At 46.1% G+C, this 72089-nt stretch overlaps 1 protein-coding gene across 1 annotated transcript; it reads left to right on the forward strand.

Moving 5' to 3' along the window:
- The first annotated feature begins 10614 nt into the window (after nucleotides 1–10614).
- On the forward strand, nucleotides 10615–54111 carry YWHAH (tyrosine 3-monooxygenase/tryptophan 5-monooxygenase activation protein eta). Its single transcript, XM_069619845.1, has 2 exons — nucleotides 10615–11282; nucleotides 52644–54111. The coding sequence occupies exons 1-2, from the start codon at nucleotides 11196–11198 to the stop codon at nucleotides 53298–53300; spliced, it is 744 nt and encodes a 247-aa protein (XP_069475946.1). The 5' UTR covers nucleotides 10615–11195; the 3' UTR covers nucleotides 53301–54111.
- The last annotated feature ends 17978 nt before the right edge of the window (nucleotides 54112–72089 follow it).

Raw genomic sequence — 72089 nt, forward strand, 5'->3', positions numbered from 1 at the left:
TGTGTCTGTCTTACTGTTGATACCATGCCTTCCTTACAGGTGCCATGCTGTTGTTTGAAGTGGTATCCACTGCACATATTTAGAAAGCCAGTAACAGCGCATAGCTTTGCAGCAATTGTGAGCAACTGGTAGCAATACAGGATATGAAGTTCATGTGAACATTATATGAACATTACATTGTGAGTGTTTTCATTTCACAACAAATATTAAATAGCTACTCTAGTTATTTACACCCATGATCAGAAAACAACATGTTGCATACCAGCCCTTTGGGATTAAGATAAACAGAGACCATCTGACCCAATTGTCATGCATGCTGGAGGATATTGCAAATGCCATGGTGTCCTCCTTGACGCTAGTATCCAGAGAACAAGTAGCCATCCGAACCATGGTGCTTCAGAACCGTATGGCTTCCGACATCATTCTAGCCTCACAAGAAGGCGCGTGTGCAAACATAAAAAGCGAGTCCTGTTTTCATACCCAGTTACCCAAGTAATATTACTGACATTGTTACCCACAATCGCCACACAGTAAGCCTCCTTCACACCAGTTCAGAGGCTTCCTGGACATTTGGGTCTTGGATGGAGGGTCATCTGGGACCTCTGGGTGCATCTATTGGTCAGATCTTACAGGGCTAGTCATCCTAAATTTGTCCTGTCTGATGATGGCATATAAGTGTCTCTATTATCGAACATGCACCCCCTGCTCTGAAGTCTCTCAGACTGCCCAGGTTCTTCATTGACATGCTACTGAAGAAATATGTTATGATATGGCTGGATGTGGTGTTTGTTCAGCTAAAGATGTATGTAATGAGACTGGAGTGAAGGTCTTGTGGGGGGAAAGTCTAGAATAGAAAATTGTATGTACTCCCCTAGCATAAAGCTGCAATATAATATTGAGTAGGTCCTGCAAACTGACATCATTAAACAAATGTTTCTTGCCTATGCAAGGTAAGGCTTTGGGCTTTACTGCACCTGTACTTGCGATGAAGGCTCTTCGCCTAGTGTGTAACACTAAGTCACCCAGACATGGACCTCTTGCTTCCTATGTTTGGAGAGGCTCAGCTTCACATCACTGAAGAGGCCCGACAAGGCCAAAAGGTTCCATGTGATAATATCCCCGCAAATATGTTGCCATGCAAGAATGGCATTGTTTTATTGCAGCAATATTACCATATGTAACCTGCGGGGGACATCCCTGCAACCACCATATTTTTTTAAGGGATTGTGGCACATCCACGCTACCATTTACTCCATATATTGTCCCCTTAAATAATGTCACCTATGCCATTTCCTGGCGACTGTATGGCAAAATTATTTATGGGGATACTATTACTTGATACTGGCCAAAACACGTGTCTGGGGTTGCTGGTGGTACTCTTGTTTAGAAGAGAATTGCCCAGCATTTCTGTGATGGACTGCCTTTGTGGATGGGACCAGACTCATGCAAATTGATATTTCTCCTCTGTGAAGGGTGCAGTGAGATAAAATGTGGTTGTATACCCTCCTTGGTGGAAGAAATTCCATAGAACAGGGTATTTGACCCATGTCATTCTCAATAGAGGAACTCCACATCTTTGCTTAATTTGGAAAACTTGGGGCTTCACCCTAAGTAACCCAGGGTAATCCAGACGTGGCCCCCTTGCTGACTGTACATTAGAGAGGCTCAGCTTCACCTCACCGAGGAAGTATAACAAGGCTGAAACACGTGTCTGGGTTTGGTGATGGTACCCTTGTTCAGTGGACAATTGCCTAGCATTTCAGTGCTGGACAGGACTGCCTTTGTGGGTTGCACCCGACTGATATACAAATAGATATTTCTCCACTGAGAAAGGTGCAGTGAGCTAAAACGTGTTTGTAGACCCTCCTGAGTGGAATAAATTCCATGGAACAGGGTATTTGACCCATGTTCATTGTCAGTAGAGTGCCTCCCACATTCCTTCTTAATTTTGTATAGCTATGCTCACCTTCACATCTCTCACTTCTGACGTGTTTCCCTTTTGGCAAATGTAAGTCTGTTTTAGGCTCCCGCTTTCTTAGGAAAAGTGACTTTAGCAGACAGAAGTCATCATACTGTAAGCGTGCTCGCCTGCCTTAGACCATGTGTGAATCTTTGCGGAGTATATTCATTTCAACTAAATGTATCACTTTATGCTGTCCTTCCTGCGAACACTGTCTCCACATGTGAGAATGCAGGTATTAAAGACTTGTATGCTTGGGCTTTGTTCCCTGCTTGTAACATTGTTTTAGTAAGATTCCCTGCCCTGACTAGGCCTCCCCTTCCATTGAAATTCATGTGTTCCTTTGGGAATAAGAGAATGGTGTTTGGAGTGAGGGGGGTTCTCTCTTGCATCGAATGCTCATAATGTCGTCGGTTTGTTGCCGTCCTATTGCTTGTTTTTTTAACTAATAAATTGTTCAGCAATCCACCCGACTAGTTGGTGGTCATTTTTCCACAACAAGTTATTGTGTGATGAAATGTAATTATGGCCTACCGTGTCCCATTTTACTTCCCCCCCCTCCCCTAATGACGGGTACGGTATGCGTTAATGCATACGTTTTATTACTTTGCATTTCATCACTACAAATGCGATCACTATTCTGGGTATTATTTGAAAATTGTGTACTTAGGACAAAGCACCCACTCTACCAAACAATAATTAATGGTAGATGAGGATCTTAGATTACAATAGGAGGAATTCACTGGAATATCAGTGGTAAATCTGTTTAAAGATTGAAATCCAGCCTCCATCATGCTACTTCAAAAGTGTCAGCCTACTAAATTTGCTTTTGTTTTCCTCATTACTGGTAACGGTTTGCCATATGCTAAGTTCTCCTCTTTTGTTCTACTTAGAAATCTAATTTTAAATTAAAATCACCACCCACAATCTGTACCGTTATGTTTGTGTCTAACTGATTGCTTTCCCCCACTCTTAATGCTTCGATCAAACTAGACAGGGGTCTCCCATACCTGAGCTATGATGAGAATTATAAAGGTTTGTTATACACCATTGTTTCCTGCCCTTTAGGATAAAATCTACCTGTAACATGGTTGGGGTACAGCAAGGTGTATCAACTTGTATACTTTCTATATTTCACCGTACAACCACCACTAAACCACTACTATTTTGACATTTCTTACTTGTTGCCGCTGTAATGAAAAACAATACATAATCGGGTAATACGGGTGGAATGATCTCTCAGGTTTCCTCGAGTAAAATTACATTGGGCCACATTGCAAGTTTGCTGGTGCAGGAAAAAAGTGCGGTAATTCCGTCATTACCACTTTTCCCGCACAGCCAAATTATAATTTTGGCAGATTTACTGCTGGCGGAATTACCGTAGGGATCGAAATTAAGATTGGATAAGCAGGAGCTAAATGCAGCTTCTTGGTATCCAGCTTTAACCAGTGACCAGGAGCTTACTACTGGGGAGCTAGTACATAACATTCCACAAATCTAACTTCCACATTACATGCAAACATATCATGTTGTCTGTTATTTATAATCCCTTATGCTTGAAATACAATATAGTTATCCCCTAATGTTTATTAATAGATTTTCCAAACACACAGTCACATTCATATAGGTTTTATTCATCATCAGTTGGCTTTGGGAGCCAAACGTAGCTCCTGGTGTCTGTTGGTGTCAAGCTAACCAGGCTCTTCAGGGATACAAACAGGAGCTAAATAGCTCCTAGTCCTCCTCAATTTCGACCCCTGTTACTGTGTGGTAAATCCACTGATTTTCAGAGGTAAAGTGGCAGATTCACCACCAGCTTGTTGCTGGTGGTAAACCCTCCACTTTACCTTAAAAAATTGGCATTTACCATGCAGTAATTCCATAGGCGGTAAATCTGCCAAACATACTCGTGGAGTCGCAAAAATGGGGAGATACCACCACTTAAATCCTGTGGTTAACCCACAGGACCAAGTGGCAGTAACGTTTATTTCATTTGGCAGTAATTCAGCTGAATTACAGCCAAATTCCTAATGAGGCCCATTGTACTGTATTATATGGTCTACAAACTCTTGCTCCATTATCCTTTCCCTCAGGACTGCAACGCTCAAAGAAAACAATCTTGGGAAACGATCAGGACCACAATTGTTTTCTAGACCCGTGTAAGAGGAATATGAGCAATGCAATTGTAAATCCTTTCTTTTGCACCTTTTGATAGAGTTGGGCCTCACTTTGATCGCAAAAGTGTCTCCAAAGAGCTGGATTCAAGTCTCAGATTTGTTCTGCAATATGCGGGATCCCCTCCTTAGTGACTTACAGAATTTTGCTCCCTTTAGAGTTCTGGCGGGTCCTGCTCCTCCACCTTTCTGTGTTATAGGGTCGGGGCATTGTTTCTCTTTACTGCTCTTTGCATTCACTTCCCTCTCAGTGCATCCTCTGCCCCCTTTCCTTCTGTGTTACATTGCCACTCCTGCGTGCCTTCCATCTACACACCACCCGAGTGGTTCAGGTGTTGAGCGCCTACTGGCCTGGTTCGTGTGCTTCTCTTTGCGCTTGGTGAGTCACATTGGCCCTTACTGAGCTGGTTTCCTTTCTCTGCATCTCCAGCCCTGTCCTCTGCTGAATGTGTGTATCTTTCTCTTATGAGCTCTGTTGGGAATGTGCTAATCACAGGAGTCGTAATGGGAACTGTTTGGCAGTTTTTCCTTGAAGCTTCATTCTATCTTCTCTCCTGAACTATGGAGGATAGGGAGGGGCAGGTAGGTGTTTGTGGGTAAACCCTGCTGATCACTCTCCGTCAGGCAAGTCCTTCAGATCCTTTCTCTGTATTAGAGACAGTGCTCATGTAGGCTCTTTTCAACTTACCAGAGATGCTGTGTAGAGCCTGCTCCTGACCTTCTGTTTTGTCTCCCTCTTCAACCTGTGTGCAGCATGGTGTGGGTAGCAAGGGGATCTTCCCCATGGCACCATTGGGTTCAACACCATTTGGCTTGTGGTGGCATGCACATGTTGGTGACCCCACCATCCACCAGTAAGATCAGGAAGGGGACTTTATCAAAGATCTCTCTGAGGAGGTCCTTGGTGTGATGTTTTCTGTAAGGCGCTGCATCAACAAATTCTATATATGGTTGCTCATGGAACAAATGTACAAGTTGGTGCCAGGATAGTTAGCCTGATCATGCCCCAATGGCACAGTTTTGATATTTCTTCAAATGTTTTGGCAAGTTGTTGGATCTGGGTGTTTTGCATTGTGCTGTGTTTAATACTGTGGGGGAGGTTGAATCTGGGTGCTTCGCATTCTGGTAACTGTGGAACTGTCACTGGGTCTCTTCAGGCTCCCTCCAACCCTAGATCCCCCTACAAGGCATGCCGTTCATTGTTGTGTGTTACTTGTTCTTCCCGTGTCTTCCTCTGTTGTGACCCCCCACTGCACATCCCAAGTTGTGTGCCACATGGCTGTGAGTCTCTCTCTCTTCCCTCATGCCTGTCACCCTCTAGGGTGCTCGCTTTTTCTCCCATCTTCTCTAACTGCTACTCTATCTTCTGTCCTATCCCTCTCACTAAGTCTGGTAGGAAGACGTTCATCAAAAGGGACATCCTGGTCTCCAACCCTGGCCTCCCTATCGCTGATCCCTACACCAGCGCTTCCTCCAGACAGACCCTTACTAACGTCCCGTTTGTTGTTCCCTCTCCAGGCCTATGGACACCCCATATGTTCTCTGTTTTCTCCCCTTTTTCCTCCTCTCCCATTAAGGGTGGCACTCGGTGGGAGTTCCTTCTGGCCCCCTTCCACTCCTCCAAGACCATCATTAACGTCTATCTGAATGACACTGTCTTGGTCCAAGGCCCTCAGCCTAATCTCCTCCTTTTTGATAGGCATTTCCTGCATTTTATCAACTTCCTTCTTTCTCCTGCTAATCTTACCTACACCCCTCTGGCTCCTCCACCACCTCCCCCTTCCACCACCTCTCTGGCACCCTCATCTTCTCTGACAACTCTGCCACCTTCTTCCTCCTCTGCCCTCTGTCGGGCCCCTCTACCACCTCTGCATGGCGTACCTTTTGCCTGTATCCATCCACGGAAGTCTTTCAAATGTGGCAATGTGCTCCATGTCGCTACTCTAAACTCTCGCTCCGCTGTCAAACACTCCTGCAACATCTGCCGACTCCTCGAGGAACTTGATCTGGATGTCCTCTGTCTCACCGAGACATAGTTCACTGCCAGCTCTGTCACGTGTTTTGACACTCTCCTCCCCGATGGTTACAAGATCCTCTCCAAACCCAGAACCAACTGTCCAGTAGGTGGAGTAGCTATGATCTTTCCAGAGTGCATCCCTGCTTCTGGCATTCCTACGCAGGCCTATTCATCCTTTGAAAGCCTGGTCTGACGGCTCTCTATCTCTCCTGGTCTCTCACTCACTGTTGCCACCATTTACAGGCTACCGGGCCAGTTCGCCATCTTCCTGAGCGGGCCGACCTCTCCTCCTCTCTCCTTACCTCTACCTCCCAACTTCTCCTCCTTGGAGACCGCAACATCCACCTGGATGCTTCTAACGCCTTCTTTCGCAATCTTTGCAACTCTCTCTTTCTCTTCTACCTTCTGGCCCAACACACTCCGCCAGGCACATCCTGGATGTTCTCATCTCTTCTGACATCCTCCTCTCACCACTCCTCTCACTTGGACTGACCACTTTCTTCTTTCTACCCACATGAAGCTCTCTAATCCCCAGGTGAAGTTAATCTCAGCATTGCCATCCACCTTCTCGGCCGTCCGGCCCACATGAAGCGTGTGTCCGTGGAGGCTTTTGCTGCGACTTTCTCTCCTCCACCTATGCCTGCGGCTGACTCACACTCTGACACAGCCCTCTCTAACCTGCATCTCTCGATCACTAACACTTTTGATGACATGACCCGTCATAAGGATCCGTTTGAAGCCCACCTCCAAGTGCAACTCTTGGTATGACCCCGACCTCGCCACCCTTAAACGCTAGGGTGGCTGAGAGGAAGTGGAGGGCATCAGGCGCATCCTCTGACAAACTGGCCCGTCGCCTGCTCCAAAGGCAATACAGACTCTCTGTCCTGTCCAAGAAGAGAGCATACATCCAAGCCTGCATCTCTGCAGTCTCTAACATGGCCAAACTTTTCAAAATCTGCGAGGAGCTGGTCAATCCTGCTGCAGTCTCCACCGCTCCTGTTCCCTCCCAGAACCTCTGCACAGCACCGGCTTCTCACTTCACCACTAAAAGTCTGGACAACCTGTCTTCGCTCACCTCTTCCTCTCTTATCCCCTCCCTGGCTGCCTCTCCCTCTCCTCCTCTGTTCTCCTATTTCCCTGTATTCACCCCTGACATTGTTTCTTGACAAGTCTGTTCTATGACAGTATCGTCAAAGCAGGTGCTCCCCTGCTCCTCTAGAACCATCAAGGACCACATCGATATCCTTGCTCCAGCCCTGGCCAATTTCTGCAATCACTCCTCTGCCACTTGAACTTTCTCCTCCCCCTAAAACACTCCCTTGTGCACCCCCTCCTGAAGAAGCCTTCTGCCGATCCTTCATCTCCAGCAAACTACCGCCCGATCTCTTTTACCCCTTTCCTGGGCAAACTCCTGGAAAACTGGCCATCTCCCAGCTTACTCTCATACCGAATCTGTTGGTTGTCTCCATGACCACCAGTCTGGCTTTGAAGCAGCCAGAAGCATGAAAATTGGTCTCCTGAACACCAGTGAGGAACTGCTCTCGAATCTCGACTCTAAGCTTACTTCTGTCCTCATCCTCCTTGAGCTTTCCTCTACTTTTGACACGGTCAACCACGCCACCCTGATCAATTGGCTCTGTGACAACCTGGCCATTACGAATCAGGCCCTAGCCTGGTTGACCTTCCTCCTCTCCGATCTACAATCCCAGGTACAACTGGGGTCCTTTTTCTCCACCACCTCACTCTTCACATGCAGTGTTCCCCAGGGCTCTAATTTCTCACACTGGCTCTTCAACCTTTACTTGGCACCTCTGGCCCATCTCATCTCTACCTTCTCTCCTAACTTTCAGTGTTATGCAGTTGACACTCGACTCTCCTCTTTTATTCCTGAGTGTATACCCATGATTCAGGAATGGCGTGCTGCTAACGATCTCTGCCTGAATGCCAGCAAGACTGAGATCCTTCTCATTGGGACTCCTGCTATCCCTCTGACCACCCTCCTTGGGCTCGCTACCTGCACCTTCCTGCAAGCCAAAAAACCTTTGTCATCTTCAATTCCACCCTCTCCTTCTCTCCTCACATCACAGATGTCTCTAAGAAGTCCCACTACCAGCTACACCTCCTCAGAGGTATTCTGCCTTTTCTATTTTTCCCCCAGAAGCTCACTGTCTTCTGAGCCCTGGTTCTCCCAACAGCCTCTTTCTAAATCTGCCTGCCTCCACTCGTCATCCTCTGCAACTAATCCAGAACAGAACTGCAAGACTTATCCTTGGCCTCAAGCCCAGGGATCTCTTCAGCCCTGAAATCTCTGCACTGGCTCCTGGTGGCTACAAGAATCAAGTTCATGACCCTCTGTATTGTCCACAAGGCTTTCTGTGGCCTGGGACCACACCACATCCAACTCTTCCTAAGCAGTTTCCTTCTCAAGCCCTCCACTCATCCACCTCTCTGAGGATGAGACGCTTCTCCAGGCAGAGAGTGGGGGGTAGATCTCTCTCCTCAGCTGGTGCCTCTCTCTAGAACAGCCTCCTTCAAACTTGAGCATAACCACCTCAGGTTCCGGAAGCAACTCAAGACCTTCCATTTCGCTTCTGCTTTCTCTGATTTCCCCTGCTGATGTTCTTGTCTGCTGCAGTATCGGGTTACCTGGCCTCTCTCTGAACCGTATGGGGACCGGGCTCCTTCACTTGTAGCCCCATGCACTGCATCCAGGCCTTCCACGCACTAAGGACTGTATCTGCAATCCTAAAGTCCCCTGCCTTCTGCACTTACTTAGAACCGGCCACATCAGCAGCACTTACTTGAGCTTTGCACTCTCCTTTCCCCTCCCCCTGGCACTTCTCCTCTCCCTTCCAACATCTGAATGACACAAGGCTTAGTAAAATCGTTTGTTTTGTCTCTCTTATTCTTCCCCTTTCTTGTCGCGCCTAGAAACACTTGTGTATAGGTGCACTATATCAAAGTCAGGTCTTCATGGTTTATTTGGCTGCACTTTCCATTGTTTAAAAGAGACTGGAGCAGAGGTCCTCATTTTAAATTCCTATGGCGCTCAAGTTTTTAAAAGGGGCTTTAACATGCATTTCCTACAAAAAATGTGTTGTTGCTCCTTAGAGTCTTCACTTGGTGGCAGCTTTGTTTGGGCCATTGCATTCTTGTCCCCTTGCAGCTGCTTTCCTTTAAAGTGGCCCTGCTGGTGGCCTTGCCGTCGGCCAGAGCCTTGCAGTTGCAAGCCTTAGCTGAATTTTACCTGCAACAAAAAGCCTTTCAGCTTTCTTTCATCATCCTCACTCATCCATCATAACTTGGATACTAGGTGGACACTGAAGTCCTAGAGTTCTAGGACTAATGAGTTCTGCATGGACAATCAGCTTTTTATTAGCTTTTCTGATGCCATTAAATGGAAAGCAATTTCCAAGCAGAACATTTCACGCTGGATAGCACTCTGCACAAAGGCATGTTATAAACTAGCTCAAAGGGAGGACCTGCACTCATTCTACCATAGGGCAAGCAGCTACTTTTGCAATTCAGAGGGGTTCCCATGCTGAACATTTGTCAGAAGCTACTTGGGTGCCCCAACTTTCCTAAGTACTCTCACTGCAACACTCCAGCTGGAGAGGATAGGAGCGTCTCACTCGGCACTTCACAGGGTCCTGTTATAGGGGAGCTTCCTTACCCGTTTTCCTGCATACAGTTCTTATTCGCCGCAGCTTTGGGAGGCTTTCATAAAAGAGGATTCCGTTGGGGGGACACATCCATTAGCAGCACCTATTACCTTTCTTTGGTTCTTTGGCAGTGTACTTTTTGAAGGATACAAGGATTACTCCCGCAGATTCCTGACCACTCTCCCATCTACACCTCGGTAAATTGTGTTTGTAAGACAAGCGGCATTTTAATATGTTCACACACTGTTCAATGAGTTGCTTTTCTGTGTGGTTGAGCCCACTGATGTCTATGAGAGACAAGTGGAGTCTTGGGAGGGGCACAATGCGTCTCCCGCCTTGGACGGTCCAAGTCTGGGGGAAATGGTGGTAAAACTCATGGAACTGTGCCCCTGCCATCTTTTCACACTCCCCCTGTTATCTACCCTTCTGGTCCACACACTCCTCTGACCTCAACCCTTTTACTCCCTAGCCCCCTTCTGCCGGTTTCTTCTAAATTCATATTACTGTCTCCCTACCCCTCAATGTTCTACCCTTATCCTGCATCTCACATGAACCCCCTCAATTGCCCCATTTTAACCTGCCCTCCGTTCCTAGCTTTCCTACCTCGCCACTCCTCCACCCACCTCTTGTCCTCTTTTCGGGATCGTACGGTGCCCGCTTGCCCCTTTCCTCCCCAATGTCCCCTCCAGGTCCTCAGCTGCCCTTTCCCCGCCCCTCCCCCTTTGCAGCAGTGCAATGCAGCAGGCTTAGCGCGCATGCTCTTTCGGTGTCTATTTATAGTAGGTGACGTCACCTTGAAATAGAACTCAAGAGCCGCCCCCCCTTCACCTCCCCCGCCCGCTTTCCTTACACACAGCGCATGCGCCAGGGAAGCAGCAGCAAGAGCAGCACCGGCGCGAGCCACGGTAGAAGAGCGGCTGAGCTAGAACCAATAGTGCACCGCAGGCAGGGCGCGAGCCGCTGCCAGAGCAAGGCAGAGGGGGAAGGAGAGCGCGAGCTGCTCAGGCAGGGCAGGCAGAACGCGCGTCCGCACCACGGGCAACCGTTCAGTGGGAGCGCGCCAATTGCAAAATAAGCGCGGGAAGCGAGCCCACAGGACAGGCTGTTCAGTGTGACAAGCACGAGCCAGATCAGAAGCAGGTTCGTCCAGAGCGCGCGCGCTTCGTGAAGGAGACAGTTCAAGGAAACTAGCCAGGCGGAAAAGGGCGGGCAGGCAAGCGTGCGGGCGGGGCGCGTGGCGGCCAGTGACGCAGTGTAACGGTCAGGGCGCGCAGTTCGGGCGGCTCACGCCGAGGGCGCGGCCGCCTCCTCTGAGCGCAGACAGAAGAGAGGGGCGCGTCTCTCCCTAGCACCGTAGTCCCAACACCCGCAATCTACACGCCATGGGGGACCGGGAGCAGCTGCTGCAGCGAGCCCGGCTGGCCGAGCAGGCGGAGAGATATGATGACATGGCGGCGGCCATGAAGGCGGTAAGTGACCAGGACCGTGCGAGCGGGTGTGTCTCAAGGCTGACCTGCAGGCAGTGTCCCTTCAAGGAGAGGGTGTGTCGGAATTCGGGGAGGAGGGCACCGGTAGACACGTGAAGGGACAGGGGGGCACGGTCGGTGGGCAAGAGGTATGTTTACTGCGGGTGTTAACGTGAGGTACAGTGTGAGGGCACAACGGGGCTGATGTAGTGTGCATCTTTTGGTAGGGATCCCATGAGAATAGAGGGCCCTACACGCCAGTTTTCTGTCCTACACAATGCCCGGTAGAGTGATTAACGACCCGTGCTGTAAGACAGCCCCTCGCAATTCCAAGTATCCAGCCCATTTCTCCATAACACCCCTTATCGCATCTCCCTGTAATGGTGTGTTTTTTTTTTAATTTCTTGCCTTACGTGTTTTGCCTGCCACTACAGTGCTTACTAGGACAGTCACCTCGCAGCGATTTACACAGCATCCATATGGGTTTTCCAGATCGCCACACCCCTAGGTGAGGGGTGGATGGTAACGCTATGGATTAATGAATGACTAACTGCATTTGTCCTGGGAAACAGCCATTTTTGTTAAAGGCTACGTCATGCATAAGTCGGAAACCTGTAAGGAAGGGATGCGTGAGACTCCACCCCACACGGGGCACTGCTGCATCATTTTTTTTCCTTCTTGCTTCACGAAATCATTAGGAATTGGCCCCAACTGCCTCCGAACCATTTTCATGGCATTTGGTTGTTGGTTTGGCTTTGCCATTTAATACACCGGTGTGAGGTTCTCAAATACGATGTAGTCTCTGACCAGTTTAATTTTTGGATGCACAGATGATTTTATTGCCGCGTTATTTAACCCTTTTTTATCAACCTTGTGCCCCAAGTGCTTGAGTAATGACGTTGGCAAGGGCATTAGTATGACATGTTCTGCGTGCACATCCACTGGGAGAGGGGCTGGCGAGGCGTGCTAGGATCTAAACGAGGGGTTGCTCTTGGTAGCAGAATACCAAGGGGCAGTGCAAGAAATGGAGGGGGTGTGGCTTGCACGATGGGCGTGGCCTACAGACGAACATGTGAAAAAATGGTCTGGCCTATATAACTAAGTGCATATCACCACCGTCTGCTTCGTACAAACTAAATAGATACATCAGCATGTGCACCCAGCACAGAATGCATACATAAATAAACCGGGTCGTGTATGCAGGTGGGGCCTTGAGACCTAAGAACTCTTCCTGCAGGTGGGGCCTTGAGACCTAAGAACTGTTCCCGCTCCGCACACTACCAGGTTTATGTATGCATTGTTTGTCGGATATACCTGCAAACACTTTGAAGTAGTTGTTCAGGTAGCCCAGCAAGAGCTGTTAGGTAGAATTGCATGCAGTACCCTCTGGAGCCACCAAATACAACTAGGACTATGGGTGTAAGCAAAACCAACCTTTGGTATAAGTCTTCTACAGTTTGTGTTAGCAAACTATCTCAACAGGGAATGTGAGGAGTACAAGGATGTTGGAGGTCTTACAACAGTGGTTCAAGTATACACTTAAACTCAAGGTTTCTTGGTAAAACACTTATTAATTTACTAGCTGTCCCCAGCCACGCGTTGCTCGGTCTGGTTATATGGAAAAGAGCGCACGTTTCTAATATGGTTAATTTGACAATGCTTGTGGGTACTTTTTAATGGCTCTGGCGGTTCTCCAAATTGAGGCAGTTTAATTTTCCTGTCGGCGCAACACATTCCTTCAATCATTGTACTGATGAGAACATGCCGGCTCAAACTATAATCATGTGGGTTGTACTGGAATGCAAGACGATCGTAATCGCGTGGTTGCTGGGCACAGGGTTGTTTGACGCTGATCTGATGTTGCTTTCTTTTAGCCACTCTCAACCTGTCGTTCATTCTGTTGAGAACATCCTAAAAGTCTGGCTGCACATCACTTTGCTGCTTCCTCGGCACATAGTTAAAACAGAATCGTGAAATTGCTGGGTTGTACCGGAATGCAAGGCGATTGTAATCGCGTGATTGCTGAGCATTCGTGTTAGCGCTGATCTGCTGTTTCTCTCTTTTGGCCACTCAGCCTGTCGCGGTCATTCTGTTGAGAACGAAGCAGTAGTTTATTACACTTCATTTAGAAAACATTCACTAGAAGGAGGCAACTTAATATATACAGCAATACAAAACCAATAAGTGTGAGTAAATTAGGATCCCCTGAAATAGGAGCAAAATGGCATTTCAGTTTAAATGGGAGTAAAAAAGCACAAGTTAATAGAATAGATCACAAATTATTTCTTAGGCAGTGCAAATAGTTTCAGTTCACTAGAGGACTTGATTCAGTTCAATAGGCCACCGATAAATGGGCTAGTGTCTTGGATAGGAAAGAGCAGTTCCTGTAGTAAATGTAAAGTCTTTTCCAAAGTTCTCAGAAGTAGTTTGTACGAAAAAGAATCATATGTTGGGTCACAAGCTGATTAGGCTTGCAAGTTGGGAAAGTTCCACAAACTTTCACAGCGAGAGGTGCGTTCTCTCAATCGAGTTGGCGCATTACCTTTTTAGAATGAAGCAAAAAGATGCAGCTGAAGACGTTGGTTCCTGCAGATCGCACTGTTCCTGAGCCTTGGTCGTAGGGGCAAGAGGGGGGATGGCGGGGGGACTCCTGCACTGCAAGGGATCATCGGAACAATCGGACAAAGGAGTTACTTCACTTCAAGTAGCTGTAGTCAAGCACACAAGCTGGTGTTCTTCCTCCTGGTTAAACCTAACCAGCTCAGCGAATAGTAGCCTGGTGGCTTATGAGTTGATTGGTCCCCACCAACTCAAAACAGGAAGTAGTTGTCCTTGAAGGGCTTCTGTCGAGGTGAGCGTGGTGATTTGGACCTGCAGCAGGGCTTCACCAGGCAACCAACAGTCCAGGAGTTGCAGCAGCCGTTCCCTTCCAGCTCGTCCTTCGTTTTTTTCGTTCCAGTGGTCGACTCTGCTTTCCAGTCCCAGAGACTCGTCTTTTAAACAGATTTCTCCCTTTCACTCCAGCCTAGCTGCCACTCACCCAGCAGGGTGGCTGTCCTTGCCGGACAGCCAGCCAACCACGCCAGAGTGCATTTGGGCTTCCTAGGAGACTTAAGCATAGGGAGTTTTGGGCACCCCTCACTTCCTGCCCACCCCAGACACTGACGCCAGAGGTGGTCTTCAGTCCTGAAGCCTGTCAAAGGCCTAGAACCAAAGGGACCAAACCTCGTCTGGCGCAGAGACAAACTCTAGAAGGACCTTTCCAAAAAGAAATGGTGGAAAAGACCGGGACCAGTTTAAACACATGGGCTTAAGGCCCCATCTTGAAAAACATGGCTCCCGCTATTTTTAGCTGCCGGTGTTCACGGTCAGGAAAAATCATGATTGTTGTAAAACCACCGCCACGTGCCATTTCGCTTGGAAACTGTAGCATTTCACTGCTGCATGAGTTTCTAGACACGGGATACCAGGTAACCCCTCCAGCACTCTATAGGAACATGGGTGTGTGCTGGGTCTGGGAATTTATTGACTAGTAAAGTCAATTTAACCTTACATTCTCTGGGAAACAGTAGTTTATCCCAGAGAATGTATTTAAACCTTTTGGAAGTCTAAAAGACATACCTGTATCACTGCACTGGGGTTGCTGTGTAACACACATGAAAAAAGATGATGCCTTTTGGAGTCGTCTAAAACTCCATAACCAAAAGAAATGAACACAAAAAACAAACAGAATTAAACAGTACAGAGCCGAAAGTTCAGCAAAAGAGCTGGGGGTCTCTGTGGTAGAGAGGAATTGGCACATTTTGAGAATTCTCCCTAACAAGAGCAACCACGTAGAACCTTGGCAGTGGGCCTCACTTACTGTATCAAAGGACCACAGTGGAGGTAAACTGGAGCCGGTGGCCATGGGGATAGCAGCATGGGCTTGATGACTGACTAGCTATGCTGTGTAACACAACTCTCAATGAGTTGCTAGCAATCCCCCTGCCTGTGTTGCTGTGTCATGAATGCTGTGTGCATCAGAATAGGAAGAGGAATTAACAGGTGGCACTTTTTGAGATAGGCTGTAGAGATGTGTGGGACCAAACACTTCAGCATATCAAAATTCTAACAAGGTTCCCGGGACACTCAAGGTTCAAGGAAAACCAAAAAGAAATCGGCATGTGGTTGAGTGCCTGTGAAATGAGTCTATGCGTGTATGAGGTCAGACTGCTGTTAGGTCATTTTACATTATTTAAGTGTCTTACGACGAGCGTTTTCAGTTAACTCTTCTCCAGGCTCCCTGTCATCCCTTTCTTGCCTTTCCTCTTTCCTTGCTCTCATTGCTTCACTCCTCTGCTCTATTCTTGTTTTTCCCCTCTTTTTAATCCTTCGCCCCTCTTCACCTGTCTCACCCCAATATTTCCTCTCCATCTCTTTCCACCTTCTCTATTCACACCCATCTTTTCTTTCCTCTCCTTCTCTGCTCTCGATCCTTCGCCCCTCTTTTCCATTCTGACCTTCAACTTTCTTCTCATTTTCTTTCATTCTTCTGCAACATCCTCCTTTTCATTATTTTCCCCAGCATGCACCCCTCGACTCTGTTGTGGCCCTATCTTTCCTCCCCTTATTTTCTCTCTCGTGTAACTTTTTCTCTAATTCATTAGAATATTTCACTACTTTTATTTCTTACTCTTGTGTCGTCCTACTTTTCCCTTCAGTCTCACTTGTTACTCTACTTCTTTTCCCGCCCGCCCCTTGACCTTAATCACCTTGTTCCTTTCTCTGTTCTCGCACCTTTGGTTTCACTCCTGCATAAATAAACCAGGCCTGTTCAATTGTGGGCTTGGTTCTCGAATCTTCAGCGCACAGCCCCCAGGTTTGCCAAAGGTCAGGCGCTCTGGGGAGCGGGCATGATTCTGCCCACAGGCAACAATGGAACTGTAACTTCGTCTCCTGACCCCTCGTGAGGGATCAGGAGAGGAAGTCAGTTTGGAGACACTGCAGTGCGTTTCCTGCAGGCAGCTGTGGTTGGCTAGCACTTAAGTCTGTCAGAGCTGCCTGTCTCCATCATGGTGGCGGGCCCATCCCCTCTCGCGACCTTGGTGGGATAATGACCTGCCATGGCAAGACCGGGGGGCCCGGGACAGCCTCACTTTTTGGTAGACTGCCGGGGCTCTGCCCCGGCTCCTTCAACACACTGCCATGGGAAAGAGTGTGAGCAAGCCCAAAAAGCACAAGATAGGAAGAGGAAACTTGCTGAGAAGGAAAGACCTAGTCTGAAATCCCTTTAACAGGTGAGTGACATAGTATCAACTGAGCAATCTCCAAACCTTCAAAGGGCAAGTGTTTAAATTGCCACGTGTATTTGCCTGCACATGAAGATCAGCTGGCGTTAATGGTGCTATTAGTCCCAGGTGTCTTTGCAGTGGCAGAGATGCACGGAAAGCTGTCAACTGTGAGCTGTCGTTCTAGGTGTCTTTGGTCCTCGTCGCCATATAGGTTTTCCTTGTCTGACTGTCGGTGTTCTAGTGAAGACTGTATTATGCCCCTCTCCCATTTTGATAGACATTTTTGTGTTGGCGCTACAGTTTTTCTGAGCATGTTGTCATATTAATGGGAGATCAGCTCATGAGCCTGTATACTCTGAAGAGGCGTTGCAAAGAGTAGAGGTTGGGGTAAGCAGTCCCCGCGGCTGGCTCCGGCAATAACATGGCCTTTTAGGGACGTGCTCCTAGGGTGGCTGATCTCCACCCAGATATAGTGGGTCCGGGATTATGCTTTTGCACTCTGTGTGAGAAGATGCACAGGGTTTGCAAGTCTGTGTCTTTAAAACTGATAATGCTTGAAGCTGGGGCAGCAAGTCTTTGCGCGTGGGTCGGGGGGGCTTAATGAGGACTTATGTTCGTTCACAAGTAAGTCTGACAGCATTGCAGTTATTGCTTCCCAATTCCCCTAAAACAGTGGTATTAATACTTTTTCATACCAACACCCCCTTGAGTAAAAATATTGCACCCACCTCGCAGGGGGCCCAAAGCATGTGCGGGGGAGCCCCAGGCCCTTTAAAATATGAGATTCAACTTCTTATATTCTTTTTAAAAGCAGTCCCCCTTACTTTTTTTTTAGATTTTTTTATTTTTTTTATTTTTTATTATAAATGGCATCTTCCCTTTTTTAAATGGGCCGTTCTTCTCCACCCCAATTTGGAGACCACTGCTCTGAAGGTAGACACGGAGGCATGATATTGATGCAGGTGACCTGGTCAAGTTGGATTGACTCAAGTTTGCGCATTGTGCTTTACTATTAATGACTTGTATGGTCACTTGCATATTCATTTATTGATAATGCTTGTGTACTTCAACAAGCACCACACCCTGTAGTGCATGCTTGTAGCTTACAGGGTTGTGCTTCCAGTAGAGGGGTCTTCGGTGTCCTCAAGTGCTTACTCCTGTGATGAATGCTGTATCACTGCTGGCAAAACTATGCAACAAGGAGCTGCACATCTCTGTAACGAGCAAACCCTTCTGGGTGTGTAAAACAAGGCATTGTCATCGCCCCAGGCCACCTACCAGCCAATCATGGGCCTATTCGATTATCACTGAATGGTACTTGGTAGCAGTGGAGCGCACAACAGATGGTATCCATCAACACTGAATAGGGTTGGCTCTGAGCTTTGTTGCACATGGGAACCAAATGTAGGTAATGTGGTGATGTTGCCGCCGGTTACTCTACTGCTCCCTTGTGTGGTCACTCATTAGCATAATGTTAACTTTGCAAAAAAAGCTGCATTCAAGTGGCTGTTTTGTCACAAGTTTGAGGGCCTTTTTATGGAAGCGGCCGAAGGCACACAAGCGCCTGGTGATGAACGACGCAGGGGCGTTGCCGTGATGCAGAGCTAGCGCAGGAGGGCTTTGTGTGGTTGGTGACTCGGTGGTCCTGAGTCGAAGGCAAGACCCTCAAATTGAGGGTAAATGTTGCCTAGCTGATGGTCCGCTAGTAAAGGCTGTATCACTATAAGAGCTTGTCGGGAATCCTTGCTTAGGGCTTCCTGTTACAGGTTGTCTGTCTCTGCTGTGTACACACTATTTAATACTTATACTTTGTCCATCACCACTGCAATGGTCTTGGAACGTCTTGATTTATCAGAAAGGTGGTGTATTGTAAACCTGTTATGTATCACCAGAAGTCTGTGGTAAGGAAGGGGACTTTGAGGCAGAGGTGATCGGTTGGAGCTTTTGGTATCCCAGGCTAGGTTGCATGTGTCCCAGCAGTGCTGCATGCAAGTGCCTGCTTGAAAGGATGTGCTGATGGCATGCCATGAGGTGGATGTTGGCACAAAACAAGGCACTCCCATGCACTTTACATGGAATATTATTTAGGCGTCAATGAAGACCATTGCATAATTTAAAAAAATGTATTTTTATTTTTCAAGAGAACCTAGTTTATCAGGTGTGCCCACGGTGTCTCAAGTCATATAGCTTGACTTGTATCATTGTTCACAAAACCATAGATTCTGTCAAACACAAACCCAATTTTTCAGACCAGATACCAGCTGACTACACACCATAAATAATGCCAAGTGAAGCATAGGAGGCAGGGTTGTGCAGGATTGGTATACACACATCCTTCTGGGGAAAAAAAGCTAAACAGTATTGGTAGTGGGATGCTGCAGTCCGTTTGGTGTTTGGAAGCTATTAATCAAACTGCCACACATCAGTGCAGTGGTTGCCTATTAAACATCAAGCCTCCTGGGAAGAACGCTGCATCATTCCAGCTGGAAATTAGTCACAGATCTTGAGTTAATTTCCTATTGGTAAATGGCCTACTCTAGTTTCGGCTGCATTAGCTCTTAGTCTACGTGCCAAGCCTTCTTCAGGGCAGAAAAGTGATGAATAGCTCCTGCTTAAACTTGGAGGCCCTCTTAACAATGATATCTATAGAGCAGGGCTTCGGCGTGCCTAGACAAGGACCGAAGACCAACGGGAAGCCGTTTACAAAGTGCATGCAGATGCACTTGTGATGGATTATTACATGCGTTGAGATTGCCGGATGTCACCCCATCAATCTGCCAGTTTGACGTAAACGAATATATTTTACTTGGCGCCTGTTCACTGATGAGGCCTTCAACTTCCTTATTCGTTAATGGTGCACAAAAACTAAAGTTCTCAGTTTTACTGTGTCGTGTCGGTGAGATGTACAATTCTAACGTTCACAATGGTCGGGTATCTGTAAATTGCCCGCATGGTGCTGCACAGGAAGAACAGGGTCACGAAGAGTGCAGGAGTTAGGCGCAATGGTGGCGGGAGAACCTGAGAGGGACTGGCTGCGACCCTAGGGTCATTAGGAAATAACCAGTTTAGTCAATGAGATATACTGCCACTTCACTCCCTGGAGTACTAATCTTGTATGCACAGGCATGCAAAATACATCGGAATTCCGAGTAGAGGATTTCCAGTGAATTGTCGTTTAGTGCATTTCAGTCACTTTGATGATTTTTCTTAAATGTATTCCTTGAGGGGTCTGCCAAATTAATACAGGTGATGTTTTTCCAACCTGGAGCCATAAACTGACAAATGTGCCTTTTTTTCAATTTAATGGCGTCTGATCGTGACCTTGCCCATTTGGTGGGTATAATTAAGAACCCATATACCTGGTAAGTATGTCTTCAAAGAGCCCTCTGTGCCTCTCGTCACACGTGACACATGATCTTCCCCATCCTATTTATTATGCCGCTGCAGTGTCGTCGCATTCCACCGTCGAGCCACATATTTGCACCTACCAAGAACTCTTCAATAGGTTGTGACTTCCGTCAAGAGGTGTTGCCGCAAGTGTGGCTAACGCTCTCGAAGCTCTGATTGGCATTCATTGTATAGCCTACCCATGCTGCATCCCGTGAACGTCTGGGACTGTTCATCGACTTACTGGTTTTTGGGTTCATCGTGTCCACTTATCTGATAATTGCAATATTCAACTATCTCTCGAGTAGTCGCATGACACATTGGCGGTTTCATCGGTGGAATGAAGGCACCTTTTCCATGCCCTGCGTGACTAGCCTCCGACCCTACTTGATGAACAAATCTCTGGCGCCTTCTTTCGCTTCTGCTTTACGCAGAACTGGGCACGTTCTTTATATATTACACTACAAACATCTAAATTGCGCCGTTATGCACATACGGCGTTCTTATTGGCTACGGTGCGGCAAATGTGTCCCGTGTGAATTTTGACCTTGTCGGTTCCCAATATGTGTTCCATGCAAAATTACGTCTTGATTAGATTGGGGACCACGCTGCAGGCGTAACAAGCGTTTCTTTTTCCATTGTGAGTCCCACACGGGCGGACCCTCTGGTCCATTATATCCCGGCTTCTTGACATTGATTCAGGTGGCAATTTCAATATTTAATTTGAAAACTGTTGCACGAGTGACAGGCATAAAGCTCACTCCTATGCAAGGTTCAGCACCATACTACGCCCTTTTAAAACGAGGCTTTGTTAACTTTGTAGTGCAGAGTCTTAAAGCTAAGTTTAGAGCTTGCAAAAATGGAAAACTTGTTGGCTAAAAGGCTGGAAAAGCGGCTTTCGCATGCCCAAATTATTTGTGGTAACAAAGTTTTGACAGGTGCTTTACAGGGTAGGCAACAAGACCGAGCTCTGACGAAATTTGTCTTGCCGCAGCGCTGCTAGTCCTAAAGCACTGGGTCTTGCCCATGAATCTGGCAGATCGGTAGGCCGCGCTTCAGAAGAAAACGTAGAAACAGCCAAAAACCCCGCATACAAGTTAGCAGCTGTCCAAATGGGTGCGTGTTTTGCAATGTGCAGACTTTTTTTTAGTTAATGGGAGAATTGTTACCTTTGGGGGGAAAAAGCAGTAACTTCAGTTACTCGCTCCAAAATGGTTCTTACTAAATTGGGCATGTTTTAAATTGTGGGCATACTGCTCTTTGCTTTTATGCTTATCGCGATGCTTCTCTTCTATGAAGAGATACTGCATTGTGATTTTGCCTGGGGCCAATCCCTGCTCACCAGGAGGAGAGGGTATCCCAAAGACATTGTTTTTCCTTTGCAAGCACTGCTTTAATAAAAAAAATGTGCATGGTACTACAGAACATATCCCCTTTTCCAGGCAGTAGACTCTAGTCTTCAGCTGTGTTTTTGTCAGTGATCCTGGGTCATTGGAAAGCATGCTTTAATGGGCGCAACAGGGCAAGCCCATAATCCTGTACCGGGTGACTATTGGTAGAGGGGGAGGTGGGCGTGCCTGCCATTGCAGAAGTGCAGTCTGCAGGTTCCCTAGTTTTGCTCGTGTAGTGCTTTTGGCTTCTGATTGGCACTTCATCTCTAAAAACAGGGATTTACCGTTCCATAGACATTGCACACTAGAAGTATCTGGGGGGGTATGCGGGACCAGCAGCTTCCAGTTCGCATGCTTATTTATTTGTCATTTGCATAGCGCACATAGCGTGGAGGCATCTAGGTGCTTTTTGCTTAAGTGGGTTGGTTACCATGCATTATAGGTTACAGACGTTGCTTACTACATAGGTTTAATGCAAAGTTTACATGAGCTGTAGATGCATCATACATTAGATTAGGATGATGTCTAAAAGTGCATGGGTTTCAGGCCTTTGGTTGTCTTGCGACGATGGAGGTAGCTGTTATGTGTGGGGTGTTGGCTGGATGGTGGAACAAAGGTGCAGGTAGATATGTAGTCATAAAGTTACCAGGAGTCTTGGGAGAAGAGCTAGGTTTGAGGCCTTTGTGGAAGGACCAAAGGGATGGGTCTGATCTCGGGGGCATGGAGTTCAATCACCGGGAAGCTGGAGCCTCCCAGCTTTTTGCCGTTTAAACCTAGGGATGGCAATGTGGCAAGAGTAGGTTGAACGGGTGGGTGTGTTGGAGATGTCTGGCTAGGTAGACCGGTGCGCTATTAGATAGTGGGATTTTTTGAATTTGTGATCTCGAACTGGCAGCCAGTGGATGTTGCGCCTAGTGGTTTAAAAAAAAAAACAAATTTTAGGGATGTTGTGGGCATCACTTCTGGCTGCATTGTTCTGAACTATTTGTAGGCTCCAACGCCCAAAACATCAAACTACAAAGTGGGAGTTGCAGTAGTCCATCGATAGGATAAGGGCTCTGGTGAGGATGATGCAGTTGTCTGGTCAAGGAAGGTCTGCTGGCAATGATCAGTTTGGCGGTGTAAGCCGCTGCTGGGGCTATGGCGTTTACTTGCTTTGTCAGGGAAACTGAATCTAGCTAAACTCTAGAGTTTTTACCTCTTTTACAACTGTGATAATGTTAGTCAATGGTGAAGAATTTGTAGGATTGGGGTAGATTTTTTAACCTAGATTGACTGGCAATTAGTTCTGTTTATTCGTCATTACGACAAAGCTCGTGTTGTGCCATCCATGCTTGAATGGTGATGTAGATTTTATTCAGTAAGTTGGAGTCAGTGTCATAGTTTCTGATCGGTAGGAGTATTTGTGTGTCGTCCACATAATTGTTATACGTGACTCCCAGTTTGTCTAGGATGTAGAATAGTGGCTTTGTAAACACGTGCAGAGTTGGTGAGAAACATGAGCCTTCGCGAACTCCACACGAGACTGGGGCCGGTGAGGCTGCTGCAGAGGTGGAAAAAACTAATTGTGCAGTTGGATAGGAAGGATTCAATCCAATTTATTGCATTGGTCGAGAAGTGGGCACTTAGGGCGAGGTGTTGGCAGAGTATATTGTGATTAACTAAGTCGAGTTGCAGAGAGGTCAAGTAGGGGGAGAATTGCCAAGTCCCCCTTTCTTTGGTCCACTTGAACTTTGAGGTCCAAGAGTAGTGGTTTCGGTTCAGTGACCAGGGCGGCGGAAGCCAGACTGGCAGAGGCCTAGGAGGCTGGGGGATTCCAGACATTTTGAGGAGGAGCAGCATCCGCTCATTAGCGCAGTCTTTGATGAGTCAGGGCAAATATTAGCTTGACATCTACAGGGCTTCAGTCCCTTAGTTATTTTTGTAGTTTCAGCAGGGGAGACTGGTGTATTCGAACCTAGGAGTGGTGGTTAGTGACGAGGGGGGGGTAGAACTGGTGGTTGGGTGACTAGGGTGAGTTTAGATTTTTGTAGATTAGATTTTTTTGTTTTGGATTAGTGATTTTTGTCAGATGGCATTTTTGATTATGCACCCTAAATTATCCCTGATAGTGGTTAGGGGTTGGTGCTTCGAGCTGCTGTAGTATGGAAAAGAGCTCTCTTGTGCCCGAATTAGCTTTTTAAATTCTCGAATTGTATGAATTGCCCTTTGATTGGATGGTGGCCGCCTTCCTTCTAGTCCGTGTCTAGGGTATTGAAATGGAGTTTGTTTGCGTCCGAATGTATTTTTTTTCCAGCACGCTCGGCAGTACTTTAGCTGAACATGTTTTTGAGGCTACCAAGAATTGGTGTGAGCTATAGGTTTGACTTCTGTGGCAATACTACTTCCACTATGCAGTCTAGCGTGACAGCGAGGCCGATGCCTATGCGACAGAGTTCCTTTTAGATAATGCTGAGTTTGCACATTGTTTTAATAGGTTGCGGGACAGGATACCAATTTTTCCACTACACCCCAGTAGCCACGATGCTCATCGGTCAGGTGAGCTGTGCACGTTTATATAACGATCTAGTGATCCTTTTTCCCATAAAAACGGCCACCTCAAAAGTGCTTATCGTTTACAAATGGGAAGGCGCAAGTTCCAAAAATGCATCACCCGAAAGAAGCTCAGTGGTTTGTGATTTCTTCAGCCACCCACCCCCCAATTTGTGGGTTATGTTTACTCGACCTGACTGACCTATAGACCACAGAACAGGTCAAATGTTAACGCCACCTGGGCTTCGGTGTTAACAAAGGCCTTGCACTTATTAACGTAAAGCATTTCACTGTTAGCACCAGCGTTCATATGTATACATTCTTAGGCAGTTGAAATCGTGATGCGGAGTTAGTACTTGCATGCCAGGGGCGTTATTGGAAGGGCAGCGAGGGGATGGGACTACTCATTCTCACAGCAGTCCTTAAGTGGCCGCACTGCTTGTAAAATTGAAGCTGCACTGCAATAGTCTCATTAGAAAGCATAAAGGAGTTGGATGCCCCCCCTGTACCCCCAACACAAATAAGTTTGCCCCTCTCCTACCGTTTCTGAAGTTGGTGCATATCCCAACATTTGAAGGGTTAACCCCCCTCCTAACGCCCTGCCCAAAATCTACGTTTCGGTGCGCCCTAATGATTCCCTGCCGATTTTTAACTGCTTCCTGTGCACTAACCTAGCTAGATTTAGAGGCTGGACTACTACACAACATTATAGGTTCGTAGGGACTAGCTCTTGATCAACGCCAGCATGGCAAACCATTCAAGTGAATGTTTCTAGTGTGGTCAACTACGACAAATGTCTGGTTATAAGTTGGACCGTGTTTAAGAAACAATCGCGCTGTTTTATTTTTTTAATTAAATGTTTTTTTTTTTCAGATGCCACCATTTAAGAAAATACCCTAGTCTTAAAATTAAAACAAGGGTGTTTTTTCAATGCTATGCTTCCCAATGAAGAACCCTGCTCTGCTTGAATTTTTCACCTGTGACCCTTGCCGAATGTATCCTGCGCGATTGGTCCAAGTCCAGCTTGGTCAAAGAAGGGAGCAATGCCTAACTAGCTATCTCCTTAGGTTCCCGACTCTGGCCTCACCACTCTGGTCACGGAGTCCCATTTGGTCAGTGGCAGAATCTCAGTCGTTAAATTAAGAGACCCAGTTTTATGGTGTTTGGTTATTTGTCGTTATCTGGGGAATCCTAACTTGCCACAACTATTTTTTTTAAAAAGAGTTATTAAACGAAACATGCACACGAGCACTTTGCCTGCTGTGGCACCAGCACACACCTGGTCTCCTGTACGTCTTGCTAAGTTAATTTTTAGTTCTGTTTTCCAATGCACATATGCATGAATGTTTTAGGCAAATGGAGTGCGGCATACTGTGTACATGCATTTGTTAACGTTTTCTATATTCATTACACATTATATGGGGCGCATAGTTCCAACACATCAAATTAATGACAGTTTATTTCCTCAACAGATATTCATTAAAGGTACAAATTAGCAAAACTGGTTATGGCTGCAAGATTTGGAATAAATCTTGGCCTCTGGCATCGCTATGGGTGACCCTTCAGAACATCATTCTTCACCTGCTAACCCATTACAGAAAGGGGAAAGACGATATCAGGTTTGGTCCCAGACGCGTTTCGCCAAGCTAACATGTCTGGGATGCTTGTGGTCTGGTGCAGAAGGGATGTGACCAAGCAGTTTGTGCTAGACTTTTACGCTTTTGGGGTGGGACCAAGCAAGCATGATATGCATGTGGTATTTCCCCTTTTGTAATGGCTTGGCAGGCGAAGAACGATGGAGGGTTTTCAAGAGCAATGCCAGAATTTAAGATTTAAATGGCGCACATAACCAATTTTCCATTTTCAGAACTTAATACAGACCTGCTGCTTTCCATTGCTCCTTCCTTGCCACATCACAGAAGAAGTTCAAAAGCTTGAAAGATGAACGACTGTTTAAATGTTCTTCACTGCCAGCAAGGGCCTTGTAAGACGAGACGGGCAGCGCGAGGAACACATCCAGACCTGCTTTCTATTTTTCTCATTGTTAAAAAGTAAACGCATTTGAGTCTTTATTTACCTGTACAAATGGAAAACGGCGAACTCCTAATTACTTTATTATTCACGTTGTCCATGTCGCCCAACTGAACTGTTCTCATTTTATCAACTATTTAAACATAGAGATAGAGAATACGTAGCCCATGATGTGGTATAATTAAGCAACAGAACCCGAGAGAAGCGAGGGCCTTACCAAAGGCCCTGGGGCATTACCAGAGTTGGTAATGCCCCTGCGGCGAGGCTTCTATTGCTATTAGTATCCCGGCCTGCAAAATTTGCGTGACCGGGGTACTAAAAGCAATTTTTTTCTGTCCCGAGATGCTGCGGCGTTTCAACGCTGCAGCGTTTTTGTGACAGAAAAAAAACTGACCAAGAAAATGGCCGCCGCCATGGAAAGGGAAAACTGAGTCAGTTTTCCCTTTCTATGGCGGCCATCGGGAGCGGACGCAATTGGAAACGTGTAACACGTGTCCCCCGCGCGTCCGCTCCCGAAAAAGGATAAAAAAAGGTAAGTGGGGTTGGAAGGGCAGGGGGAAAAGAAAAAAAAGTATCTGCGTCCCCGACGGGGGATTAGGGATGGCCCCGCTCTGAGTCTCCACACGGCTGGAGGCTTCCCTTGTCCCCTGCCGGGGACGCAGGATTAAGAAGGTAAATTGGGGGTGGGGGGCGGATGGGAGGGAGGGAAGGGAAAATTACAAAGACTTAACCGAGTCCCTGGCGGGGGGGGGCGAAGGCAGCCTCTCAGCCGCGGGGAGCCTCGGTGCGGGGATGGCCCCGCTTCGAGCCTCCTCATTGGCTGAGGGGCTGCCACGCCCCCCGCTCGGGACAAAGGCCGTGGAATCCCGACGGAGGGATTCCCGGCCGGGTAGGGCCCTGGTGTGAGCCAATAAGAATGCTTGTTGCATTCTGATTGTCTCTCGCCGGGGTACTAATGAAAAATATAAACCAATAATTTAGCAAAAATAGAATACTTTATTTAGGTTAAAACAATCTAAAATAGCAGCATGATTATCAAAAGAACATCCATTCACAAACATTTGTCAACGTAATTTAAAAGCATCTATATAATACACGGAAAACGTTTGACACAACGAATCTGTTTACATAGGGATTAAAGGAAGAAATGCCACTGTCGGAATTTAACATATTCATTCTGGTTGCTTACAAATGTGCAAGTTTACCTGACCTCATGAGATGATCGTACCTGGTTAGAAGTAAATGCTTGTTCTTCTGCCCTGTAATCTATGTGCAAGTGCAACCCAGGTTTATTTTGGTTTGAGATTGCTCATGCACTCCCTACGCACTTGACTATACTTCGTTGGTGTGTGGATAATCTGCTTCAATGATTTAGATGAGCTGACGTTTTGGTGTGTGGATAATCTGCTTCAATGATTTAGATGAGCTGACGTTTGTGTATTGAAACCAAAGGTCAAAGTGGGCGTGAACTAAAGGGTACAATGCTGTTACTTTTCTGGGAAACCATCATCGTTCTCTTATTTCATGCAATCTAGAATACTGTTCCAGGAAGCAACTTTACAAAAAATCTTTGAAGTTTTAAACTTCATCCCTACTGGGGACTCGAACCTGAGCGGTCTGATTTCAGTCCAGTATAACATTTGCGTTATCGCTCAGGCGCTGGAAGTGGATTATTTATTTGAATAGACTGTTTGTTTGGGATGTACAACCCATTCCCAAAAAGCCCAGCTTGACGGCAGCCTGGTTCTTGGTATGAATTACTGTATGCTCAGACTTGTATGTTGATAATAGGAGAGCTGTGGCTGGCCATGAGGTGCGAAGGGGAGGCTGCATGCTGAGTGGAATGAACCACAAATGGTGGCCACGCACTTCTATGCAGTCCATTCTAACGCCCTTAATTCAATCCCAGGCCCAGTGATGCTCTGTCGTCTCAGCTGCCTTGCTCCATCAAACGGGAGTAAGTTAGGTTCCTGTGACAAGGGAATACAAATGAGATCTAAACTCAAACCCAAGGTGGGCTTATAGCCTGCAGGGATATAGGTTGCCTGACGACCATAAACATCAATGGTGTTCGCTTCAAAATAGTTCAGTGTATAGGTAGTTGGTCTTACTGGCAGTTGCAGATTATAGAGGTGAACCTGGCAAATCTGATTATCTCAAGTGGGCACCTTTGTTGCTCCCATTTCCTCAAATGTGATGACGGCCACGGGGCCAGGAAATGCTGGCTTCAGTGCTCTGGCGTATGAAGGATATTATCAGGTGCTGTTTTCACTCCGTTTCACTGGTGACTCAGCAGCTGGACCGCTTGTGAGATTGCTTTGAGGTGGTTGGCTGGACAGCCGCAACCTTAGTTCGGTGGATAAGAGTCTGGTTTACTGGAATATTCATTGACGGCCTAGTCTGGGGAGGTAGTCCTGCATTTAATACTGGAGGAAATAATTACCTCTGTTAGTGTATGGCAATGGGCGAAGGCTGCGTGGGATGATTATATTCCAAGGGCTATCTGGGCTCCTTTTCCCTGGAAATGTATGACATGTGTCAACCTGAATATTCCTATTACTTGGCAACCTGCTGTAATCTTTCCAATATATAAAAAGGGCAGGAGAGAACAACCGGCAAACTACAGGCCAATCTCCCTGCTAGCTAGCAGCAGTAACATTTTAGCAAATGTGATATTATGACGCTTACAGAAATGGGTTGGCGAGTGTAATATAATCCATCTAATCCAGACAGGATTCCAGAAAGGTTAGGGAACCGTGGATCAGTTGCCTACTGTTTGTGTTGGTACAAAGGTACAGAGTTCTGAGGAAGGTGAACTTGTATGCCTTCTTCGACTCAAAACAGCCTTTGATGGAGCCCCATGGGATCTACGTTGGCAGATTTTGCACGAGAGGAATATGCCGGTTAGATTGCGGTCTATTGTAAAATCGCTCTATAACCGCAATAAAGCTGTGGTTCGCTATGGCTTGGCACGGGAGATAACACCGCAATTTTAAGTGATTGGGGGGGCGGGGAGGGGGTATAGGCAGTGATGTGTCCATGCCTCTCTTATTTAGTGTTCTCAATGATGAGGTGAGCAGGGTACTCCCTGAGGAATGTTTGGATCCCCACAAATTTGGTGTAGAGAGATTGCCAACTCTTTTGTGCGGGTGATGCCATTCTATTATCCACCATGTCGCAAATTATTAAGGCTACTCTGGCATATTTTGTGAAGTGTAGAGAGCTCAAGCTTACCTTTGATATGGGGAGAAATATATCTAAGCCTAAATTCGCCAAAGAGCAACATGTAGTTAAGAGTTTATGGTGGTTCTAGAGCAGGTTACGATTATTTGGGGGAGGGGGGGATCGGATTCAATGTGAATGGGTCTTGGCCTTCCCAAATAGACAAAGCTCTCGGACTAACCTATTTAAACGCTGTGGCCGAATATGGAGGTTTCGTAAGACCATGCAGGAGAGCTACCTCGTGTCTGGGGTTGCTGTTGGAACTCTTGTTCAGAGGAGAAGACTGATATGTATGGGATTTTTTTTTTTCTGTGAAAGATGGTGAGCTAAAGACTCTGGGTAAGTCTCTCGTAACCAGCACTATGTCTGACAGAGGGACTCCCAGGACACCCCTTGTTAATTTGCAGGAGAGCTACCTCGCCTGCAATTGAGCTATACAGGAAACGGACACTTGCGCCCGCCTCTTATGGGGCGGAATTATGAGGTTATGTTAACACCTCTGGTTTGGATAACACAAAAATTATAATTATTTCTGAAGTTTTTTACTTTCTCGGGGGACACTGAATGCTCTTGACCATGGAGGTCGCTTTGGCTTCGATCTCCAGTGAGAACAGTGAAGCTGCTGTGCATTGGTTACAGTTGTGTGGTAATCTGAGGTTGGAGTTATTGCGAGATGCTATTCATTTGCTCAATTTACCAGGAGGGGAAGAGCTTACCCTGGGCTGTACATCTCAAGAAAAATCCGAAAAAAAGTAAAAAATCTGAATGAGTCCTCTCTGGAGAAATCCAGAGTTCATTAACAAAGTAGCTGAATTGCCATAATTTCCCCCAAGTTGAATATGGTTACTAATTGTCAAAAATTGAAGTTGGCAGAGACCTATTTTGAAAAAGTTTGACTTTGGCTTTGAAATGTACCTAGATTACACTGAATCTCTGTACGCACGAGCCTTATATTTCGTCTTTCGTGGGGACACAATGAAGCTAGCCATGTTTACAAACTCTTGGGTTATTGGTGGCACAGACATATGCCGTATGTGTGGTTTGGGTGTAGACTGTACACCATTTTCTTTTTCTGCACAAGTCTTCAAGCCCTTAGAGCCTTTATTTGCTGGCCATTTTGAGGGCAGCTGGAGTAGTGACTGTTGCCGATATAATGCCCTACCTGGCCTTAACTCAGGACGGGATGTTGTAATTTCATTAGTCAACTTTATTCACTGGACCTTGCTTAAAAGATCCAAGAGATGTTGCGAGCCAACTATATTCACCTGGATTATTGTCTACCTTGATTTTTCCCTTGTCTCTTTTGAAAAGTGTTTGCATAGGGTTGCAGTTATTTTCCACTTGAACAAGTTAAGCTTTCGTTTGTGTATTGGTAGATTATATAAACTGTTTTTTTTTATCGGATTTCAAGTGATTATTTTTTTTTTTCTTGTATGGCTTGACTGGTTTAGTACACAAGAGAAGTCCTGTTCTATCATCCACCATTGCGAAATACCTGCTATTAGTTTTATGGCATTGTTATGGAATATATTCTTTTAATGCTCAAATGTTGTATTTGTATTGTTCTTTGAATAACTTTTATGGCTTTGTGCTGAATAAAGTGCAATAAATTCCCTTATTAAAAAAAAATGGCACGAATGGTGTTTTATTTGACTTCACGAAATCCACTTGACCGTATTATCGATTACTTTAAGGCAGGTAGAATTCACATTTTTATGGTACTCTGCCCATTGTTCGAGTGGCCCTTCTGACTTGTTTGTATGTACTAATTGCTCAGTCAAGAACTGACCTTCAGGTGGCAGCCGTGCACCAGGCGTATCCCAATCACTTGGAAGTCAGTCTGTGTCAGTATGCCATTCCAGACTTCAACTCCACCATACACATCCAGCATGCACTCTGCTCTCTCCCTACCATACACTCCAAAATATTCCAGTACTCCCACCCCATCAATGAACATTAATCACCCTTACCGCCAAAGCAAAACCTGCACACTTCCTGCATGATGCATGTCCACCGCAAGCTGCATCAAATTGCACCCTCACTCTAAAACAGCCCGTCTCTCATATCATACTCTCCCCTTTGCACTCATCCCCCTCCAAAAAACCACCCTCTCAACCCACCACCGCCACACATGCTCCCAGATAATGACTTGCCCCATCTGAATTTAGTCACTACCCAACTGCAACAACACATCACCACAAAACACTTACTCCTCTCTTTCCAATCTGGCTCTTGACAAGGACACAGCACTTGGACAACTACAGTTCAAATTAGTATGTCCTCCACAACATCACATGGGGCACAGCACACTACTTGTACTTGTCGACCTCTCTGCAGCCTTTGACCACTCTGTTCTACTTCACATCCTTGTCACACTGTAAGAAATTCTCAGGCACTGTCCTTGACTGGTTCACCTTCCTTCTTACAGACTAGACACACTTTGTCTCCATGCCACCTTTTCGATCCAATCCTATACCACCCCTGCCAAGTATGGGGGTCCCACAAGGATCCCCACTGTCTCCACTTCTCTTGAACCTATATGTTGAATTCCTTAGCAAACACAACCTTCAATGCCACCAATATGTGGACATGGTTGCTTTAAAATCTCACCCACCTCAAAAGTTTACATGACCACCTTGATGGCAATGGCCGCCACTTTCTCATCAAGTTCAGCCCTTCCAAAAAGGAATACCATATCTGCCCCTCCAGACCCAACCCCCGGGCCAAAGAACTCCCCACGGTCATCCCTGGCCAAACCAGTAAAGTCCCTTGGCTTCATCCTAGACGCCCCCCACCTTTCCGTAACACACCACTTAGCAAAAACTTGCAATCTACAACATTCACCTCTTACATAAGATCGGACACATCTTTCGTCCTGATGACTTATGCATAGCAGTCCAAGCACTAGTACTCGCCAAGCTTGACTGTGGCAATGCTCTAATCACTGGACTCGCCAGCAGCAGCTTGCCCCGCTGCAAACCATACAAAATGCAGTAGCCCGATTCATCCTTCACCTACCCAAACATTCACGCATCACCCCAGTTTTCCGAAGCTTCCACTGGCTCCATGGACCCCAAAGAATTGCCTTCAAAAGACTCTGGATGATTTTCAAAGCCATTTACCACAAACCACATTTTACCTTCACAACAAACTCAAACCGGTTACACGCCAAGCAAGCCAGTATCTCCTACACATTCCACTCTGCACACAATCGAGCATTTTACCCTCTGGGCATGGAACACCTTGCCTCTTCACATCTGCACTGCACTGTCCATCACCACTTGTCTATCCTAATCTTTCTAGCCTATCTTGAAAACATTTTGAAACCATTACCTCTGACCCTTTAGGTAGAGCCAGCGCTGAACAAAAAGCCCAAACACACATTCACCCTCTGAACGCTATCCCGGGCGTACATAAACAGTGTTGCATTTGCTTTACTTTTTGTAGCTCAACTTTAGCCAGCAAGCTATTGGAAACTCTAAGCCTGTCACCCAAATGCATTACAACCATCATATTAACCTTGGCTGATAGTTAATGCGTTGGAGATTTTGCATTCTATAGGAAATTTTCAACGTGGCGGGACAATTGTGGAAAGGCAGCTGGAAATGCTTTGTCGCCATGGTTTTTCAGTACATGAATTACGCCATCAAGCTCATGGGTCGGGTTTATTTGTAACCGGGTCGAGTTGTTAATTTACCTTCGGCCTATCGATAAGCCAACTGTAACTCGATTTGCACCTGTTACTTGTATTAAAAAGTTAGTTTCACTCTTTAGATTCAGCCCACATGTTGGGAGACGAAATCTCGGCGAGACCTTCTCAGTTATCTCTGGCAGTGTATGGAAACAGTTTTTTGACTTTGGGGGACGAATGGATTTTCTTTCGGGCAGGTGATGTAGCCCATGACTGTTCTGAACAGTGGATAAAGTCCATACGAAAAACAATATGGGCCTGGAGAAAGCCACGAGGTAAGCCTTTCCTGCTTTTATTGCCACGAGCAGGACAGAAGGAAGCCTTGGACTGCCTGTATAAAGCATTGCCCTGCTGAGAGAAAAGGGAACAATAGCTTCTCCAGCATTGGATCTCCGATGGATTCACATGCTTTAAATATTCGCCGTTGTCAGACTGGGAACCTCAGTCCTTTTTTAAAATGTTGGTTTTCCCTTGGAAAACCAACACTTTAGTGTCCTATCGATGTCTTTTTGGGTGCGTAGCTACCACCCAGTACGACGTAGGGTATAAACAGACCCACCCCATGGCTTTCCTTCAGAAACCACGGGGTTCTCCAAAGTGTCTGGATCACCTCATGCTCGCTTTGATTCTGCACATTTGGTGTGTTGTGGTCGTTTTTTCCCAATGTCTTTGGGAAAAGCTTTGTTTCAGGCCCTGCGCGACTTGCAGGCTGAAAGAAGGTATATGAAGGGGACGGGATAATGGACTGCCTCTATTGCCTCTACCCTCATCACTGCCGATTCCTGCGACATCTGTAAGGGTTTAACGCAGAAAACACTGAAGGACCGCAATCGGCGGTTGATATCGTGGCTAAACTTTGCTTCAACAGGAGTCGGCCCTTTCAGAGCACAGAGCCTCCTTGTTCCCATCCAAAGGAGGGTGAGCTACTGGTCTCTGATTCCGACCATGGGCCCAGGGACTCTATCTCTGTCTCCTCGTCGACATCGAGAGACCCGACATGGGAGTCTGATGTGGAAAGGGAAGCTCCTAGGAGTCTAGCGCAACCGTCACCCCCGGATGACATTGGGGCATTTCATGCCATGATGTCAAAAGCTTGTGTTGAGTTTGGTCTGACCCCAGAGGAAGAACGAAAAGAATGTTTCCTATTAGACCACATAGGAAAGAGAAGGAAGGCGGTTTTCTCGGTTCCAATCCTGGACCTTATCAGGCCTGTTCACCATGCGCCGCCCCTTTTCAGAGCCTGCAGTCAAAGGGAGAGGCCCTCGACTGGACGCCAAAGTGTTTGATTGCACAGCCCACCCCTGAATCAGTGGTGTCAGCGGCGGCTAGCCGAAAAGCCAGAACACAGCACAAATGCACTACACCTGCTGACAGTGATGCTAGAAGACACGATGCCTTCGGAAAGGAGGCTTTAACGTTTGGGGCGAAAATGGTAAAAGCCGCTAACTTGTTGGCGATTATGGCATGCTACGACCACGAGATGTCATTCGCTGGCCCCTCTGTTAGAACATCTAACTGATGACATTGAAAGGCAGCCATGTTGCTGGTGTGTGAAGGTGAAGAAGCATCAAATCACAGCATTAACATTGCGGTAGATTTAGCGGAATCTGGTTTCAAACAGATTAATAATGGGGTGGTACTACGTCGGCAGGCCTGGTTTAAGTGCAGACTTTAGGCCTGAAGTTCTCTACAGGGTACTGGACGTGCCCTGTGAGGGGGAACAATTGTTCGGAGAAAAAATAGACTAAGCCCTCAAGGGCATGAAAGAGGACTCGGATACGGCAAAATCATTGGGAGCTTTGCAAAGCGGGCTGTCGTTTCGCCCTTTCCGTGGAGTTTCAGGAAACACCTGGTTTGCTACCTCCAGAGACCGGAGTTATGGTCAGGCTGGATACTCCTCACAAGGGTATAGACGGTCAGTACAGTCTATGCAAAGAAGCCGAGATTTTTAGGCAAACAGAAGACAGCCCTCTTCCGCCAAAGGTAAACAATCTCAACAATGACTGTCTTTGAAGAAATGTGCTGGGAGGCAGAGTAGCTCTACGCGTCGACGAATGGAACAAAATTACATCAGACCGTTGGGTATAGGACACGGTACAGTTGGGCCACTCTGGAATTCAAGGGCTCACCGTTTCCCATTCCTCCTGTGTATTCTGTAAAACCTCATCTCCGCATCTTACGGCAGGAGGCTGTACTCGTGCTACAGAAAGAGGCTATAGAATTTGCTCCAGTGGCCGAATGAGGTCAGGGATTTTACTCCCGTTACTTCGTGGTGAAAAAACCCAACGGCGAGTGGCGACCCGTTCTGTCTGGACCTTTGGGCGCTGAACAAGACTCTGCAACGCCTGTAGTTCAAGATGCGCACACTTGGAGAAGTCATTTGGTCGGTACAGCTGGGGGAATTTCTGGTGTCGTTGGATTTGCAAGACTCATATTTCCACATACCCATGCGTCGACGACACTGAAAGTTAGAGATTTCTAGTGGGTCAAGATAATTACCAGTTCCGAGTGCTCCCGTTCGGTCTGAAATCATCCCCCAGGACATTTACAAAATGTTTAGCGCCGGTGGCGGCATGGCTCCAACGAGAAGGTCATCCCGTCTACCCTTACCTGGACGACTGGCTGATATGCGGCTCATCGCCAGCAGTGACGCAGGCAAGTCTCAACGTTACCATGCGGCTGTTGCAACGACTGGGCTTCGCCGCCAACTTCGGAAAGTCATATCTATCTCACTCCAGGAGCTGGGTATTTCTGGGCGTAGAATTTCAAACTCGGCTAGGCCCGGTGAAGCCTTCCGTCGAGTAAAAAAACTCAAGCAGAAAGCGGCAGAGTGGAAAGTCGGAACGAGTGTCGGTCAGAGTGCATGTCGCTGTTGGGAGCCATGGCGTCATGCATTCAGTTGGTGAAGAACTGTCGTCTCCATGAGAGCGGCGCAGGAGTTTCTTGCAGACTTGTGGGCTCAGAATCGATCGTGGTCGATGGTGGCAGTTCTCGGACAATCTTGGTCGAGGAGTGCTGTTGCTGGAGCCAGTTTCAAGCTACAATTGTGACTGATGCGCCTCGGACAGGGTGGGGAGCGCGTCTGGGGAGCTGGAATGTGCTGGAACTGAGAGCGGTTCATTGGGCTCTAAAATCGTTTCTGCCGTGCATACGCGGTTCTGTGGTGAGGGTGTTGACGGACAATACCACCAGTGTTTTACCTCAGGAAGCAGTGGGGGGCACTCATTCCAGGGTGCTCTCGAGAAAGGCTCAGGAACTTTGGCATTGAGCCTTGGTACAAAACTTCAATATTGTAGCGTTTCATCTGCCGGGAGTGATGATGTGCAGGCGGACTCACTCAGCAGAGAAATAAACCAACTCCACGAATGGCAGCTGAAGGAACAGCAGGTATCGAGCATTTTCCGAAAATGGGGTCGTCCTTCATTGGCTCTTTTCGCCACTCGACAGAACAGAAAGTGCAAGGAGTTTGCCAGCAGGTGGCCTCAGTCCGGATCTCTTGGGGATGCATTCTCGTTCCCGTGGACAGGCAGGTTCGTGTACACATTTCCACTTGCGGGCCCTCAAGTGGATTTAGAAATACCCATGCCATGTGATTCTGGTGGCCCTGTACTGGGCCAGGCAGCCATGGTTCTCAGACCTCCATCTTTCTGTAGCGGAACTGGTTCGGTTGCAAGTGACGGCGGACCTTCTGTTTCAGGACAAGGGTGCAGTTTGGCACCACAATCCAGGCTCTCTCAGCCTGGCGGCTTGGCTCCTGATTTCTCAGTTTGGCCTACTGAACATTTCTGGTGACGGTCGCTGCATTTTGGAGGCGGCTAGAGCTCCGTCCACAAATCTCCTATGCATGCAAATGGAAGAGGTTTTGTGTGTGGTGTAAGGGCCAGCCTGGGATGGACCATTTAAACATTTCACTGGAGAAAATTCTACCCTACTTGTTGCATTTGGCAAAGAAAGGTTTGGCGTTCTCCATAAAAGTACACCTGGCGGCCATTTCTACATTCACTTGGAAGAGGCATGCTACCCCTCTGTTTAGTGATCGTCTGGTCAAACATTTTCTAAAAGGATTGTTTCGGACTTTTACTCCAGCCAAGAAATTCTCTCCTGGTTGGAGCTTCAATCTGGTGCTGTCGGGTCTAATGAAAGCCCCGTTTGAACCTATGTCATCGACCCTGCAGTTCTTGTCGTGGAAAGTGACATTTTTAGTGGCCATTACTTCGGCAAGGAGAATATCCGAATTGCAAGTTCTAGTGATTGATCCTCCGTACTTACGTTTCTTAAAGGACAAGGTGGTGCTGCCCACTAAGCGGCACTTTATTCCAAAAGTGCCAACCACTTTTCATAAACTGCCATCGTGCTACCATCATTCTTTGCTTCTGCTTCCTCATCGACAGAAAAGGCGCTGCATACGCTGGATGTGAAAAGGGCATTGAAATTTTGAGTACTCAGGAGTTCAGGCTTTCTAAACAACTGTTTGTGCCCTTCACTTGAAGGAGGGTCCATAAGCCAATCTCCAAAGGAGGACTGTCTCGCTGGATCTCATTGGCTATTTCCTTCTGTCACTATAAGGCGGGAAAGCCTTTGGAGAGGCGTCCAAGGGTGCACTCGACGAGATCCACAGCTTCGTCTGCGGCATTATGGTCGGGGATTCCGCTGGTGGACTTTTGCCAGGCGGCCTCTTGGCCAGTGCCGCATAACTTTACTCTGCATTATTGCCTGGAACAGCAAGGTGCAGATGTGCAGGAAGGACGTGCAGTCCTGCAACGTCGTTTCAATAAGGTAAGCCCCACATCCTCGGTATCTATTTCAATGTTACCACTGCCAGTGTTTTCTTTGCTGGTTTTATGTGTTTACTTTCGTGATGTATTGGTTTGCATTACACGCCTCCATGTATCATGGCTACTGCTATGTAATCCATTCAAAGCATGTGAATCCATGAAATATCCATTGCTGGAGAAGGGAGTAGTTTCTTACCTGTAACTCCATTTCTCCAGCATTGGTATCTTTCATGGATTCACATGGGGCCCACCGGCCTCGCCTGCATGCAAACCTAGTTGGTTCCTCTACTTTGGAGGTTAAAATCTGAAGGGAAGCCGCAGATCTGGTGTATTTATGCCCTACTTCCTATTGGGTGGTAGCTATGCACCCAAAAAGACGTCGATGGGACACTCAAGTGTCGAGTTTTCTAAGGGAAAATGCTATTTTAAAAAAAGACAGAGGTTCCCAGCCTGACGGGGAATATTCAAAGCATGTGAATCCATGAGATACCAACGCTGGAGAAATGGAGTTACAGGTAAGAAACTACTCCCTTGTATGTCAGGAAATAAAACAAGCCTGGACTTAAGTTTGCTGAGCACTCCAACGCCCTAGACTTGGTTTAGTATCCATCTGCCACTTTTAAAGCAACTGTTCTTGGAAAGACTAGGTTGAAGGGGGGGGGGGTTGCATTCTCCCCTGGGTTGAGGCATTTCAATTGTCTTTATAGGGCAAGACAAGTATTGTCACCACTGCAGAGGTTTTCACCCGAGACCATTGCTGTTGCTCAAGTGCAGCTAAAGAGGAGCTGTGCCGTTCTGCCAGATGGTGGTGCTGGTACTCTGTCCTTTTCTGAAGAGGCAGCTGAACCCTTCTATGAAGGGGCGAGGAAGGATATTCCAGTAGGCCATGACCACTGCCAAAGACACCAGTCTACCCGGCACTTCCACCTCCAGGCTCTGACGAGTATGACAAATCTTTTAAAAAAGGTAGCAGGCACTCCTCTCCAGAAAGAACATGGCATGATAACCTGTTCGGAGATGAGTTTGCAGCACACGCTTTTTGCTAACTGTACCTTTCACAGATGTGAAATATCTATTTGCATATCAGTCTTTGTCCCACCCACATGGGCAGTCCAGCACCGAAATGCTATAATTCCTCTCTGAACAAGAGTACCAACAGCAACCCCATACACGTGTTTCAGCATTGACAAATCAACGGAAGTTAAATGTGCATAGTCCCTAATAGATTTCTTGGCTTGCTGAGAAGTTGAACATGTGGTTTCTATTGTGCCTAATACATGGAAGGTCCACCAGGTTGTGCATTGGAAATGAACACCACGCCCCCCAGCCTGCCTTCTAAGGAGGTAGATGAAGCTGGATACTACAGGATGGAAAGTGCATCATCGCTTGTGGGTAATCCGAACATCCAATATCAATCTGTTACAGTAGGAAACATTGGTGGAAAATGCGCCTTCTGGGGTTTTTATTCATGCAGCAATAATGGGGAACGGAGGACTTGTACGAGTACTTGGTGCGAGGGTGACACTGGATTCTGGATCAGCATCAATAGGTGTGCTGGGGCTTTCATAGATTCTGGATCAACATCATGAGAGTACTGTGGCTATACTGTTAAAAGTGCAGCATGTAGCCCTGATGTTCATTCTTAAAATTGTGGCTTTGCTCTTCTCAACCATCCGTTGACCACAATCGAGGCACAAACACTTAAGGACCTGCTCAAGGGGAATGGGCCATTATAAATTGGTCAATCAACTTCAAGGGCAACTGTCTAAAGTTGAGGGTTTTGTTGTACTTAAAATGCTGAAAAGATGCACAATGAATAAAATGCAATTAAATGCACGTTTGTAGTTATGCCAAAAATGCATCCAATACATATCCACTTGTCTGCAACATCGAATTAATGCAGTCATACTATTTTTACATTGGATGCAAATAGTTTTGCCCAATTGAACGTAGTTGGACAAATCTTATATAGCCGTCTATAGAGGAAATGCAGCCTAAACTACCCATGGAGGCAGAGTTCATTACTGTGTAAAAGGCAGACGTGCATGTTGGCGAACAGGCCAGGTAGGGCGAGAAGGCTAAGATTTATTTCCGTATGCAGCAACAGTTGGATCATTTATGTTACTATGCTTTGATTCTGGACTTGGGGCTATCGCATGCTGTGTTGCTTGTACAGCACTTGCAGAAACAAGGCCACTGTGAAGGACTGGGGGTGTAGGAGGGGGAGACAGGTAGAGAATCTTTCAAGTTCCAAGTGAACACCAGTGTACCCAGAGATCAGCACTGAAGGGCTTGCCAGCCAACAAGACAAATTGAGGAGAATGGACATGCAAGAGACGTGAATTTATGGAAGCGCTCAAATCCCATGGGCATCAATTCCCTGGTAAGAGTAGAGTCAACTTCAACAGATAGGTGGCGGGGGAGCAACGGTTGGGCAGGAGGTATAAGGAGAAGAGAATGGTCAATGGAAGTGTTTTCAGTTGTTTCCTAGACACCCAGTAGATGTTTCAGCATGCATGTGGAGCGGCAGAGTTCCAGTGGTGGGAGGTGGTGGCTGGGAAGCTGGAGACCTCGCTCCTGTGCGCTTGAAGCGTGGTGTTGTCAGGCGGTGGCTGTGGACAGATCTTGTATGCCTGGTAGGTAGAAGCGGTCTTGGCTCTTAGTGGGAGGTAGGATGGAGCAATTTATGAGACATCTGTGGGTGATGGAGAGAATTTTGAAGTTGATCCGTTCTCATGGGTAGCCAATGAGCTGGTCTTTGTGGGCTGAGACATGGTCCAGTTTGGTATGGTTCATGGCGGCGCATGGGCATGGTTTTTAATTGTCTGGAGTCTGTTTGGAGGTATCAGCAAAGAGTTACAATAGTCCAGTCAGGAGCTGATGGTTCTTGCAAGAGTTAGGCGGTTATACTGCACCAAACCACCAATGCAGTAGTCTCAAAGGGCCCAGGCTTGTCCTTTTGTGCAAAATGTTTGACAATCAGCACATTCTTTGGATCATCAGTGATCGGGCAATTAAGCCTTCCACAATGCCAGGTTGCCGTTGTGACCCTGGGCATGTTGAAACAAAGCCCAGTAAAGCTGGTTGGACTTCCTTAGGCCCCAAAAGGTCAGGCCCTGTAGAAAGTAAATATTCAGGGAAATATGGGCACTTTCGTACTGTCGCTAACCTGAGAGGTCAAAGATATTTTTGTTCCTCACTGGGCCATCCAGACGGGCTCTGCAGCCCAACCTGCCAAACAAGCCTGCCTTTTCTTTGGTCTAGTCCAGCTTCTACGCCAGGGGTGCACACCATGCTACCCTTCAGGACATTATTCATGGCCCTCCAAGTGATGGTGTTGCCTGCTATAATTAACTCCTAAGTCTGTCAGGCGTGAGAAGTGTTCATCTTTGCAGCATGATATGTGCAGTTTTACTTAGATTTAAAATATTTCTTTTGCATAATACAAATCGAATGGTAATAGCATTACAGTGATGTGTATCATGTGTTGGAGTTAAAAAGTTATAAATGAAGTCCTCTCAAAATCCATGTTTTTTAATTCGGATCGCAAGCCAATTCCCACCTTACCCTCCCCCTACAACCTTGGTCATTCCCATAGACTGTGCAGCCTACTTTATGGGACTGGGACGGTAACTTAAATTGTGCACCCTGCACTACACCCTAGTGGGAGTAAGTTTATGCAATGTAACAGTTTAAAATTCTAGACCATCGGACAAAGGGCCATTATGTTTGTAGCTTCGGTGACGAGCTGTGCCAATATCTATGGCATGCGAGAGGGGCAACGAGACATCTGGGACAGCTAGGGGTGGAGCAAATGTTAGATGCCATTTAAGTGGCCTTCTCAACCAGAGTGGTACTTTAAGATAAAGACATTGGTCCGTTATGGTTGTCAGAATAAAGCACATAGCGGAAAAAAAGTTCATGACCTGGATACCACTGACTGGCAAGGAAATTACCTGCATGAGATTATCTAAAGAACGCAAACTTTCTTTTGTTAAGACTAAAGTGCACAAAGTTACTGTTGCTGTTTCAGAGGAGAAAACATTATCCTTTCAATGTGTTGCTCTTCAGCTTCCATTCGACAACCAGGGTTTTCACAATCTTGCCCTGGTAGCAGTTTGATGGTGATTAAGTATACATGTTAAATTATTGATCATTGACTGGAGAAGAAGTTAAGTGATGCCACGCTGAAGATGGGGAAAGCTGCTGTATGGCCTGAGGTTTTTAGTGAATCTTGCAAAATCTACATTCAATTATCACACATTGTTTAACTTCTGGGAGCCTTGGTTGGTGTTGCATGATTAGATTGATTGCTGTCTAAATGAAGTCCCACCAAGGTGCATTGCGTAACGTTTATGGTGTACAACTGTGTACTGGTTCGCCTGTACTCGTGTATGCAGTGATTCGTTTTGCAATGTGCAGATGGGCTCTCAACACCTATTATTTGGACCTTATTTTAATAGTGCCAGTTGGACTAGATTGGGACGTTGGTATTGTGCTGCGCAGTCTGTTGAAAAGGACGCTTTTGGCCGTGTACTCACAAATGCAATTGGATCAAACCTTTGCCCTTTCAGAAGAGACTCAACAAGGTGACATGGACAGATGCAAAGTCTGCATCTTTCGTGTACGTGTGTTGGAGCAGGGGAACCAATCCTCTCTCGTGGCCTTTCTCCTGTTGACCAAGACAATCAAGATGCAGATTGTCACGACCGTGTATTACATCCACAAGCAAAGGCTGGCCTTTTCATTTCAGACGGGACACGATTGGTATCTTTCCAGACATTTGGTTCATGTGTCGCATTAATCTTGCAGGAAAGATTTTGGGGAAGACTACATAGTGTTGGCAGTGGCACGTCTGGGAGGGACAGGGTTCGAAATTGCTTGGAACTACTCCGCTTCTGTTAGAAATGCCTGGTAACCATGACACCAACATTAGCCAATAGCTGCTAATTTTGCTTGTTGGTGCCGTATTTCCTACCTACGTGAAGTTTGGCAAGTGAGCAATGGGACATATCGACGACAAATGCAAAGCATAATGGGCAACATGTGATACTTTGCATTTCATCTGAAAGTTGTATTTGTGGCATGATCCGTTCCAATTCCTTGTTCCACAAAGGTGCTCCTGCATGTTAAATGATGCCTGATACCCAGGAGCTTCTTTTAGCTTCTGCTTATCAAATCTTTATTTCAATCCCTGGGGCTTGAAGCGGTTTTGTACCCATAGTAATGTTCCATTTGAATTCTTAGTGTTCTTTTTCAAATCATGACCGCTCGGCTATCACACATTGGACGTTAAGCATTAGAATTCTACGTTGAAAGTACTAAAAAGTACTAAAACTTTCTCCAGCATTGGATCTTTCATGGATTCACATGCTTAGAATATTCCCCGTCGTCAGACTGGGAACCCTCGGTACACTTATAATCTACGTTGTTTTGTGCTGCTTACGCATGCCCCAATAGGACGTAGCGGTAAATGCCCAGCCCCCCCGCGGCTCCCTTCAGATTTCAACCGTCTTCCAAAGTAGTGGGATCCCCTTGCGTCTACTATTTTTACTAGGTTTTGTCGCTTTTTCCTAATGTCTAGAAAAGCTTTTTCGCCTGTGTGCTACATGTGGGCTAAAGAAAGTGTATGAAGGAGATGGCCATGTGGACTGTATATATTGTCTCCACCCTCGGGTGCGTACGCCCCTTCGGAGGTAGGCTCGACGCTTAGCCTGGGACCGATGTGCAATATAAGGTGTTGGATATGCCTTTTGAGGGAGACTTTCGTTTCGGCGAAAAGGTGGACGAGGCCTTCAAAGGCTTGAAGGAGGACTCTGACACGGCACGTTCTCTGGGTGCCCTCCAGAGTGGAAGACATTTTCGTTCATTTCGCCCCTTTAGAGGAGCGTCGGGGAAACTCCCGGTTCTCGTCATCTAGGGACCGTACTTTCAATAGACTGACGTACTCCTCGCTTCTCAGACCGCGAAAAGACGTCGAGACTATCAAGACTCTAGGAAGAGGGGAGGCTACTCCTCGTCGAAAGACAATCTAAAGGCCAGCAGTGACGGGTGTCAGAGCGTCCTGGTAGGCAGGGTGTCTCATTGTGTCGAAGAATGGGAAAAGATAACCACGGACCGGTGGGTATTGGACACTGTAAAGTTCGGTCATTCCTTACAAGCCTCTGCACATTCCACCAGTGTTTTCGGCTCAACACCACCTGAGCGTGTTAAAATAAGAGGTAGTACTTATGCTACAAAAAGGGGCTATAGAATTGGTACCTGTGTCGCAGAGGGGTCAAGGAGTGTATTCACGATAGTTTGTGGTGAAGAAGCCCAATGGAAAATGGCGTCCCATTCTAGACCTTCGAGTCCTCAACAAAAACAATCTAAAATTTAAAAAGCTCACACTTCAGGAAGTGATCCGGTCCGTTCAACAAGGGGACTTTCGGGCGTCGTCAGACCTCCAAGATGAGTATTTTCACATACCAATGCGTCGACGGCACAAAGTTCCTAAGGTTTATGGTCGGGCGGGCCCACTACCAGTTTAGTGCTCCCTTTTGGACTGAAATCCTCTCCCATGACGTTCACGAAATGCCTAGCTCCGGTTGCAGCATGGTTGAGAAAACAGGAGCATCATGTTTACCCATATCTGGACGTCTGGTTGGTGAGGGGATCGTCCCCTATGACCACTCAAGCAAGTCTACAGGCCACCATGCAGCTGTTGTGACGACTAGGATTTGCGGTAAACTTCAAGAAGTCCTCATTGACTCCGTCGAGAAGCTTATTGTTCTTGGGTGCACAGTTCGAAACTCCGTCAGGATTAGTAAGACCATCCGTGGAGAGGATCTGCAGACTCAATCAGCTGGCAAGGCAATGAAAAGTGAACACTAAGTGTCAGTAAGAAGATGTATGTCGATACTGGGCGCCATTGGCTTTGTGCATCCCTTTGGTTAACAACTACTGCCTTTTCATGAGGCCAATTCAAGAATTCCTGGCGGACCGATGGACCCGGATCCAGGGACTTTGGTCGGACAAACTGACCGTTGACGAGTTCCTGCGGGCTCTTCGATGGTGGCAAGTCTTCCAGAACCTATCCAGGGCAGTTCCCGTGCAAGAACCGGAGTTCCACATAACCATAGTGACGGACGCGTTGCTGACTGGATGGGGGGTACATCTGGGCGCTCTTCAAACGCAAGGTCGGTGGTCGTCGGAGGAGTCGCTCCGACATATCAATGTACTGGAGTTGAGGGCAGTGCGTTGGGCCCTGAAAGCTTTTCTACCACACATGAAAGGGTCAGTGGTGAGAATATTGACAGACAATACGACGACAATGTTTCACTTGAGGAAACAAGGAGGTACTCGCTCCAGAACCCTTTCCACCAAGGCTCAGGAGGTATGGCAGTGGGCCCTGCAGCAAAATATAACCATCTCCCGGGAGTAAAGAACGTACAAGTGGATTCCCTCAGCAGGGAAATGGACCAGATACACGAATGGGAACTGGACAATCTTCAGTTGTCGAAGATTTTCAGGAAGTGGGGGCAACCTTCTGTGGATCTCTTTGCAAAAAGGGAGAACAAGAAATGCGAACAGTACGCCAGCAGATGGCTGCAGATAGATTTGCTGGGGGAAGTGTTCTCCTTCCCGTGGACTGACAAGTTTCTGTACGCTTTCCCCCGTTCCACTCATATGGCGGACCCTACAGTGGATTCACAGATACTGACGTCGAGTGATCTTGGTGGCAACAACTGTTTGTGGGTTATGGTCCGCCGACGAGAGGAAAGGCTATCTCAAAACAAGGACTAGCTCGATGGGTCTCGTCGACGATTGCTTTTTGTCACTCCAAGGTGGGGAAACCGCTAGGACGACGTACGAGAGCTCATTCCACGAGATCAACTTCGTCTTCGGCGGCGTTGTGGGCCGGAATTCCGCTGGCAGACATTTGTCAAGCGGCATCCTGGTTGGTGCCACATAAGTTTACCCGCCATTATTGCCTCGAACGGCAGCATGCAGACGATGTACAGATGGGACGAGCAGTCCTACGGCATCTGTTTTAGTGAGGTAAACCCATCAGATTTTAACTGACGGAAATGGGAACTGCGCCCACAGCATCTTGGGTAGTAAAGAATCTGGGTGTCCTGATGGACAACACCCTACCTAACCTTAGAACCACAAACGCAATAATCAAAAAATGCTTCTTCCTTCTCCACACAAGAATCATCCTCTTACCTTTCCTCTCCATCACCCACAACGCTCACAATCGTCGCCCTCCTGTCAATCGACTACGCAAACAGCCTATACCTCGGGATGCCAGAATACCTCCTGAAGACACAAGGCATCCAAAATGCAGCAGCCAGACCCCTCCTCAAACTAGCCAGAAGAACCCACATCACTCCGGTAGTCGCCTGTCTGATTCCATTTCCTTCCCACTCTCCCCCTCCCTTCCTTATCTGTCATAGCTCTTGCACTATCTGAAATGTCGTCAGTCCGAGTACGATAGTTATTTCACATCCTTACTGTTCATGGCCTGTAAGAATGTCATTGTATTTTCCCTTGTTCCCTCACTTGCCTTGAAGCGCTTTGAAACACATAGTTTATTTATATAGCGCCTATACACAATCATATCAGCACTAAATACTACATTGGCTCCCAGTCAAACATTGTATCGTCTTCAAAACAATGTGCATAACGCAGGACCATGAGCGGACAGGGAGCTGAATTCCCACAAAAGAAAATGACAATCTACCAGCCAACTAGATTCCTCAGATCAAGCAATGAAATCCGCCTGGAACAAAAGCCATGTCCAGACTAGGCATGGGGAGGGGGGGCGCTCCTTTCACCTGGCCACAAAAACCTAGAACACCGTGAAAGAAATGCACCAAAGACCACCTACAATTCTGAAAACTACTAAAAACCTGGTTCTTTAACAGCACAGAATAAATTTGAAACAACTAAACAAACGGGAAACGCAAAACAGGTTTGACAGAATTTAGGATGGCACAAACACCCAGAACCGACTAAGGGAAACTCCTACAATAGACTACGCTAGGTACACAAGTGACAACCCCAGGAGGCCAGAAATGAACATCCCTGCCCAACAACCTCACCCACTCCATGAACGCTACCAAGTGCCATACTTGGATGGAATTGTGAATGTTAGCAATTGTCGCATTTGAATGGCGTTGTGGACGTTGGCATGCGCCAGGCACGGACGGAGTTGTTCAATGATAGTAGGGCCCGCGCCCGGACATAGTTGCGAGTGTTGACATGTGCAACACTTGGATGGGAACGTAAAGGGTAGCCTGTTTGAATAACTGGATAGGATTGTGAATGCCGACCATAGCCACGTTTGGAGAGAGAGTAGCTGTTCTTGACCGATGCCGCGTCTGGACTGCATTGGGAATGCTATAGAGGCCAGATTTGGATGAATTCACAAACACTAGCGTGTCACATATAGACAGGTTTCTCAAAGGTGGGTAAGGGCCAAATTTAGACACTGTTGTGAATATTGGTGGGCATCATGTATGGAAGTGATTTTGAATGTCGGCTGGTGCCAGATCTAGACAGAAATGCAGAGATATTCACACGCAGAAAGAATGGAAATTCGGCACATCACTTCTAGACAGCGGTGCCAATAACCCACTAACAATTTCACCCCTCTGCATACACTTCTGAAACGCTAACCAAGCACAACCCCATAGCACAAATCGCACAAACTTCACTACACCACAACAAAACAAACCACGCAAAGACCCGCACAAATGCAAATGACGGCTACCAATCGGAAAACGCCCCAAGCCCAGCAAACTTTTCCCTGCTTACTCACACTAACTCTCCCCTTTCCCTTTTCAGAGCTGCCAGGGGACCACTTCGGTGGTGATAGTGCGCAGTACAAATATCCTTTAACATTAAGCATAGTGAATGCTACTTGTTTTCATCTTGTTTGCACGCGCTCACTTTTAAGAAGGGTGGGAAAATGCACGTTCGGTAATTACTGCCTGGGCTCACAAGCACGAATGTTCGCAGGGTTGTAGTGCTTTGAGGCTTTTTACCCGCCATCCCAGGTATGGAGGCAATGGTGACTTAATGATTTTGCTGTGGTTCGTGTTTCAATCAGTTTGTACCGATTACTAATTTAACAAAACTTTGTGGTTATTGGCTACATACAAAAATCTCCAACGCATAGACCATTCTCTCCTCTCAGCAAAACAGCCAGCGCACGCTCAATTGCAAAACAACGTGACTGTTTTTCTTCATTTTAAATGCACTTCAAAGATTTACTTGCTACTTTTGTAAAAAATCTATTTGATTAAATACAAACATTTTTTACTAATTTAGAAGTATGAACATGTATAAAAGACCCAATAGTCTGCAGCTGTAGGTGATCTGTAAATGTAGATCACTAGTATTAAGGGAGGATGAGTAGTTGGAGATCAATATAGTGTTTGCTCAAATTAGGAACTGGAGGGTATTTTTAATTTTTTTTTATGGGTAAATCTTGGCGATGCATCACCAGCACCTCCAAACCACAATGTACCCATACGAAGAAAACCTATCCCTCTAGATGGAGAGCCTGCGGGTGCTGGGCAGACTCAGAGTGAGCAAAATTAACAAACGGGGTTTATGGGTAACGCCCTGAAGCACAGATGAGCTTGGGTCTTGTGGCGGTAACCGCTTCCGTTCAGATTAACAGTAACTGTGCATAACATTTCATATGTACTCAATCACATTAGCTTTTCACGATTGATCAAGCGCTTTAACTCACCATGGAGTGCTTAAAACATTACTGCGACGTTTCTACTGACCCCATTTCACAAACTAATGCTTACATGTTTACAAAGGCCAAACACCTAATGACCAAGTTCATATAATTTAGCCCCCGCCCCAAAAATATTCATGCAAGATGAAGCCGATACAATTTCTGCATATGAACAGTTGTGGGATTTCATTTTGTTTCTGCATAAGAACTATAGTACCAGCTTTTCAGGTAACGCATGCTGTAACTAAAGATGCCAACAATCATTTTAATGTTCCAAAATAATTGCTACAGAAGAGCCAGGATGCCACCCCACCACAATCTCGTATCTCCATTGTCATGCCGCCCCTGTTCTCAACGTGCAGGCTTCTTTCGAAGTGTTAAATACCTTTTCCACAGCAGCCCATGATACGAAGGAATCGTAGCTTTCTGCTGTTTGAGGGACATGTTTTGATGAAAGGAGGAAGATTTTGTTCTGCCCTGTCTTTGTGTGATGGTATTGCTTTTCTGAAGCAGCATTGATCCAAGTCCAGATGCCCGTTGCCAAAGCACGAGGTTTCCTGTCGTGGACTTGGAATAAGTTGGTGCATGCTGAAAAATGTAGTCATGGCTTTGCACATGGGCTATTTTAATTAAACATGCTTGATACTCGTTTGCTAAGGCCACATTTAAACTAGGAACCATGTTTCCAGGTCTGATATCTGCAATCGCTGGGGTTACTGCGAGTCTGCAGCACTGCAGGAATGTTCGTTTACAGGGTCCTGTCTGGTGTGGTACAGCCAGGACACTCGTGCACGTGCATTGCATTAGTGGTATTAGCACCACGTCTCACTGTATTCGCAAAAACAGCAACTTAGTCACTTGGTAGCATGCCCCCACGCTTATGGTGCAGTATTCTATAAAACTTTGTTCTGTGGTCGAGCAGGAACCTGTAAGAAAATACTGCGGTGCCCAGACGAGTACTGTGCGTAAAGGACCATGGAAAACATCTGCTGACGCAGCCATCTTGTGCCAAAAAGGGGTATCGGTTGTGCTGCTTTAAAGTCTTCTAGCACACATGACCTTTACAATCCTAGTACTGCACTTCCCTCACCACACCAAATCTGGTCTCTCCTAATGGAAGGCAATGTTGTAGGTACCCTTACCTACCCTAGTACTGCATACTTTTTACTCTAACCCCTTCACAGCCCGAATCCTTCTGGACTGCCAATGTTTTAATGCTTTCTGAACCTTCGAGTTTACATTACATGTTGCTCTTTATATGGCAGACACCATTGCCTCCAGGTAGCTCAGAAAATGTGTTGGCTCTTTAAGGAGCTAGTGGTTCCCACCCATCACCCCCTCGGTTACAATCCCTTAAGGGGTGACAGTGCTTGACTGCAATGCGGATTACCATGAAAGAAGTCCTTCTCAATGTGAATATTGCAAGGCCTGGTCAAGAATGAGTGTCCAACAGTAGGTTTGGCATATAGGTAATGCACACTGTGCTGGCTTTGCATGTTCCTTGGACTGAGCAGGCCCCTCTTTTGGAGGGGTATGGTTTAATTGTGTTGGATTTAAAAGCACACGAGGTTTCAGGGTTTAGAAATTGCTATTTCTATGTATTGCTACTGGGTATACTATTTACCTTGATGCGAACAGCTACCAGAAGCTACTTTTGACTAACCTAGAAGACCAGTAAAGCATGATGAATGACATGCAGTGGACAGAGTTATAGTTTGCACCTTATGTGGAAGTTGTCAGTGGTATGCTATGTGTTATCTCCTCATTCTACAGCTGTTAGGTATTCTCTTTCTACAGTGGAGAAAGAAAAGCGAGTTGGCTCAAAAGTTGGTGTCTGCCACGTTTGTATGCATGCTGCTACCTCTTTCCAAGTGATGAAATAACAAGTAGTGACCGTTAAAGAAGTTGCAGCAAAGATAAGGAATGACTAAATGGGGGGTGGGGAGGGGAGCAGCAAGACCTACAACTGACAGGAAGTTCCCGAAAGAGAAGTAGAGCAACATGTCATTTATCAATAAAGCCAATCGGGAATAAACCGAAATGCAGAGCACTTAAGTGTATTTAACAGTCCGAAGGGGAAAAAAGGAACTTTCACTAACTTATGGCCTGCAAGGTGGGCATATTTACGGATGTCCGTAAACGCAATCTTCACCTGAATGGGGGAATCCTGGAACGTGTTTTTAGACTATCAAAATGATTGGTAAATGTAGCTCAATTGTTTCTTTATTTTTCTGTCCATCTTCTGGACGTTTATATTTGAGTGATAATGGCTCCATCTCTGGCAGGGCCAAGGTAGTTGTGAACCTTTGAAAACTCTACTTCATATTCCTTCAGTTTACTTACAGTTTGACGCATCCTCAAAGCAGGATATCTCGGTTGGCATGGTGGATGTCTGACTAGTGCAGATGGACTCTATAGTGGGGTGGAGTTGTAGGTTAGTGGATACATGTCTGTAAGATAGTAAGAATCCTTCAGGTTGGGGTGCACCTAATCGAACTCGAGCCTTGCTTGATGTATAGGGTAACTCTGTCTCAAACTCTATCGCAATGGTAAGTCTGTCTCAAAGTTTCAATTGTTCCTGTCTTGCCCGGGAAAGTATTTCTTTTAGAAATTGTAATTCATTTATATACAGGAGGAACGATGCTCTTTCGCTCACAAAAGAACGTACAGTAGTTAGGCACATTCTGACCAGGTTGTGGCGGGGAGTAAATGGAACAGTCACCAGGGACATACATAGATGGACAACCAACATTTTTAAGCATAGGTAGGCATTACGGACAGCTGGGCTCAGGATTCAAGAATGATGGGTGAAGTGCTGGCAGAGTGATACTTCTCTTTTGGATTAGTCCGCTAGCTTGCTTCGCCCATTGCATCAAAAGGAGTATAGAGAACTGCGTCAGGCGCTATAATTCAGTTGTACCTCATGAAGGTGCATTCTTTGGTTCAGTTGAATGTACTGTCCTTTATGTTGAGTCACTGCGTGCTACCTGCTCTCCCCTTTTGAAATCTCGAGTGTGGGGAGTAAATTGCACTACACACAGTGCACATGTTTCCATGTGGTGGTGCTCAGACAGGGTACTGTTAATGTTAAAGGTATTTATATAGCACGCCGTCACCAACGGAGTTGGTCTTCTGGCGCTCAGGCGGATCTGTAAAGAAAGGTGGACGGGGTGGTTTAGTGGGGAAAGAGGGCGTAGGAAAGGGAGAGATGGTGTACTGTTGGCAGCTTCAGTTGTGGCGTAACACACATCTGGGTAATTGATGGTTTTAGATAACACTGGTTAGCATGTGCATCGGAATTTGTTATTTCATATTATGTGAAACCAGTTATTATAAAGTAGCTTTAACACTATATAAACCTCAAAAATGCAGACATTCACTATCTCAGGGCGAGAATCCATTTGTCACTTTCCTTACAACCACAACTTGTCTGCCCAAAAGTATAATAGAAGAAAGTATTGTAGTTTGAATGCACCAATCGACACATTTATTTAAACAAAACGGAATGCTTGTTTTTAAACATTACCTTTAATATCGGGATTATATGGTAAACCTCTTCCAAATGAAAATCTTAATTTCCTCATTAGTTTTGAAGCAGTTATAATCTTCACCTTAAATGTTCTTGTATTAAGCCTTTTTTTTTGTTCAAGTCGCATCTTCCAGAATACATTTTTATCTTAATTTTCTCATTGATTATTGGTTCTTTTATTTTTCACCTCTACACGGTTCACCACCTTGGTGGATCTTCAGGAGGATTTACTTAATGTATTACAGTTCTATTGGAAATGGAACAAATGATTAGATTAACGTTATTTGTTCCGAAAGTATTACCAAAATGATTTGGTAAATGTTTACATTTTAATATTTTCTCACTAAATTACAGTATACATCTTATATTTCGAAAAAGGGCACTGAGGGATGCCAAAATCAATACTATAAATTGTATTGCATAACACAATTTGAATTTTAAATATTCTGCATCCAGAAGCAGTTTTAAATGCAGAGTAATTCACTGGCTGTTGCCACATGTGGTCTATTTATGGGGAAAGTGGGTATATATATGTTTTCTTTTACGTTCTTGCAAATAAATGATTTCAGATCCTTGTTTGTAAACAAGATTAAAACTTGTCTTCATTTTCATGTCACTGATTCTTTTAGTGCTCACCGTAATTAATTTCTTACTATTGACAATATGCAGTGTTCTTGCTTGTTTGACAGTTTTGCAAATGTTTGTTAATTTAATTGTGAGGAATAGAGCGGGCACTCTTCACTTAGTGCTAATTTGCAGTTCTATATATGAGAAACTAACTTTATAATGTTTTCACAGGTGACTGAGCTGAATGAGCCCCTCTCCAATGAAGATAGGAACCTGCTATCTGTGGCCTACAAGAATGTTGTTGGGGCCAGGCGGTCGTCCTGGCGTGTGATCAGTAGTATCGAACAAAAAACTATGGCTGATGGCAATGAGAAGAAGCTAGAGAAGGTAAAGGCTTACAGGGAAAAAATCGAGAAGGAACTGGAGACTGTCTGCAATGATGTGCTATCACTACTAGATAAGTTCTTGATCAAGAATTGCAACGACTTCCAGTATGAGAGCAAGGTCTTCTACTTGAAAATGAAAGGCGATTACTACCGTTATTTGGCTGAGGTTGCATCTGGTGAAAAGAAAAACGGTGTGGTGGAATCTTCTGAGGCGTCGTACAAGGAAGCCTTTGAGATAAGCAAAGAGCATATGCAACCTACTCATCCAATTCGACTAGGGCTGGCTCTCAACTTTTCTGTGTTCTACTACGAAATCCAGAGCACCCCGGAACAGGCCTGCCTTCTAGCCAAACAAGCCTTTGATGATGCCATAGCTGAACTGGACACGTTAAATGAGGACTCTTATAAGGACTCTACCCTTATCATGCAGCTGCTACGGGACAACCTTACACTCTGGACGAGTGACCAACAGGATGAAGAAGCGGGAGAAGGCAACAATTAAGCGGCTTTGCTTTGCACCGCTTTCCATTGTCCACTTCATGATCGCCCTTCCCATCACCACCAATACCTTCTTGCCAAACACAAAATGTAATAGTGCTAAATATATCCTTCTCGGCACATTTGCTAAGATCTACTTATGAAGGCAGATCATGATGCACTTTTGTGGGCATTGTTTGTGTTGGTGCATCAGGCCTCCTTGCTTTAGTTACACTTGAAGGTTATTCAAAAAAGAGATCTATATATATGAGGCATTTTCGTTTGCCTATGATTTTAACTATGGGCCGAATGATGGAAAGCAGTCTTTCCAGGAGATCTTCTAATTTCAGTTTTTAAAAGCAATGGTGTTTGTTTTGAAAAGTGCTCTTTGTGCATGCAGATATTGAGCCCCCTTTCCCTGCCTTCTAAAGAAGCATCATTGAAACAGGCCAATGTAACTGGTGCTGGGGGAAGCTGGTGTTAAATGACTCCTCCGTCCTGCTTTATCTGCTTCAATTGACTGTTATGCTTGAGGATTGCATAGGTTGGTTTTTGCCTTTTTTAATTAACTTATAATGTGCCCATTTGTTTTTAATGAAATACACCACCTTATTGTTCTGATATTTTTGCTGTTTGTCAGATCTGAATAAGTATGAAGATTCCTGAATTTTATTTAATTGCAATCAGCGTGTTTCTTAGTTGTCAGTGTACCTTTCTGAACATGCCATAAATGTGTGCATTTGCCCATGTTAAGATGGATAAAGATAAAATGCCAGACCTGAAAGATGTTTTGGAATTTGATGGATAAAATAAATGCTGCTTTGGGAATATCTCCACATGAGCTTTCCCTGTCTCTTCTTTTAATAGGAGAAAAATTGAATCTATTAGTGAGCCTATTTGTAGGTTGCTTGGCGTGGGAGAATCTAACTGCCTGCAAAATGACTCTTAAAACGTAACTATTTCAGTTTGGTTCTCTTGCTTGTTGAAAGTCACGAGTGTTGGAGACATCTAATATCCTAAAATATGGTAATTGGAATGTTTGAATTGATTGGCAGTCAGGAGTGTTCTGCTTAGTCGTGACATTCCAACTTGATGGCTGGTTTGATCTTTACCCTCAGGACTTGGTAGATCACAAGGTCACTTAAGGGATCCTTGAATGTGATGCTGTATGTACTGTGCCACATTGCTTTGTAACTGTTTTCCCATAAATAAGGTAGTAATTACAATTTACCTAAGTTCCTGAATTAAAATGTACTCCTGACCTTGATGTGTAAAGTATATGGTTTCCTCTCCATTGCTGATTTTGCCATTTATCTGCTCCCAATATGGTAGTAGTTGGTAAGTATATGAAATGTTAATATATTTAGCTGCTACGATTGAGATGGGTGAATCGTATTGCTAACAACTGAATAATTCCTTACTCTTGTGAAAGTCCCTCCAGAGGATTCTCAAGCTTTAAATACTTGTGGGAAGTGAGAGAATTTCCTGTTGCATTCTAGCCCCACCTACTTAACAGGCCGTCTTGGAAATACTGCACATGCAACCTCACTCTCTTCTGCCTTCCATTCTACTTTGCTAAAGCCATGTTTCTGGGAGATGGCGGAAGCTGGAAAAATCCTGATGAAATGCACAGCACTGCTCAGCCAGAGGCCTCGGAGCGCTTAATATATAAGACTACAACACAATAGACAGAGACGACATAAATTAAAATTCAGTGGGCATCCAAAAGAAAGCATCAACCCCACCACACACCCTCCACCAATAAAGAAGAAAAATGAAATTCTCCCAAAAACCACACAACAAAAAGCTCAGCAGGTCTTCATCCTCTTGTATCGACTCAGAAATCCCAGAATGTTGCTCTGCCACAGCCAATAACTATACAGTCCGTGTTACTCTACGTACACCAGGATTTGTATTCTCCATAGTATTCTCAAGTCTTGCAGTCTAATTTGGCTATGGCCCACGTTGTGTAGCCAGGATAACACCATGTTTCTTAATGCCTCTAGTCCCAGCCTGCTTGTGTTAGAATCATATTCCTATGGTCCATAATGTGCGTTCTTTGATATGTTAAACATTATTTCAGCTTGGGACCATAAAACAGAAGAAAAAGGATATAAATAAATTGGATTATGCATTACAACCCAGGACCATCTCCAATCTTGTCATTGGGGCTGCCAAAAAAGAACCGTCATGCTCCCCAGTTAAATCTATCCTTTATTCTCAAAGACATCTTCTACACGCACTTTGTGCCATGACTTCAGACATACGGTTGGTCGTCGGTCCCATGTATGTAAGGTGGGGGGGGGAAGAGTACTAAACACACATGGCATCTTTTCCAGTGTCCTTGCTTTAGAGTTATCATAGTCTAGCTCCTTGGTAGCCCCTAAGTCAACACACTTGGGCAGAGGTTCAACAATTTGCCCAAGCATCAGTTAAGCAGAATGGTAGTTGGCATTGTGCAAAAATAACTTTTAGTTCAGTTCCCTTCAAGGGTAAACGATCCAGAGGTAATTTAGCAGGTAATAAAAATATTGATTCCACACATCTCGATTTTGAAGGTTTGAGACAAATGGCTACTTCTTTCAAAAGCGGAACCTGTTTTGTTAAACTGCTCCGGTTCCCAGACAGCAAAGTGGATACTTGAATTAATCCTCTTGTTCTCTGAAGTATGCTGAATAATCTGACTACTCTTGGAAGTGTTTTCCATGAAAGGTAGAGGATTGCGTTCTTAGCCAAATGGCACCATCTGGACAATTCCGGTTTGTAACTTTCGCAAACACTTGGGCGTGGGGCTTTCTCTTTGATGGCAATGGTATGAAATTGTAACTCCATATGATCACATTTAGGTCAAGACCATAAATTGGGTATGTATAGAGATTTATAGATGACAAAGAATCGCTGTAAAATGTGTGGAAGTGATCGATTGTTGGAACATCTTGTCTTGGGCTTGCAGTGCCGAGTGAGTCCTCTGGTGGTTGGTGTTCTTTGATAACTTTTTTCCAAGTTGGGGGTGTTAACCTTTATTTCAAATTCTGAATGGCTTGTTTCTTGACCTTTTATAATGTCTTGATTTCCAGTCTAGTGGCTTTGTAGCGTTGCAATTTGCTGTTTCCCCAGATTGTCTTTTGGCCAGCTTGCCCGGCATTGCAGGTGATGAAACATGGTGGAGGCAGTCATAGAAGGCTGTTAGTCGTTTTTCCTTTCTGACACTTCCACGAGCTGGACTCTGCTGTGTCCATATGGTATTTTCATTTTGGTATTTCCATTAATATTCATAAACATTGCACCTAACTGCCTTTGTGCTCGCAGAACACTTAAGGAAACTGTCATTTTAGCCAGTTGGTGAGTGCATGTTTTGAGGCATGTTTTAGGTCAGTGTGGCACCAGTGGAATTGGAGTAGAAATTTGTTGGGGTCAATTTGTAGGTGTAGAACGCCAAAGCAGTGAGCCCCACATGCATTTCAAAGGTTGAATGTCCAAGCAGGATTGATTGGTTTATTGCATGATGGTGAATAAAAGTAGCATGTTTCAATCTGCTTCAGGCACCAAATGTGGTGGTGGAGGAGGGTTGGATGGGGCTAGGTGATGCAAGTATTGGTTAGGTGATCCCTCCTGCCCTCTCCCCCACAGCAGGTGGGTGTTTGGTGTTTGCATTGGTGAAGCCTTGATGGTATATTCTTCTGTCCTTCGCCCCTCTGAAGAAATGTGTCTGCTGACTGCGCGCTTGCTAAACCAAGAACAGTGGCATTTGCTAATAATCGTGCATACACCTCTGCACTCCCATTCTGCAACGAGTATGAGTAGCCCCAAAACAATCCAGCTTAAGAGGAGGTATAGAATAGCAACTAAGCGAGCAATCCACTCATGCTGGAGTACAACCTCTAAGCGTGGGTCCGGTGATCTAATCCATGTTGCTCTGGTCTTGTTTCCAAGACCAGTGCGTTGCCCCTCAGCTATCCTCCTGGCCAGAATATCACAAAGATTATGCCCAGATCCCTTATTAAAGATCGAGATGCAGCGTCACTTTCAGACTTCCACAGGTGACAAACTACTTTGAACACTAAGATTATTCTGATTCTAATTTTACATTTTAGGACAGTTAATTTTGATTTGTATTTATATTGCGCACCTAACCGAGAGGTAGCAAGGCACAGAGGCAACAAGAGGATTGCAAAGCTTGGTTACATATGAAGGTACGTGGTCCAGCTGTGGTTACAGTGCTAGACGCGTAAGATGGAAACAATGCACGCAGAGGAGGCATAACTTAGTGATAAACAATATAGGCAATATTATATACAAGGAGCAGGTTGTCTCATGACAGATATCTACGTCAAATAGATGACAGCCTAAGTGTGCATATTTGCGAACATAGTGATGTGGTGTAGGGCAACATCAAGGCAGCAAGAGAGCAGGCGGTCGCTATGTGTCGTGAGCCTTGAACCAGTGGATGGTTTTAGATGTAAATTGGCGGTAGGGCAGGTCCTCCCTACAAGTAGGAGGGAGGGAGTTCCAGAAATGTGCTCCTTTTACCGGAAAGCGGTTCCCTCCCGACAGTACGTTTAAACCTAGGCACCAGAAGGAGATTAGAGTTGGCCATCCTGGAGGGGCGAGAGGAAGGTAGGTCTGGTGAATCTAGTGATAAGGTATTGGGGGGGGGGGCTGCTTGGTGGAGGCATTTGTGAGTCAGGGACACTGATTTGAGGAATATTTTGTCTTTAGTGGATAGCCAATTGACGGATCTTCTAGAGTCTGAGATGTGGGCTTGCTTCGGGATGCCAACGGCCGCTCTTAGGGCATTATTTTGAAGGATCTGTATTTTGTTAGTGATATATTTGTTGCAGCCTACATAGTGCGTTGCAATAGTTCAGCTTGGACAGGATCAACACCCTGGCTAGTGTGATGCAGTTGGAAGGAGAGAGAAAAGGTTTGGCTGCTCTGAGTTTGCAAGTATAAGCTGTGGCGGAGGCCATGGCATTAACTTGTTTTTTGAAGGTGAAGTAGAAGCCGAGGGTTTTGACCTCCTTGGCTACCGTGATCTTATTATTGTCAATTACAAAGGAGGCGTAATTTTGGTCCAATTTGCTAAGGTTATGTGGCGATCCCAGAATGAGGAGTTCCGTTTTGTCATCATTCAGGCATAGACCGTGTGAGGCCATCCATGCCTGAATGATGAGGTACACTCCATTGACGAAGGCCAAATCCTTATCGTAATCCCCCGTCAGCAGGATGGGGATCTGGGTATCATCGGCATAATTGGTGTAGGTGATACCCAGACCATCTAGATCATCAAAAAGGGGCTTCGTGAATATGTTGTACAGTGTCGGGGAAACGCATGAACCCTTGGGCACGCCACAGGTGATGGGCGTTGGGTCTGCTGCTAGTAGTGAGAAGACTCTCATTCAATCGGGCGAGCCACTGTAGTACTGCACTCCCAAACTGGAGGCTGTGCCTTAATTTGTTTGTCTCCACTTATCAGTGGAACCACTCCTGTGGTTTTCTTTACTACTCCCCCTTTTTTTACTACCCTCTTGTCGAGTCACAAGCTGGTAGGGTGGTGGAGGAGCATGTGATTGTTCATCGTAGCACCAATGCCATGGGATTCGACCCCACACGCCAACTGACGGGCAATATGTACCTGCATCTCATTTCACATCTCCTCACCTGCGCACATACTGCAACTCTCAGAACTAGACCATGTCCAACAGGAGTGGGTGCTGGTAGTAGTGGCCCTGCTAGTTGGGGCGGTCCTGGGTCAGATAGGGGTGGGATGATTGCGGGATGAGTACATTTCTGAGTGTTGGACTGGGCCGTAAGGTTTGCTGTCGTGGCAAAGAGGTTGTATTACCAGCCAATGAGCTGGACTTGCCACTGTCCTGGGGAGTAATGCAGAAGTGATCTGTGGCACAATGTGCAATCATTGTACACATTCTTGTGCCACAGAGAACCAACTATGCTTGATCATTGCAAGAAGACGGTGCACCAGGGAAGCTCCGCAAGAGTGCAAAGGCACATCAAATTGCCGATTTCGTCTGCCTCCCCATTGACAGTCGCTCATTAGCAAGCTAAAGGTAGTTCCTTGACCAGATGGGTGGTGTCATGGGCGAGGATCTTCTCTGGCCTGCCTTCACCATCATAATGAAACTGTAAAGGTAAAGTAGTCCAAAAAGAATACGAAAGTAATTGCAGGAAACGCTTTTTGTTTGCGAATTATGGCTGGGAGAATTGGACGACTCTAACGCTTAACTGAGGACCATCTCAACACGCCCACACAAAACAACAAAATCAACATGGTCTACAAATACATCATGAATACTAACTTTTCCTTTGGCTACTCTTCATTAAGCCCTAAAGAAAAGTATACATTAAACAATATGATTGCAGGTTCTCGTCTCTTGAACATCAGAATACCACCCCTCAAATATGATACTACTTCATAGTCTGCACAAAATACATAATTTCAATTGGCTGGCACCCTTCCTGTTTTTTAATTTAAAAAAAAGCTCTGCCCTAATTGGACACTGACTCAGCTCGGGCTGTTGCCTCCCACTGAGACAAACCAATCATATGAGTTGAAATCCAGGTCAAAACTTTGTTGCAACCCATGGAAGACCACATTCCCTTCCCCTTAATTGGGCCTCTTGACGTCCAGCCACTTGCACCTGCTCAGTCTGATTCCCATTTTGATACATGTTGCCAACTCCGGACGCTTCTTAGTTATGTTTTCAGTGAATGGCTGCATGAAAAAATGTCTAACCAATACTTTCAGTGGGAGTGCTGTGCTCACAACCTAGTTCATTTTGGCAGTGGTGCTGTCTGGATCCTTCTTGCCTATCTCGCTGTGTCATTCACACCCATCGTATATTAATTTGTCTGTTGTCTGGGGAGGCACTTAAGGTCTAGTCTTATTTTAGGCCCCCCTGAGAACTTTGTTGCTCGCAACAATAGCTGTTCGGTATCCCTTTCCATCCTGACCTTGGCAGCTTGGAGCTTTCTTCCCAAAGGCAGAAAGAAAAGTCAATGAAATGACCATAGCTCAGAAATGAAGCGGTACCAGTCTTCGACCACCCTGCTACTTTTTCTCCATATTAATGTGCAGCGTATGCAGTTCATTTATAGCTTTAGATAAACTCGTTTGCATTGTGCAGCAGCTAGTTCTGATTTTAGCACACAGCCCTCCTTCCATGGCTGGTAGTCGATTGAGAACAGGGTGGTCAATCTATCTGCCTAATTGCCTTGTGACCCTACTCAGTACCGGTAGCGAGCTGCAACAGCTCCCAGTGTAATTTCAATCCATTTGGCATTGGCTATCTGTATACCTGGTGCAAGAAGCCATGTGAAAAAATTGCAGTATTACTGAAAAGGTGATATTCCATCAGTATTTCTGCTAAATGATCAGAGGATTCCTGGGGAAAATAATTATTTAGAGGGTGGCTTTTCAAGTTCAGGGAGTTTTGACCGATGGTATACACTCAAAACACTGACGCAAGATCGGAATGTGGTACCATCAGTGCTGGTGAGTGCAGGGCAATGGGGGAACTCCAGCCCAGCATGGTGCGAGTTTGGTATATGCCAAGGTGCCACTTGCCCAGTAATGGTCCATCAGTGCTGCTGTTAGTACTAGTCTGCTTGGGAGCTCATTGTTCTTATGCACCTTTTTGTTCACTCCCACTTTAACACTACCCTTAGATATCAGACTAAGATAGTTGTGGAAGTGCCTGCACTTTAACGGGTTGTTTTTTCTCACCTATCCACTTAAATGTCTGTACATTACTTTCCCAAATGCTGAAGCATGTTTTGCTTGTATGGATAGACCATTCTGAACATCCCACCAATACTTCGACCCCACATTCCATAGGCCCCTTCACTCACTCCTCCCTATGAAAAACAGCACACTCCTATATGTAATCGTGGCTGTTCCTGCACCAAGGCAGAGAGCATTTCCTGCTAGCAAGAAATGTGTTGTAAATGATGGCTCCACTCTCCTTGGTACTTCTGTTTCATAATGCAAAACATCTTCCTTCATTACTTCCTTTTCTGCCATGTTCTTTACCTTGATGTACTTCATAAACCTTGCCTTCTTCCACATACTGTACCTGCACTGTTTCTCCCTGGAAGAGCCCCTAACCCTGCATAAAGCCAGGTGAACCAAACTTGTGTGTCTGTGCTGGTACTTCCTGTGGGATAGAGAGTTTGGGTGTGCCAGTCGCATGTGGAATTAAGGAGCACACACACACACACCCACCAGAGATTCCATTTGTCCTTATCAGTATTGGTGTGATGCTCATCCTTGGTGCTGCTCAAGACCATTTCAGCATATCCGTCTTAATACTGGTTAAAATTCTCTGATAAATATATATCAGTGGTGCTATGGTCTGCAAAAACCAATTCTTGGCTAAACAAAAGGGAAGGAAGAGTCAGGGAAAAAAAAACATAGTTCAACTTAACATGTTTCATTACTTCTCAAGGTCTCCTCTGCTGTTGAGCTGAAAAGAGTGATTGCCAAAAGGATGAACCAAAGTTAGTCAGTTAGCGGGCGGATACTCCCCCTTTTCCCCTCTTTTCCTGGAAGAAGTGGATGTTGCCTGCGTCTTTCTGAATGTCTGACAAATGGAGCTAAGCCTTACGAGAGCGACCTTCACAGCAGTCGGTGTTGCACAAGTCACTTCGAATGGGTCAAGGCACCACCTTTGCGTGAACTTTTGTTGAAGACCTTATCCCCCAGTTGTGGTTGCTGTAGCAATGATGCTTTATCTTTTGGTGTTTGATGGTGGTGCGGCAGGCTGACGTTAAAGGTGCCCTACCTGTTGGATTATGAACCTGAGAATCCCTAAGATATTACTGATACTCATCTCCCATATGCTGAGCTGTGAGCATCCAAATCTGTGCAGATAGGCATGAGCAGTACTTGAAGCCTCTTGCCTGTAGCAATTTTATGTGGTGTTAGATGGTGATCAGAACCGGGCTGGTTCCTCCTCAAAGCAAGCTAAGGGCAAGCAATGCTATGCAGCCAGCTGTTGCGAAGTGTTTTGCACATCTTTGCATGGTGTTCTTTTAATGAGCCTTTGAGGCACTCCACAATTCCGTTGGCTCTGAGGTGGCAGGCTCTGATATTCAAACTACCTTTTGGTATGGGCTGCACACTTCCCAGCTACCAATGCAGGAGGACGGGGCAGTGCTTCTAATCTGGTAAGTAAATCTGGTTGTTGCACAAGTATGCCATCACTTTTTTTTTTTAAACTCTCTTCCATTTGGAAAACCCTGAGTGACATATGTAGAATCTCAATGAGGCACAACATCTTTTAGATATTTCTATTGCTAGAGTGGGTGGAGGTGCGTATGGTCCCACGGGTGGTCAGAATATCTGCCAGGCTCTGCCTTATCAAGTATACAATACTAAATTGGGTTTATTATTCAAGAATAGCCCTGGCCTGCTGCGGTGCAACAGACCATGGCAACTGTGCGCTCTGGTGTGGCCAGGGGTACCTTTTTCCATATACTGTGGGAGTGTGCACAAATCAAGATATTTTAGGGGAATAGTCTCTGCAGGTTGTCCACACTACTGAGCTCTTGTCCTCTGCGAACCCAAGCTGGTATTGCTTGGCATATGGGGAGAAACTGGGTTTACTAAACATGTTTTTATTTTTTTTGTTGTCACTTTGGGATTGGCTAAGAGGATCATTGTGGCGATGTGTGGTTTGTCGGACCAACCAAGGCTCAGTCACTGGTCTGCTGAATTTGACAGATGAATATCCCTAGAGAGGCTGGTATAAAATGATAGGGGCTGTCACCAAAAGTTTCAGAAAGTGTACTGGTGGGGAGGGGTGAGGTAAACTGTTTGGGATATTTTATGTTCTCTGGTGTTACCTATGTTGTCTCCATTTGCTGCTGTATGGTATTCTTGTGAATGTAAGATGCGCTCTGCCATGCACTGCCACTGGTTTGGTTGCTGCGTATTAAGTTATAGAACAAATTGTCAGGTGGGGGAGTAGACGGATAACCCAGGAGAGAGGAGGTGGACCGAGGTCTTAGACCTTACCTGCAGTCTATATGCTGATGAGCCCCAACCCATGGGGTTCACCTCTGCTGTGATTTTGATTTAACTGACGTTCTCTGGATGATGTGTAACCAAGCAATGGCATATGTTTGCTGGTTGTTATTTCAAAACAATAATTGTTTTATGAAACAATGTGACGCCTTGTTACTTTGAAAATGTCTTTGTACCCAGAAACTCGTTGGGTGGTAAGGGTAGACTTTCATTTTTCAAGGATGGCAAACACGGCATGCTCCACATTGAACGTAACTGGCCAGCCCATAGTAATGATGGCAGATGTTTGTATGCAAAGGCTGCAAGTGCTTGTTCACATGGAAAATGTCCCTGCATCACTGGGTCTAGAAGAAGGCAAAGGCTTGTGTCCCTGTGAAGTCATTGGGGTGAGGATGGCCATCACCGGACCATTCAAATGTAAACCAAGGATAAACTCTTCATTATAATCTGGGGTCGCTAAAACTAGTGCATTTCTTAATTTCTTCAATGATTCCATTATTTGAGGTGTCCAAATGATGGGACCTTTAACCATATCTGCTTCCTTCAAGCCTTGTAGAAGGGGCTTGATAGAATAATCAAATATCCAGGCCTGGCAGTAATTGTACTGGCCCAGGAACTGTTGCATCTGCATCTCTGTAATAGGCTGTGGTGTGCCTTGTGCTGCTGCTACCCTTTCTTGGAATCACCTTAATCCCTGCTGATATTGCCTGCCCTAGATTCACAACTTCTTTCAGAGTTTGTTTCTCCATGTCAACCTAGTACCACCACCCTTCTGCCAAGAGGGTCACTGAATCATTTCTACACTGCTCTTCTGTGGTGCTACACACCAGGTCAACCACATACTTGGAACGTTTCCAAGATCAAATTGCAACACTGTTAAAAATGGTGTTATGACTCTGGGTGTAATGGTATGGAAAAGTGTTTTAGGTCCACTAATTGTTGCTCCTGTGGTCATGTTACACAAAATGGTTGCTGCATTTGGCACCACCAGGGCTTCTGCTTCTGTTTTAAAGGGCAGAGGACCAGCAGCGGCTTTGTAGAGCCCCCCCCCTTCCCTTACGCTTTTTTTGACTGAGTATATGTATGTTACATGGCGATTCTGATGGCTGAAGATGCCTGTCGCCACATAGCTGCAATGGTATCATTCCCTTGTCTGCGCCCCATGACATTGGGTACAGTGTGACCTGGGGCTATCTTGCTTGATGGGAGCAGCCCCTATTCCTTTCAAGAGACTTTTCATATGAGCTGCTGTTACATATCGCTTTAGGCACCTTGTCCAAATCGTCTTGCAAGTGTGCACATAGTGTCTAAGTAGGATGTACTTTCTGGGGAATCTCTATGCTCTACAACCAACAGACATGGTATGCAAATATAAAACACCCTCTCCTGTATGTCTGTGAAAAGCTGTTGGTCAAGTCTGTCAAGAGCTGGGCCCGTGCATAAGACTGTGGCATTCAATCCCATCTTCGTCTGCATGCTGCAGAATCACTATCCTTTTGTTATTGCTGCTTCTAGTGTATTATGATAATGTTGCTTGGCACTATGGTCTTGTGGACTGCTAGTCTGAATACAAATTAAGTAAGAGGATATTTTTTTAAAAAAAATAAATGCTTTGAATGGAATAAAGGCAAAAAGGAAAGATTGGAGCGTGCCTAAAAAAACAGAATAGGGGAATGAAACAATGCTTCACACCCCTGTAAAAAAAAAGGGGGGGTACAACTAGTATTTAACCGCTTTAGTACTTGCAAGAAGTACTCTGAATTGAGAATAAAGAAGGCTACCAAGGTAACCAGCTGTCCTGGTTCATGCATGATCACCACATGGGTCAGTTTGGCTGCTGGCTACACCAGTGAAGCAGCTGTTGAGTAGACCGGCCAGTGAGGCGTGTTTCTCGAAGAGCAGCACGGTGCCTGAACATGTAATTAGGGGTGGAGGCAATACAGTGGTAGAGTGTATGACTGCAGAGTTTGCATTGCATCACCCCTTACACTAGATAAGAGTACCTTTGAACTCTTCCCTGGCATAGAGAGAAACAGGTGTTACAAGCAGCAAAGGTGCTTAATACTGATGAGCTGAGGAAAGCTTTGTAGAAGATGATTCAATAGTGCGGCAGAGGGGGAAAAATAAAGTAATAAAAACAGAAGAGCAGGTAAAGGAAAGTCTCAAGCATTGGATCTTTCATATTCACATGATGTATAAATATTCCCTGTTGTCAGTCTGGGTATCCTTGGTAACCTAGTTTATTTTTAAAACCAACTTCAGTGCTCAAGTGTAGTCAATAGAAAAGACTCACTTAGCCCCTCCACCCCCTCTTTGAAGGCCATCTTCAGATGTGTTTATCGCACATTGTTTTGCTAGTCCTCGGCAATCTCCGATAATTGTATGTTTTGCTTTTTTGAAATAAAATTTCATATACTAGCTTTCTTAAATTTGAATACTTTACTCTGGTGATAATCGGGGCTAGCTCCTGTTCTGGTGGCTGTTATTTTGTGTTTTACCTTGAGGTCTACATAAAGTCTGGTGGATAGCAAGAGGAAGAACCCCTTCAATGCATGTGCCATTGCGGCTTCAAGAATGTGTACATGGAAAACCTCCATGATTGCCTCTAATGCTTGTATTCTGAAAAAGACATCCAAGGCTGCGCCATCTGCCCAATTGTGAGACTGCCAATGCGAGCTAGTGGCATGGCCCAATGATGGCAGGGGGGGACTCTTACTTTGTCTGGAGCCAAGCCTCACTTGGGCAGAACAGACTTGTCGAGTACTTCGTCTACCAAGCGATTGAGAGCACATGAATGTGCTTGGGAGACCAGTCAAAGGAGATGTTGACTTTGACATCACCTCCATCTTCATCAAGGAAACACTTTGTTGATGGCATTGTTGACTAACCAGGGCAGTCTGTTTCCTCGTCCACTAATCCTGTGATGATCCATGGAAAATGTGGAGCCAGGTAGCCAAGTCGTCATCTATGGCTTTGTCTATGGGCCATGCCAAGTCCTCATGCCTGTTATGCTGTCAACATCTTCATTGGCTCAACCTTCAACTCTGGCTGCCTTACCCAGGTCGCTGTGTCCTTTCCCACTGATGCAGAGGGTCACTCCGACTATGCCAGGTTAATTGGCTATCCCATTTTAAATACTTGAAACCACCTGTGACTCAGACTTTGGGGGACCATGTGGGAGTCTGATGAGATGGAGCTATCTAGCTCCAAGTCTGTCATGGTTCCCTCCTGGCAGTAGCGGTGGTTCCACCTACTGTTCAGCCACCTCGCCTCAGAGTGGAGCCTACTAGAGATTTCTTCATAGACAGTCTTGCTACCTTGCAGTCTTTGGTGTCAGAGCTGCAACACCCATCCACAGCAAGGCGTGAGTGGGTCAATTGCTGCTCCTTCTCGTCTGCACAGGGGCCACAAAAATCCTAGTGCACAACCTTAGTCACTGAATCGGATGATAACGTTTCACAAGGGGATGCCTCTGTGCTTCCATGCTTTGTCAATGACCATGAAGATGTTTTACTTGGTTCCAGAGGAACAGAGAAAAGGCTTCCTCTCCAGCATTGTGAACGGCCCATAAAATAGATTGTTGCGATTCCTATGTTGGAAGACATATGGAAGGGCTGCCTGTTGACCATGACCAATCCATCCTCTGCATCCCTGTCCCATCATCCCCCTGGCCCCCCCAAAGGAAAGGTTTGATAAATGGTATAGGGTGCTGGACTCTGCTTCAAAATTCCTCTGCACACAGTCATGCCATGACTCTGTAGTGTCTGACGCAGCCCACAAATGTTTGTCCAACCCCTCCTCACCTGGAACTGTTCCCTCCTGACTAAGGCAAGCATCTGGATGCCTTTGGGAAACACATAGGACCTCATTACGAACCTGGTGGAATGGGTTAACGGGTGCTGCAAAAGGATGCGGACCTGTAAAACCCGTTCTGCCACATTACGAGGTCCCCTTGCGGGTCCCGCAAGGGGAAGAGGGAGCAAACAGGCCACTTGTAATCAGCCCGTTGTTTGCTCCCTCTCCCATTCAGCCTTATAGGGGCTGAAATGTGAATGGGGAAGGTCCGGGTCCTTGGAGGGAGGAATTACCGGGCCCTCTGAACTCGGAATGGCCCAGTAATTCCTCATCCTGGGAACCCGGTCGCGATTTCGATGGCAGCCATGCCGCCAATAGCGGCATGGCTACTGCCGAGGTCGTAATGAGGCCCATTGCTTTGACAGCTGTTGCAAGGTGACTCATGCAATGACTATTATGTCCAGCTACAACCGAGAACTTTGGTTCTAGATGGGCCCAGTGCTAGAATTTCTTCCAGATGACAAGGAGGAGCTGTTTGCCCTTCTTTGCGAGGGAGAGATGGCTGTGGCTTCTGACCATGTGTTTTCTGTCTGTGGACACTGGCTTCAGACAACTTGGCAACAGTGCTGTTAGGTAGAGAAGGCTGGTCCAAGTCTATCAACTTCCGGCTGGAAGTCCAAGCAAAGGTGGTAGATGTGCCTTTTAATGGTATAGACCTCTTTGGCAAGAAAGTGGATGACACTCTACAGATCAAGGCTGATGGACCATGTGTTATCTTGGCATGCTGCAGCAATGCTACTAGTCCTTTTGGTCAGGGAAATCCTGCTTCTCCAGAACATCAAGGGATTGCCAGCCCTCGTACTGCTCCCCATCATGCTCTGCTACGACACACATCGGTCTCAAATCTTATTGAGGAAACCGGTGCTGCTGTGGCTCTTACCAGGAGCCAAACAAACCAGACTGCTCGGACACAGTTCCCTTCCTCTGCCCCCCCCCCCCCCACACTTGCACACCTCAGCGCGAGGGAGGCTTTCCCAATTAGTGGAACTCCTCACCACGGACTGATAGGCGTTATCCCTCATCCAGCAGAGCCACATGCTGGAGTTTGTCAAGAGACCACCCACAATTCCTCCCTTGCAAAAGGTACAGAAGCATGTACCTCTACTATTGCAAGACGTTCAGTCATCCCTGTTAAAGGGAGCAATTGAACGAGTCCCATCCAATAATCTCGGACAAGAAATGTATTTGTAATGAAAGAAATCGGGAGGTTGGAAACCTTTCCTAGACCTTCAGGATGTTGACTTTGCAGCAAGGGTGATTTCCTTGGATGATAGAGGATGCTTATTCCCACATCCCTATTTATCAGAAACACGCCCACAACCTGTGCTTGGCAGAATCCGGTTGCCATTTCCAGTTCAAGGTGCTGCCCTTTGGGCTGCTGTCTGCCCTGAGGGTTTTCACCAAATGCCTGGCCGTTGTGGTTGCACACTTTCCTCACTCAGGTGCACCTGTATCTCGACCGGTTGGTACAGGTGGAGTCCTTTTACCTGACCCACAAGGACTATCCAATTCTTGCGGTCTCTAGGATTCTCCCAGAAACCTGCCGACATCCTGTATTAACCAGTCTCGAGAATGTTCTCTTTGGGGGCTCAAGTAGGCACCTGTTCTTGTATGGCCATTCCCTTGGAGGAAAGGGTGCAAGCCCTTCTGGCCAAGGTCCCGTTACTCTCCCGGATATCGAAGGCCTCATTCTTTCTCCATCATTGGCATCATTCACATGCAACCCTCCCGCTTGACTCTTTCTTGGCTCATATTGACACTTTACGTGCGCTATGCTCAATCTGAAGATGTTCTCTAGGTGTGAAGCTCTTTCTATTGACTGTACTAGAGCACATAAAAACAAACTGCTCTGTTACTGAGGATTCCCAGTCTGACGATGGGGGAATATTCATACAGCATGTGAATCTGTGAAAGATCCAATGCTTGAGAACAGGAGTTTACAGGTAAGTGCAGGGTGGCTGAGAGGAAATGCTGCGCTTCTGGTACATCCTCAAACTGGCCTGCCGTCTGCTCCAAAGTCAATACCAGCTCTGTCCGCACCAAGAAGAGAGCCCACATCCAAGCCTGTGTCTCTGCGGCATCTAACAACTCGGCCGACCTCTTTAAAATCTGCAAGAAGCTGGTCAATCCTGCTGCAGTCTCCACCTCGCCTGTCCCCTCTCAGGCCCACTGCACTGGCTTCATTTCATCTCAAAATCAGGACTTCATGTCCTCCTCAGTCTACTCCCTGCTCTTCCTCTGCCTCCTCTCCTCCCTGCTTCTCTGTCTTGCCCCTCTTCTCAGATGAGCTCTCTAGTCAAGTCTGATCTATGAAAGTCTCGTCAAAACAGGTTCACCCGTTCCTCCAAAACCAGCAAGGACCACATTGACAACCACTCCTTTGCCACTGGAGTATTCCCCTCCCTCCTGAAGCACTCCATTGTGCACCCTCTTCTTAAAACCTCTGCTGACCCTTCCTGCCCGGCTAACTATTGCCCAATGTCCATCACGCCTTTCCTGGGAAAACTCCTGGAAGAGCTGGCCATCTTCACTCTGAATCTGTTGGCTGTCTCCTTGACCATCAGTCTGGCTTCAGAGCGGCCCAAAGCACAGAAACTGCTCTCCTGAACATCTGTGAAGACTTGCTCTCCAACCTCGATTCCAACACCCCCGTGTCCTCATGTTGCTGGATCTCTTCTGCTTTTGACACATGCCATCCTGCTCAACCGTCTCCTTGATAACCTGGGTATCACCGATTTTGCCCTAGCTTGGCTGACTATCTTCCTCTCTGATCAGCCCTCCCAGGTCCAACTTGGGTCCTTCCTCTCTGCTATATCCTTACCTACCTGTGGTGTTCCCCAGGGGATCTAACTATTCTCCCTGGCTGTTCAACCAATACCTGGCACTTCTGCTCTCTGCCCCAACTTTCAGTGCTATGTGGATGACTCTCAGCTCATTTTCAGGCTCCCTTCAGCCACCTCTTATCCCATCTCGGACTTTCCTCTATCCAGTAGTGGTGTGCTGCCAATGATATCTGCCTTAATGCCAGTAAGACCGAGATTCTCCTCATCCGCACACCTGCTCGCTCCTTTCCTGTCACACTCTGGCCGGCCTTGCTTGGACCTCTTCCTGCTCCCACCTGTGAGGCTAAAAACCTTGGTCACCTTTGACTCCACACTTTCCTTCTCTCCTCACATCTGATGTCTGTAAGAAGTCACATTACCAGTTGCACCTCAGAGGTATTCTTCCTTTCCTCTCCTTCCCCCAGAAGCTCATGGTGTCCAGAGCTCTGGTCCGCTCTAGGCTGGGCTAGTGTAACAGCCTCTTTATAAATATGCCTGCCGCTCCCGCAAGGGGATGAGTTTCCTTCTGCAACTCATACAAAACAGGACTGTGAGACTTGGCCTCGGCCTCAAGCCAAGGGATCTCATCTCTCCAGGACTGAAATCTCTGCACTGGCTCGCAGTGGTGGCGAGGAAGTTCAAAACCTTCTGCATTGTCCACAAGGCCTTCTGTGGCCTGGCACCATACCTTCAGCTCTCTCTTCCTAAATATCTTCATTTTCAAGCTCTTTGCTCATCTGCCTCCAACTCCCTCAGGGTTATTTGCTTCTCCAAGCAGCGAGTTGGGGGTAGATCTCTTCTGCTGCGGCCTTCCTCTGGAACAGCCACCCTGCCTCTCTGAAACTTGAGGAGAACCATCTCTGGTTCTGGAAGCACCTCAAGCTTTTCCTCTTTGCTTCTGCTTTCTCTCCTCTCCCCTGCTGATCTCCTGGCTGAATCTGGAATGGTTTACCTGGCTACCCTCTATTCTTGGGCCCAGCCCCCTTCCCCCCCACCTGGTGCCGTTGCACACCTGCACTGCTCCCCCCTGGCAACCCTTGCACTCCCTACAGCTCCTACCAGTACTTGACACCTGATGTCTGCACTTCTATTTTTTTTCTTTATTTTACTGTCATCCTATGTGCACTGCCTCCTACCCCTGCACTTTTCCTCTTCCTCCCTGCACTTGCGTGACCGCAATGTCACCTGGCCTAGTGGATTGCTGTAGCTGTCTTCCCTCTGGTCTCATCCCTTGCCGCGCCTTTAAACACTTGTGTATAGGCGCGTTATAAATGCCATATATCAAGTAACTTATTTCTTCCACCCAGGTGTAAAAGAGGGAAGTGCAGTGACTGAAGCAAGTCATGCAATAATCAGAAAAGTTTAGTGAGAGCCACCTTCTGTACAGTTACATGAAGAGTGTGTGCACACTGTAGACTAGCAATGTGCAAGGTTACCGTCACCCAATTTACTTTTGGCTGTACAAGGTGCCCCTCCTGTGCCGTGGAAGAGATGGGATAAAGGGTTTGAGAATGACAAGTTGTACAAGGTTGTTTTAAGTCACAAGGCTGCCTGTTCCTTTGTGTCTTTCTCCAATCATTCATAATATATATATTCAAAAAGTAGCACAAACAAATTGTAGTGATTGTGAAAACAAATTCATTTAAAATAAATCTGCAGTGAAATCATTTAACACAGAAAGAGCTGTTAAACAATACAATGGGTGCCATAAAAATAGAAAGGGCATACGTGACAATAACTAAATCATACATGATATACGACCTTTAAAATCATTAATAACATTATGGAAAGAGACAAGAATTTATCAGCAACTAATGTGTTAAGGAGGGTAACTACTCCAGCTGGGACTGTCAGAAGGGGTATTTTAATTGTGCTGTCCTTTAATTGGTAGTCTGTCCGACAGGGCCTGTTTTGACGTTTGTGGGCTACTTTTTGATTATATATTATGATTGATTGGCGAAAGATACTAGGAGCCCATTTTTGTACAGGTGCAAGTTGTTGAAGTCATTCCTGGTACATTAAGGGACCTACGACCTAGACCAATTTAAAAAACTGCTTCTCAATCAGGAAGAATGGCATCTTTGAAATGAGT

The sequence above is a fragment of the Ambystoma mexicanum genome, chromosome 10, assembly GCF_040938575.1.
Source record: "Ambystoma mexicanum isolate Mex_15411 chromosome 10, UKY_AmexF1_1, whole genome shotgun sequence".
NCBI lineage: Eukaryota > Metazoa > Chordata > Amphibia > Caudata > Ambystomatidae > Ambystoma > Ambystoma mexicanum.

Coding starts and splice junctions, on each gene's coding strand:
- YWHAH (XM_069619845.1), top strand. CDS start 11,196: ATGGGGGACCGGGAGCAGCTGCTGCAGCGAGCCCGGCTGGCCGAGCAG. Junction 11,283..52,643: donor TGGCGGCGGCCATGAAGGCG/GTAAGTGACCAG, acceptor ATGTTTTCACAG/GTGACTGAGCTGAATGAGCC.